Below are 72089 nucleotides of genomic sequence, written 5' to 3' on the forward strand. Positions count from 1 at the left end.
CTGCCATACCTGAGAGGCAGGCACGTCCTCATTCGGTCAGACAACACCTCGACCGTCTATCATATAAACCATCAGGGTGGAACCAAGTCTGCACGGCTGCTGCAAGTGTCAAGGGACCTCCTGACATGGGCGGCCCCCCGCCTGATCAGCCTACGGGCAATATATCTACCGGGAGAGCAGAACCACTTGGCAGACTTCCTCTCCCGTCAAAGCCTCCATCGGGGGAGTGGTGCCTCAACCCAGAGGTGGTGCACACAGTCTGGAGCCGCTTCGGCAGAGCAGAGGTGGACCTCTTCGCCTCAGAGGTGTCGACTCACTGCCCTCTATGGTTCTCCTTAGCGGAGACAACCAGCCCTCTGGGCCAGGATGCACTGGCTCATCCTTGGCCAGAGGGTCTTCTATATGCCTTCCCACCGCTTCCTCTGATTCGGCTAGTACTTCAGAGAGTTCTTCAGGAGGGGCACAGGATTCTGTTGGTGGCCCCCTTCTGGCCAGGGAGGACATGGTTCCCTTTGCTGCACAGACTCTGTCGCAGCGCTCCATGGCGCCTCCCCGACAGGAGAGATCTCCTGTCCCAACTGGAAGGTCAGATCTGGCATCCCAATCCCCAACGCCTCCAGCTGTGCGTTTGGCTGCTGGAGGGCCCGAACCACTACTCAGCAGCTGTGTAGACCCTGTCAGGCATACTATAATGAATGCAAGGGCGCCATCCACTCGTCTGCAGTACGACAACAGATGGAAGCTATTTTACAACTGGTGTATGGGTCGGAGCGAGGACCCAGTACATTGTTCTGTGCCTACTGTCCTTGAGTTCCTGCAGTCCCTCCTGGACAAAGGCCGGGCTCCTGCTACTCTGAAGGTGTACGTAGCGGCAATATCGTGTCGACATGCCAGAGTCGACAATGGCACAGTGGGGAGCCACAGTCTGGTGTCCCTCTTCCTGAAGGGGGCTCAGAGGTTGCATCCTCCAAGAGCCCCGAGAATCCCAGCATGGGATCTTCCCCTGGTGCTGGATGCTCTATGCAGGCCTCCCTTTGAGCCCTTGGCACAGGCGGAGCTAAAGTGGGTGTCATGCAAGACTGCATTCCTCCTGGCCATTACCTCAGCAAAGCGTGTCAGTGAGCTGCACGCCCTGTCTGTCAGTGTCTCATGTCTGAGGTGGAACTCAGATGGCTCGGGGGTCACTCTGTGGCCAAACACAGCATTCCTCCCTAAGGTGCTGTCGCACTCACACCTCAACCAGCCAATACGGCTTGCACGATTTGACCCCCCACCAGGAGAGAGGGGGGACAAGCGGGAACTGCTGTGCCCAGTGCGGGCCCTAAGAGCTTATATTACAGCTACCATGTGCATTCGACAGTCAGAACAGCTCTTCCTCTGTTATGGTGGCCCTAACAAAGGTTGCGCTCTCTCCAAACAGCGTCTGTCCCACTGGATTGTGGACGCTATCAGCTATGCCTATGGGGCGAGTAACCGCCTCCTGCCATCCGGCGTGAGGGGCCATTCTACCAGGAGTGTCTCCACATCATGGGCTGCCCTGAGAGGGGTATCCCTGGGGGACATATGTGCTGCTGCCTCATGGGCGTCACCAGACACTTTCTCCAGGTTCTACCGGGTGAATGTTGCCACTCCCCATCCACTGGGCGTGGTCCTGGTGCCAGAATCCTCTGATTCTACTCATTGAGGTGGGTACTCAGGATTCCTCGTGACTTTGCTGGTATAAGTCATTCAGTGCTTAAGCACCGCCTCTGGCGGTCAGCAGGGATGAAATAGAACGAAAGTTACGTATGTAACTACGGTTCTATGAATCCCAAATGACCGCCAGAGCGCTCTGTCACTCAGAATCCTCGTGTGCTCGCGAGAAGTTTCTGTAGGAAATGATCCCTGATGACACCGGAAGATATAACCTCTGTCCGGTCATCCAGGGGGTCACAGGTGACATTGTTGGTATACAATACTCGAACTGCGCATGCGCGAAGGGGAATATTCAGTGCTTAAGCACCGCCTCTGGCGGTCATTCGGGATTCATAGAACCGTAGTTACATACGTAACTTTCGTTTTACTTGCTGAGCAAGGAGACAGTGTCGAGCGGCACCTCTGCCCGTCTCCAAAACACTTCTGCTATCCACCCTCCGTGCTCAGTCTTTTATTTACTATAACTCGGGGTTACACATGAAGCAACATGAAGAAATGGTCCTCCCAGTTCCTGTTTATCAGATAGTACACGTATGCATATTTTCAGCACACATCAACAACGGTTGGACTGAACGCTGACTGCGCGAGCTGTTATTCTGCAACTGCAGATGAAGACTTCCTCATTCTAAAGCACAGCAAGCACAATTGAACATCTGTTTTGCATAGGTCGTCTTATTTTGTAAAGACACACACATATGACTGTTCCATTCCTGCACAAGCTGCAAAATATATAGGTCACAGTGCAGTAAAACGTTCAGTCAGCAGAGTGGCAGAAAACAGGCCAACAGATAACACATGTTTAAGCAAATATGAAAACACTTTCTTCAAACCCTAACAGTTACTTATGGATGGCATGGAATTATAGTGAAAATAGATTATCCCCCCTTTTTGCTGGGGACCCCACTTTGAAAACCACTGGCTTAGGCTAGAACTGTTGCGAGAAGGTTTCAGGATTTATCTCTATGCATTAGGCTGTGATTACTATTTATATAAATCTATTTATTCACATAGATTCATGATATATTATGGTATTTAGCAAGTGGCATGCATGGCAAGTACTTTGGCGTATGACTCCATTGTAAGATGGCGCTCCTCTTTATGCGAGAGGGCGGCATATTTGGGCTAGAGAGAATCCCCCCAAAAGGAAGATCTAATTTCCAGAAGTTAATTGGCCCTTAACTTGGCGTCTTACAGCGACTCCAACAGCTTCCCAACTTGGCCTGGCCTTCAGCCTTGGTGACTTAGTGACTTATGGCGTCTTAACTTAACTTGGCGCTTCCGGACTTGGGTGACTTAGTGAAAATAGATTATCCCCCCTTTTTGCTGGGGACCCCACTTTGAAAACCACTGGCTTAGGCTAGAACTGTTGCGAGAAGGTTTCAGGATTTATCTCTATGCATTAGGCTGTGATTACTATTTATATAAATCTATTTATTCACATAGATTCATGATATATTATGGTATACAGCCTACCTGTGACATCAATGTTTTGATTAATCTGCGCCAGTACCGAAAATGTAGCCTATTACTGCATGACTGATCCTATGATGTCATTGTAATCACACTCAGGTGTGCTTTCACAAGACAGGTGTTGTCCATTCAATCACCCCACCTGTCTTTATAATGGCTGTCTTGCACTGTTTGTATGATACTTGACAGAGTCTATGGCCGAAACTGTTGTCAAATAGCATTAAATTACACTTTATTGCATCTGGAACGAGAGTGTTCCCTTCCCCTGCACTATCAACATACTCGTTTAGTTACATTCCAATTCATCAACTTTGGAGCGTTATTTACCCCCCTCTTCCCGACATGCTAGGTTGACATGCTTCGTCCCAATCGATTCCTTATTTCTTCTACTTTCATATGGTATAAAGATCACCACCTTGTAACTTATTTAAAACAGAAATAATGTTTCATGCTTGTTAATTTGAGTATATATTCTGTGTTTTTTTTATATATGCATTGCTTTGCTGCTTGTTTTTTCAATAATTTTTTTGTAAAGCACCTTGAATTGCCTTTGTGTATGAAAAGTGCTATATAAATAAATTTGACTTGACTTGACTTGACTTGACCACTCAAGCTTTAAAAATGAGCTCGCTGTCAAGCCATCGATTTACAGGCCAAATTCAGTTAAAAAATGTGGGAATTTAAGGTTGCAGGTTTTATTATAAAAAATTACAGGATGAAACTTCAATACGACAAAAATAGCGCTGCTCGGTGAACCATTTCCACGCCGAATTTAATAGAAGGCTCGGATAACTTGAAATCAATTGACTTACTTGCATATCCATGCAGTCTGTAGTGGAACCGCTGCAGCCGAGACGTTGCAAATATTCCAGTTTTCTGACATTGCAAATATCCCAGTATCGCGCCATAGCAAGGCTCCCGCAACTCGAAACTCGTTTTGGGTCGTAATCCAATGCAACGACTGTCTGGCTTGTGAACACTTACTGATTGATAAAAAGTAAATAAAAATAAGGGGGAAATATAATATGCTGCTCCTGTCGTCAGTAAATGTCGTAAATCATTCCTGTCAGGTCATCACAGGCAGCTAAGTGGATTTCACTTCCTTCTTGATTCAGCGTGAGAGACCAGTGGAGGATACAATGTCAATCTTAGCAATCTATCCAATCAACAACCAATTTGGTTGAATAAATTAATTGGTTGGTATTGATTGGTAAGGGAGGGTCCCTGTCCAGCTCAATCTGATTGGTTGAAAAACACATCACTCTCACATCGTTCTCTGTGAATTTAGTGTCCTCTAGTAAGATTGCAAGTGTTTTTCAACCAATCATATTTTGCATTAGATAAATTACCAAGTAAATAAACGCCCACAGGGGTAAAGTTTTTTTTATCTACCTACTGCAGGCTGGGGCTAGACTCCTGTCTGCATGGAGCTCTCCTTTCCATCAGTGCCATACAGGTCACTGTTATTGAAGCATTTTAAGAATATAATGGATGAAAAAATTAGCGTCTGCACATCAGAAAAAACACATTTGATTGATATTTTATTATAAAAAATATGAAAAATGAAAAATAAAAAATATAAATATATAAAAAATTATAAAAAAATAAATATTATTATATAAAATCCCCAATCTAATAGAGGAGGACCATCCTCCTATGCCTCACTGGAAAAACCTCCTCTGCTTTAGTGTCTTAACTTCCGGCACTTCCGGACTTGGATGACTTAGGGGTGGTTGGGGGGGAGATCCGGATTCGGATTCTGGATTCCTCATCGTACAATCCAAGGCGAAGGCCAGGCCAAAAAAACCCTAAGTCATCCAAGTCCAGAAGTGCCAATTTAAGTCACCAAGGCGAAGGCCAGGCCAAGTCGGGAAGCCCCAGCCATTCTTCAGGAGTCAAGACTCGTTGGTGGTGGACTGGGGAGGTGGGTGGGGTGAAATGACCGCTTCAGAGGATGGTTTCAGGGGGAATGAACAGCCGCGATGCTGGCTGCTGCTATGATCCGCCAGAGTGGGCGGTGACGTAGAACCCTCGCTATATATACTAGGATGAACTGACGATGACTGACGTCATGCTTGGGCTTGACTGACGTCACAGGCTGATCAGGTAATACAGATATGACGGCCTCTCTCTCAGCTTGAAATTTGGTATGGAAACCTCACTACTAGGCCATGCCTTTTGTGTTTTTTATCCGCAGACTAAGCGGTTCGATAAAAGCCTTTATTTTTTGTATTGATTAATTGAGTGATACACTAAAACAATCATATCATATTATATCAGAAGTGTTTGTTTGTTTTGTGTTCACAGTAGTGATGTCAGTTAGATTTGGTTAGGTCAGAGCTATGGAATAGTCATTAAACAATAAGGGGACCGAAAAGGTGTAGGCTGAAGCCGTGGCTTATGTATACATACCCTTTTTACATTTCAATACATCAAACACAAAATAGGACAAGAATCAATTAACAACGAAAAGCAATATTTACATTAGATCGTAGAATCATTAAGATAGTTATATATACTTACTTGGTTATACTACTTTACTTTACTTTATTGGTTTATTGTGACGGGACAATGCACATTAATGGACATGTTCAGAAATACAGAAGCCTCTATATACGAAAACATGTAAATATGCCGGAGTTAGCTAATGCTAATTTACATCCGTAGTCCCCAATAAATATCAAAACAATCACTCATTCAACGCACAAACTGTATATACATGTAACGTGTCATCGCAAAAGATACCACAACATTACAGACATCAAAATTACAGCAAAACACAGACAGGATGTACGCAACAAACTGATATACTGTACATGTAACGTGTCATCGCAAGAGATACCACACATTACAGACATCAAAATTACAGCAAAACACAGACAGGATGTACATGCAGCATGTCAGTGCTAAAAGAAGAATACTACACCTTACATTCGACAGGTTACATGATAACAATACATAGATACAATATGAAGGCTACTCTACTCTCTCTTAAGTGCTACACTTAAGTGGTGAAGTGCCTAGTGCAGGAAGAGAAGAAGATTTGGAAGGCAGCTATTAAGCTAGTGTTCACAAAATTGGTTTGTTTTAAGCCAGTTTTTGAGCTGGCTTTTGAATGCCGCAAAAGTGGGGCTTTCCCTAATAGCCATAGGCAGTGTGTTCCAGCTAGTCCTGCCATTGATCGACCAGGTGTTTTTTGAGAACGTGGATTTTCTAGCCTGGACTTCGCAGTCACCCCTAGCTGCTGCCCTTGTGCTCAAATTTCTATTCTTCCTTCTAATGAACTCCCCTTAGGAGGAGGAGCCAAGCCGTGTAAACATTTATAGATTAGACACGTGCTTTTAAATGTTCTAAAATTGTTAAAGCTAAGGAGCTGATATTTCTCTAAGATTTCACAGTGATGATGTGATTGTGGTTTTTTGTCAAACACCTTGATGGCTTTTTTATAGAGCTGTACTAAGGTTTTGTATTCATAAAGCCCTCTAAGTTAAAACATTTTTCTGAATTTATATATTATTTATAGATTTACACAATTTTAGCTCATCGCAGAGACTATTCCATATGTGTACCCCTTTAACAGAGATGCATCTACTTTTGAAGTTTGTCCTTACTCTAATCTTTTTAAACATACAAGTTCCCCTGAGTTACTCTGGGTGAAAACATTGTGAAAACATGTGAAAACATTTTCTGAATGCAGTTAGGAAGAAAGTTGTTATGTGCCTTGTTGTACATTATTAGAGAAGTTCTGAGTTCGACTAACGGAAGCGAGTCCTGCAACGGACAATATTTTTACAAAACTCCTGTTAAAATTGTGCTTCAAACACTGCTACAATGATCATGTCATGTTTCCGTGTAGTTTAACGGCGAAAACGTTAAGTCGAACTTCTTTCTAGCAACATACCGTTGAAATAATTTCTTTTAGTTGTGTCTTTGATTTACCAGAGTCGGGGAACGGACGCTACCGCTGGCGTCTTAACTGAAAGCTGCTCTTGTCCTGTTACGGACAGCTCACTCTGCGGCTCTGCTGGTTAGCAAGCCAGTGGTTAGTGTGGTGTATGAAGAATATGCTATTGTTTGTAATGATACAAGATGGTATCAGGGACTCCATTTCCCATGAGCCTCAGCTTCAGGTAGAGTCACGCCTCTACGGGGTTTCCTCTTCCTTCAGACAGAGCCACTACAGCTAGACTGCACATGTACTGTATATGACGAGCATGTCAATAAACCCGAGTCTAATATAAAGCATACGTCTGTCTCCGGCTGTCCTGCTTATTCCAAGACGTCCACGCAAGGACATAACAACTGGCGACGAGGTGTGGATTCGTTTACCACGATATATATTTTTTTTCTGGAAGCGGAGAGATGTTTCAGACCGGGGGAAAAGAGGCTACGCTAACAACAACTAGCTAACGGAAGCTAGCAGCGGAGTCGTCAAAAACATGGCAGTTTTCAGCAGTGAGTCGGGTTTGTGTTTCAATGAGGCTAACGAAAGTTTCAACACATACGTGGAACGTTTTGCACAGTTTATAGAAGCCAACGGAATTGAAGATGAAAAACAACGGGCTGTTTTCCTATCCGTGGTGGGTGCAAAGACTTTCTCGTTACTAACTGACTTGGTAGCACCGAAGAAGCCGTCTGAAACCCCATTAGCGGACATTTTAAAAGCATTGAGTGACTTTTATGTGCCCAAGAAGAATGTCCTAAGTGAACGTTATAGTTTCCGTGCACGCAAGCAACAAAGTGGAGAGTCTCTAGCAGAATATGTAGCCGCGCTAAGAGGGCTGTCAGCCACGTGCGAGTTTGGCGCAACGCTAGAAGAACAACTACGGGATCAGCTAGTATATGGTATTAGTAGCAAGGAGCTACGCACTAAGCTGTTAAGTGCTGCGTATGGAGAACAGTTGAAGTGGGCGAAAATGATGGACATTGTGAATAATTTCGAGTGCACAACCACAAGTTTGAGAACGTTCCAGCAGACGCCGCTGAGAACAGACAACGTGAGTGGATATAAACCTGCAGGTGCACGTGGGACCGGCGACAAGGCACAAGGCAAGAAGAAGAGTCCATTCGGGAGAGAGACTCCGTGCTACAGATGCCTGGGCGAGGGACATCCGGCTGCATCATGCAAGTACAAAGACTTCCAGTGCAGAGCATGCAACAAGAAAGGACATCTCGAGCGAGCGTGCAGGAATGCGACAGCGAGGGAGGCCGCCAGTCGGGAAGGCGGCTACAGCAGACCGCGGGCATTCAAGAGAGGCAACGCGACAGAGAGAGAGACCCGCTACGTGGCGGGAGAACCAGCCAACGGGGGACTAAGTGCAACAGAGTCGAGGCACCAGTCAGAGCTGGATGAAGAGACTGAACGGTACCCAGAGGTGCCGGGACAGCCTCCAGGAGAGACTGAACTGTACCCGGACTACATAGAAGATCTACCCATCAACGTACACCGTCGGTCTGCACCCACGATCACTCCAGGGACTGAGAAAGACTTTGGGCTGTTTGTAGTAAGAGGTGACAGTGAGTATGTGAAGCCATACAATGTAATGGTAAAATGCAATGGTGTCAAAATTAAGATGGAAGTAGATACTGGGGCAGCCATGAGTATAATCTCAGGGAAACTGTACAAACAGAGATTTGGTAAATATAAATTACATCCTTGTGATATTAACTTGAAAACATTCTCTTCAGAGCCTATTCCACTGTTGGGACAATTCCAAGTGAGAGTACAGTGTGGGAAACAAACTGAAAAGCTGACATTGTTAGTGACAGAAGAAAAAGGTCCAGCACTGATGGGTAGGAACTGGCTTAGGTACTTACGGCTAGACTGGTCTAGAGTGAATTATGTACCAATAACACATCCACTGAATGAGATGTATGAGAAATACCCAGAGGTGTTTGATGGCAACAGAGGGGTTATCTCAGGGGTGAAAGCAAAAATTCAAGTGGAAAAAGGTGCAATCCCCAAATTTTGCAAAGCTAGATCTGTACCGTATGCTTTGACTGCAGCGGTTGAGCAGCAGCTCACAAAGCTAGAAGAGGAGGGGGTGTTGACACCAGTGGAGTACAGCGAGTGGGCGGCGCCCATCGTCTGCATCCCAAAAACAAACGGAGAAGTGAGGATGTGTGGGGATTATAAGGTATCCGTAAACCCATGGTTAGAGATAGACAAATACCCCCTACCGAAGACACAAGACTTGTTTGCTAAATTAGCAGGTGGCAAGTACTTTACTAAGTTAGACCTAACACAAGCCTACCAACAGGTTGAGTTAGATGAGGAATCTAAACAGTACCTTACCATAAATACGCAAAAAGGTCTCTACCGATGTAACAGGTTGCCATATGGAGTAGCAAGTGCACCGGCAATATTCCAACGTATTATGGACCAGGCATTACAAGGTCTGCCAAGTGTTGTTTGTTATCTTGATGACATTTTGATCACAGGAGAAAATGAGAGCCGGCATTGGGAAAATGTGGAACGGGTCTTACAACGACTGCGAGACAGAGGTATTAAGGTAAACAAAGAAAAATGTGCTTTTGGTCGCTCAAATGTAAAATATTTGGGACACAAAATTGATGGGGAGGGGTTACACCCACTACTGGAGAAGGTAGAAGCAATAGCAAGTGCCCCCCAGCCAGAGAACGTGACACAGCTTAGAGCGTTCTTATCTTTACTGACATACTATGGTAAATTTATAGAGGACTTGTCTACCATCATTAAACCTATGACAGTGCTATTGCAGAAAGATAGCCCATGGGATTGGTCTCTCAGTTGCCAAGCAGCTTTTGAGAATGCAAGGAAGCAGTTGTCATCCTCAACTGTTCTTACTCATTTTGATCCTCAGTTACCTATCATATTAGCGTGTGATGCTAGCGCATATGGGTTAGGAGCAGTGATCTCACACGAAATGCCAGACGGTAGCGAAAGGCCGATAGCGTATGCATCGCGCACCCTGAGCAAGACTGAAATAAACTACTCCCAAATTGAAAAGGAGGCGCTAGGTATCATATTTGGCGTACAGAAATTTAGAGATTACCTGTATGGAAGGAAATTCATATTGGTTACTGATCACAAGCCACTAGTAAAGATTCTAGGACCAAAGACAGGGGTGCCAGCGTTAGCCGCTGCTCGCCTGCAGAGATGGGCACTTCTGCTTGCAGCCTATCAGTACGACATTGTTTACAAGCCGTCGTTAGAACATGCAAACGCAGACTGTTTATCCAGGTTGCCCTTAAAGGAGGAAGCACCACAGAGCAACCCTGAGTATAGAGTGTCATGGTTGGAAGCCATGCCGGTTTCAGCCAAAGAGGTAAAGAAAGAGACAGAGGAGGACAGGGTGCTTACCAAAGTTAGGCATTTCACACAAAATGGTTGGCCTAATCATGTCTCAGATGAAGTGTTAAAACCATACTGGAACAGACGTGACGAGCTCACAGTAGAAGCAGATTGTGTGTGTTGGGGGTTACGTGTAGTGATACCTACAACACTGAGACCTAAAATGTTAAAAGAACTACACGAAGAGCATTTGGGCATTGTAAAGTCAAAAGCAGTGGCCAGGAGTCATTTTTGGTGGCCCAGCCTAGATAAAGATATTGAACAAATGGTGAGTAGCTGTAATGAGTGCAAGGAAAATAGACACGTGCCGCACAAAGCGCCAGTACACCCCTGGAAATGGCCAGAGCAGCCATGGGAGCAAATTGACACAGAAGAGGTTGATGTTGCGGAATACTTGTATGTTAACCCAGAAACTCAGATTGTACCCAGTCTTGAACTGGAGGGAGGTGTACAAAATGATGATGTCATTCCACCACAGAACATCAGGCCACAGCGTGTCAGGAAGCCTCCTGATCGTTATGTTTGTACATACACATGTGATGCAGAAATGTAAGTGTGCATAAGGGATTTTTGGTTTTGTTTATATTCTATTGAAAACAAGAAGTGGTTCACAGTTTTCGGGGAGGAGTGTGGTGTATGAAGAATATGCTATTGTTTGTAATGATACAAGATGGTATCAGGGACTCCATTTCCCATGAGCCTCAGCTTCAGGTAGAGTCACGCCTCTACGGGGTTTCCTCTTCCTTCAGACAGAGCCACTACAGCTAGACTGCACATGTACTGTATATGACGAGCATGTCAATAAACCCGAGTCTAATATAAAGCATACGTCTGTCTCCGGCTGTCCTGCTTATTCCAAGACGTCCACGCAAGGACATAACAGTTAGCAAGCCAGTAATAGTCAACAAAGCGAGTGGCTTGTAGTGGTCGCTGAGTCCCATTTTGCTGCATTATTGCCACCTAGCTGGCCTTGTTGTGTTTTAGACAAAGCTAGCGTTAGCTAGCTAGCAAGCTAGCAACTTTAAAGATCAGTAACTCTCGTCGCCCAAGCACGTCTTATGGCTTTCTGTCATCAAAGTCACTTTCCTAAAGTAATTTGACATGTTACCATGCACATATTCATATGAAATTCCACATATTGACACATATAGATGTATAAATTAGTTCCACTTTCACAAAGCGGCGATCCAGCATCTGAAATGCCTGCTAAAGTACCGGAAACCACGTCGAGAGACCTCTGACCCGGACGTGACGAAACAGGCGTCCAGGTGTCCGTTGCAGGACACAGTTACGCTATATCTTCAAAGTTTAAGGTATTTAATTTGATAAAGAGTGGGTGGTTGGGTCGCAATATTTTTAATGATTTAACGATTCGTATGGCTCTCTTTTGTAGCTTAATTATTGAATCAATGTTTGTCTTGTAGGTGTTTCCCCAAACTTCCACACAGTAATTGATGTATGGAACAAAGAGAGAACAATACAATATGTAGGAAGATTTTTTAGTTAATAGTTATTTTGTTTTGTACAGGATTGCAATAGTTTTGGACAATTTAGATTTAATATTATTAATATGTGTTTTCCAATTGAGTTTATCATCAACAATCACGCCCAAGAATTTATTGTCATAAATTTTGAGCTTAACTTCACAGTTTATTTTACGGTTGCCAAAGATTATGAAGTTTGTTTTACTTAGATTTAATGATAATTTGTTGATATCAAACCAGCTTTTAAGGACTTTCAACTCTTTTTCCACTGCAATCAGGAGCTGTTCCAAGTTCTTACCAGAGCAATACTGGTATCATCAGCAAACAAAACAAATTTTAACAGTTTAGACACAACATTTATCGGTTATGGTATCAGGTGAAAAAAAATCCATATCGTGCATCCCTAATTTACAGTGGATTTAAGTGTGTGTGTGTGTGTGTGTGTGTGTGTGTGTGTGTGTGTGTGTGTGTGTGTGTGTGTGTGTGTGTGTGTGTGTGTGTGTGTGTGACATTATATGACCGAATATTTTTATTATTTTTTATTATTAAACCTTTATTTCACCAGGTGAGTCGCATTGAGATGACAAGATCTCTTTTTCAAGGGAGCCAGCTGGCCAAGATAGCAGCAATACAGTTTCAACCAGACACACAATCAAATATTAAAAGCACATTATGTCAAAGCATACAGTACAGTTGCAAACAGATCACAGAATCAAAAGCCAAAAAGACAGACAGGAACGCAAAGCAGCACATAAGGAAACATTAAAACACAAAAGCAAAACATGTATTAACAACATGTATGAAAGCAAAAATTAAGAGCACATATAAAACAAAGACATATATGACTATGACTAAAAGAGAGTCAGGAGGAAATGGGCCTAGCTACAGAAGCACTCACAACCTCCAATTGAATCTGCCTCCAAGCCCTTCACTATAATGTAATGGGGATCAGCTCAGCTAGCTGCAAGTCTGTCTGCAAGTGGTTGCAGGCTGCAAGGCTGTCTGCAAGTGGTTCCAGGCTGCCGGGGTCTGCTTGCCAAGTTCAGTGTGAACCTTGGGGACGGACAATGAGAGGGTGTCATTTGAGTGCATGCAATAATTTCTAGTTTTGATGGAGATATATACCCACAAAGGTAAGATGAAGCAGACCAAGGATGGACTTAAATAAAAATGTAAATGTAAAAATGTAAAGTCTGTGCAGGGCCAATGAGGGTCACTGAACTCTGGTGTATAGGGTGCAATGATGTCAATGTGCAATGATTCATGTGTTCTCAGAGCCCACCAGGAGAGGTCAGAGGTTCCCAGTGGTCAGTCTGTCCAGGAGCTTCAAACAGACCTGGACTCCATATTTATGGTGTGTAAATGTACAACACATTTTACTGCAGCTACTGAAATACAAAACAAGTACTCCGGTCTTATAACAGTCTGTTGTTGTTGTTGTTGTTGTATCTCACCTAGTCTCTGCCCAGGCTCAAATATTACGTTGAATCCCTGTGCTCTAAATGAGTCTGTGCCACTTCACAGCCACTGCTGGGGTTTGAGGGCAGGTCTAGGGGGGTTGAAATTGAATGAGTGACAGGTTGTAGCACCAATGAGAGAGCGGTTCGAAAAATGGGCTGCGCCTCCCTTGTCGTCTGATCGCAAAGTCGTTACTGATTGGTGGAGACTGAATCCAGCACTGGCCAATCACTGGTCAAGTGAACGGTTCACTTCCGTCCCCAGCTGGCTGAGGGGAGTGTTCCAGACCCAGAGAGAGATCTGCAGCATGCAGTAACGTAGTGTATCAGCATAAGAACTCTCATGGGTCTGATTTGACTCATTGAGCTATTTCTCACCAAACCCTGTTCCATCAGGCGGTCTTTTGCCTCCTTACTGGTCGTTATTATAGACAATAATTTGTTCTTAACACATTCACTGCCAGCCGTTTTTTTTTTACTGTAGGTAGGTTCTGCCAGAGGTTTTTTTTGAGGATTCTGGCTCATCTTTCAAGACCCGAGGATTCTTTTCTGCTAAGATTTTGTGAACACACAATATCTCAAAAGAACTAATAGAATGTGTGCTTTCTCTGTCTAAAAGAGTTAGTTTGTAGAGTTAGTAGTTATGTAAGCATTAGCAGTTGAATACAGCATGGTTTCAGCGTCTGAAAAATTATTCTGAGATAAACGGCTTTTTGTGAAATTCGATAGAACAGTCACTTTAACCATTCATTTTTGGCATCAGTAAGACGTCAGACATCTAAACAATAGTTTTGAACAGTAATTTCCTCCATAACAGCAGGAAACACCCCTCTCCTTCAAACTCCTCCCTCCATGTGTGTTCTTCTTGGCTGCAGCGGGCATGTCACAAGCTCGTTTCTGTTGCTGCTGTAACCTCGCGTCACCAGGCTCACTGCTTCTGCTGCTGCTGCCTGTCTGCTGGCGGCCGCTGTGCAAGTCTGGATCGGCTCGCTCGTTTCTTGTGGTTTGTGTTGAGAGCTTTGATGAAGCTTTTGCGATTCTGGTCTTATTTATGCTGCGTGTTTCAAAGTGTGTTCCACCCGTAATCTATTATGCAAATTTGCAATCCCGCACCGCCAGCAATCAGCGCGAAAACGAAAGCGTTTTCGCCAATCCATTTTCACGAGAATGGCTTCCTCACACTGCTTTTTGCTTGCCTTCCTCTAGTCTGGGAGAGCACTGTCACCACTTAGTGGGTCGGTGGAATGGGTTGTACATGTTCGGTGGCTCCAATATTGATATAAGAGATGTAAAAGGGTTAGATGCACATCCCACGGTCAAAAAAAAAAAAATCATTTTTTTTAACTCATTGAGTGCCATGGACGTCTTTCGACGTCCAATTAAATAGTGACGTAGAGTGCCACGGACGTCTTTCGACGTCCAATGCGTTTTTTGACGGCGGGACGTCGATCAAAGCCTTCCGCATTTCCTGTACAACTATTGTAGCCATTGGAGGTCTATAACCTATTTTACAGAACCCTTAGGTGGCGACAGTGCTCTCCAGATTACAGAAATGTCAGGAATACACACCCTGAAATAGCCGTGATCAAAGTGAACCCGCTCATGCCGCAGCCCAGAGCCACGTAGATTGCTCTGGCTGCAACTGACGGGGGCTGCGAACACAGTCAATCCGCGCACACAACTGAGCCCCTCTGCCCCTGCCCGCCTGCCAGCACAGCTTCTCCACATGATTAGCCGCTAGAAAAGCAGCAGCCGACACTCAAAAGCCAAACCTTTCACTGCAGTCCGCGTGTGGCTTCTCCATGTTGCGCTGCCTGGGAGGCGGCGCACCAAAAGCACTCCGATAGACGCTTGGTGCGTCTATCGGAGGGGGGGGGGGGGCACGCAGGGCAGGACACAACTACACCACATCACTACATCAGAAAATATTATCTAGAGTTAGTGAATGTGCTTGAAATGCTGCATTTCACAAAAGGCTGAATATCTCAGCTTATAATTTGAAATGCCTGAAAACGCTGAAAACAACCTATCTTCTCCGGCTCATAACTAAAGAACGGAAAATGGTATCAATAAACTTTTTTTTGCTGATGATACAATAGAGTCTCCTTGTTCTTTTTGCGTGTTCTGTGTTTACATAGTAATATCACACAATATTCTGTGGGCCTCGAGAAATCACTGAAAACGCTCTGAAAACTCTGGCACTGGGAGCGTCCGTTCTCCAAAAGTGGCTGGCACTCAATGAGTTAACACATTGAGTGCCACAGCGCTTCAGTAAAATTGTCTGCAGCCTGTGCCAGATTCACTTCCATTCAGTTGAAAACAGCTATAGAATTTTTTCTATTAGGGCTATATTGATAGGGCTGGACTTTAATGAAACATTGAACACTCCTGCTTCTTCCAAAGAAGAAATTTTGTTTCTAGACAGTTCCATTATGAAATGACAGGCTCTGAAAAAAGTGCACTTTCAAGGGTTTTCTGTCGGGTTTTTTTACTTTCCAAGATATAGTCACTTTTATGAATACCTTTTGCACTCTAATTTCGAGCACATTCACTGACTCTGGCTGGTGTTTTCTGATGTGGTGGCGTGGTGTGGTTTCTGTGCAGCTCCCGTGTCTATGTTTAAGGTGGCGCCGTGTGATCCCTTGAAGGGATTCATGCTCACTGGCTGGGTACGACCTTAAACAGCAGAATTATGGAATAATATGAATTATGATTTTAGGACGTGCACAGACGTCCTTGGCACTGAACGTTACTTTTTTTTAGGACGTGCACAGACATCCTTGGCACTCAATGTGTTAATACGTCATTGGCAGTCAACCGTTGGATTTTTTTTGACGGATTAATACGTCATTGGCAGTGAACGTGTTAACTAACTTCTTGCCTGGTAAAATAAAGATTGATGGTTGATGAGGTCTTCAAGCTGCACTCTTTAGACAAGTGGATATGATGTTATTACAGTATTATTATTTTTTTTCCAGAATGTTTAATTCAAATATTATTTGTTGCAGCTGCTTGAGGAGAACCTTGTAACTTTTGTGAAGAAGGAGCTGAGGAGATTCCAGAGGGTTCTGAGTCCAGATTACCCAGAATGCGTCAGAGGGGGTCAGAGGGAGGAGGAGGAGGCTTTTCTAAACATCACACTGCTCTTCCTGAGGAGAATGAAGCAGGAGGAGTTGGCTGACTCTCTGCACAGCAGTAAGAGGCTTTAACAGCTTTAACATGATGGAGAGGGGAAGTGGTGGGGAAAATGGGAGATATATGATATAGGTAAATATAGACATTTCTCAAGAAAGATTGATTAAATTCCCGATTGCAAAGTAATATTCACAATCCTCATGAATCATCAGCTAAAATCATTGATTTATTCATGTGGGTGTATAATGCTGCACACAGTATTATTTAAGAACAAATGCCACCACAGATGCATTTCACATTGGGTAGCACACACAGTCAGGACCTGTTTGTCCACCAGTGATGATCAGAATAGATGCCATGGGGTTAGGAAAAGTATGCATTCACATATTAATATTTACACTTCTCATATTTACAGCAACATCCACTGATTGATGTAATTTGTCCTTTCAGAAACTCTTGCTGCAGTGTGCCAACGTAATCACAAATCCAGTCTGAAGGAGAAGTTTCAGTGTCTGTTTGAGGGGATTGCTAAAGCAGGAAACCCAACACTTCTGAATCAGACCTACACAGAGCATTACCTCACAGAGGGAGGGAGTGGAGAGGTCAATGAGGAACATGAGGTCAGACAGATTGAAGCAGCATCCAGGAAACCAGTGAGACCGGAAACAACAATCAAAAGTGAAGACATCTTTAAACCCTTACCTGGAAGAGATGGACCAACCAGGACATTGATGACAAAGGGAGTGGCTGGCATTGGGAAAACAGTCTTAACACAGAAGTTCACTCTGGACTGGGCTGAAGACAAAGCCAGGCAGGATATACAGTTCACATTTCCATTCACTTTCCGAGAGCTGAATCTGCTGGAAGGGAAAAAGTACAGTTTGGTGGAACTTCTTCATCACTTCTTTCCTGAGACCAAAGGAATCTGCAGATTTGACAAGTTCCAGGTTGTGTTAATCTTTGACGGTCTGGATGAGTGTCGACTTCCTCTGGACTTCCAGAACAACGGGATTGTGACTGATGTTACAGAGTCGACCTCAGTGGACGTGCTGCTGACAAACCTCATCAAGGGGAAACTGCTTCCCACTGCTCGCCTCTGGATGACCACACGACCGGCAGCAGCCAATCAGATCCCTCCTGAGTGCATTGACATGGTCACAGAGGTGAGAGGCTTCACTGATTCACAGAAGTATGACTACTTCAGGAAGAGATTCAGAGATGAGGAGCAGGCCAGCAGAATCATCTCCCACATCAAGACTTCACGAAGCCTCCACATCATGTGCCACATACCAGTGTTTTGTTGGATCACTGCTACAGTTCTGGAGCTTGTGTTGAAAACCAGAGAGAGAACAGACATGCCCAAGACCCTGACTGAGCTGTACATCCACTTCCTGCTCGTTCAGTCCAAACAGGCGGATGTCAAGTATCATGGACGAGCTGACAAAGATCCAATCTGGAATACAGAGAACAAGAAGATGATTCTCTCTCTGGGAAGATTGGCTTTTGAGCAGCTAGAGAGAGGCAACCTGATCTTCTATGAAGCCGACCTGACACAGTGTGGCATTGATATCAGAGCAGCTTCAGTGTACTCAGGAGTGTTCACACAGATCTTTAAAGAGGAGCGTGGGCTGAACGAGGACACGGTGTTCTGCTTTGTTCATCTGAGCATTCAGGAGTTTCTGGCTGCAGTTTATGTCTTTCTGTCCTTCATCAACACTGGTGTCAATCTACTGTCAGAAACTCAATCGACATCCTGGTGGTCAACACAATCAAGAACTAAACTAAAACGCCTCTACCAGAGTGCTGTGGACAAGGCCTTACAGAGTCCAAATGGACACCTGGACTTGTTCCTCCGCTTCCTCCTGGGTCTTTCACTAGAGACCAATCAGACTCTCCTAAGAGGCCTGCTGACACAGACAGGAAGTAGCTCGGAGACCAACCAGAAAACAGTCCAGTACATCAAGGAGAAGATCAAGAAGAATCCCTCTCCAGAGAGAAGCATCAATCTATTCCACTGTCTGAATGAGCTGAATGACCGTTCTCTAGTGGAGGAGATCCAACAGCACCTCAGTTCAGGAAGTCTCTCCACAGCCAGACTCCCCCCTGCTCAGTGGTCAGCTCTGGTCTTTATTTTACTGTCATCAGAAGAAGTGCTCGATGTGTTTGACCTGAAGAAATACTCTGCTTCAGAGAAGGCGCTTCTGACGCTGCTGCCGCTTGTCAAGGCATCCAATAAATCTCTGTAGGTGCATGCATAACTTGATGTCTTCAATATGAAATGCAATATACAGAAAAACAATTTTAAAACGTCTTGTTCATGGCTAATTCTTCCCCAGGCTGAGTGACTGTAAGCTGTCAACGAGAAGCTGTGAAGCTCTGGCCTCTGTTCTCAGCTCCCAGTCCTCTAGTCTGAGAGAGCTGGACCTGAGTAACAACGACCTGAAAGATCCAGGAGTGAAGCTGCTCTCTGCTGGACTAGAGAGTCCACACTGTAGACTGGAGAGTCTCAGGTCAGTATCCCTTAAGCCCATGGTACACCAATCAAACGTTCTCCAACAAACACAGACAAACACAAATGTTTGTTTGGTGTGCCATGGCTGTCTGTCCTTGTTTGGAATTGTTTGGAGATTTTTGGTCAGATTCGACATGTTCAATCCTTTATAGATGTCTTCACGGGTCTACTCGGACCCTAGGACCCGGGACCCGATCCGAGACCCATACGGGTCCAGGTCCATATTTATTATGGTCAATTAGGGTCTGGGTCGGGTCCGATTCTATCACCACAGGTCCCAGGTCGGTTTATCATTATATGTGTAATACCCGAGTGGATCCGAGAAGACCAGTGATCAGCGCTGATCATGAGGAAAACAAATATGAAAACACACAGCGTGTGAGGGTTTGTTGTCACAAACTGCATGTAAATCCATAGCGAGAAGAACTAGCAAGATGGTTCCCTCTACAACGAAAATTACTTCCTAATTTGCCTGAGGTGCATTTGTACGCATGCGCACACATACTTCACACATACTTACACACATACTTAGTAATTTAGTCAGAAAATGACAGTTTCCCCTTTCCCGCAACTTGTTTAGATTATTTAATCGTGTGGTGAGTACACAAGTCACAACATGTGAGTGTTTCTGGCGCTGTTAGAATGTGTATGTGGGGCGACTGAATGGCGGTACCATAAACCCGGTTCCGACCTGGCATTTAAATGGCCCAGTTCTGATCTTTGGCACTCTGATATCAGTAAAGTAAAGGTCTGAACGCACCCAATGCGCATTGAGATCTGATTGCCTTAAGCCACCTTCGGAGGTGGCCTGGGCCACATGTGGCTGGATTCCCGTGTGTGAACAGCAATGTGACCTAGGAGGCATTTAGGACCACCTACTCTACTGACCTCCTCTGCAAAACAAAGGGAATCCTGGCTCAGTTAATTACATCATTATGCAACTCTCTCCTAACATTGATTAGTTCTGAGCTCAAATTAAATGGTAATCAGCTCTGGGAGACCTTACTTTTGTAATCCACCTGAGAATAAAACATGAAAACATGCTGTTTTTTTATTATCTTTTTTATTTCAATAGATTTACTTGAATGAAACATCTTATTTCAAAATAAAGTGAAATATTATTCAAGTGAAATATTATCGGAAAAGCAGTTTAGGCTATATAAGATGTATTCTGCTGGTTTACAAACTGTATTATAATTTCCCCTTTAAATGGTAAAAATTTTAATTATTGCAATTAACAAAATAGATTTTGTTACATGGTCCAACATGATGAGCCCAGCTAAATAAATGTCCTCTCTGTGGTAGAGACAGGAACAGACAGGAAAATTTCCGCACTGTGGCAAGCCTGATACCCATCGAATAAGTCAGTAATAATTGCAGCTGTAACCTTTCTATAATAATTCAATGGTATTAATTGCCAAACAAAAAGCCAAAGCGGCCAGCACTGTATTTTTACTTGCAGCATTGCTAGTGTTTATTTGCATATGGGGCGGGGAAGTGAGGTCTGATCATTCTAATGCCAGGTGTGAAAAGACGTACTTAGAGCTGGCCACTTGTGATCGGATCACCCAAGATGCATGTTCATACCAGGTTGAACAGGGCCATAGACTGCCATTGTAGTGCTATCTAACTAACGTTCGCAGTGAGGACTGAGGAGTAAAACATGCTTTCTAATGCATGCACAGTGAAGTGAAGATGTTGGCGTATCCCTTTAACGTTAGCCATGGCTTTTCAATCTGCAAGAACAGGGGTGGGCAATTATTTTTCATGGGAGGCCACATGAGAAACCCAGATTGTTACCTGGGGCTGAACAAATATTGTCATGCCGTAACCCAGGAACTTTGATGATAGAGAGGACCACAAAAAAAGATTTTGCTGAGGGTTGAAGGCCGAACGGCCCCGGCGCAAAATTCTTTGGGGCATTTGAAGTCAGGTTTAGAGGAATAACTAATTTTAAATTAAAAGTTGTGATGTCATTATTCAGTCTTAAACACCAATATTTGCTTATTTTCTCACTCACTTCTATGTCACCACTTGCTCTCCCTGCAGGGCTTGAAATTAACTTTTTTGACCACCTGCCAATATGGCTGCTAGATTTTAAAGTTACCAGCCAATTAGAATTTCCACTAGCCAAAATGTTTTTCTTTAAATAAACCAGAATATGAGTGGGTTAATTTAAGCATAAGTATCAGTAAGTGGCCCGGGATTCTCAAAGCCTGTGTTGAGGGTCACACAAACAAAAATGCACTCTTGAAGCTAAATAAATCTAAAACCAACAAGTTAATTATTTACATTTTTACTTCAATGTAGAACAGTCATTTCTTACACATGAGATTACTTTTAGCCTTTTAGTCATAAAGATTATTGAAAGATATTCCATATTACAGACTGAAATGTTATAACAGAAGTGGAGTATTGGCCAGAATGACATGAACATTTGGACACTTATTCAGCAGGTATCTTGCATGTTGCGTTCAGGTGCACTGTAAACAAAAAAAACACTTTCTTGGCAAGGATCATTGAATGGATTATGCATTACGTCACGGTCAGGCACTGTCTGCAGTGTTTGGCAGGAGCAACCAGGGGAGAATACATTAAAGTACAATTGGCAGACAAACACCTGTGGATGATTTTTTCTGTCCATGTATTTTTTATACCAGGTGTGATACCAACATTTAGCCCTCCATAGCCCCTGTGAATGACCTTCCATGAAGGCATTTCATTCTGTCCTCTCTGTGCTGCCTCAGTTGTTCAAACCTGAAAAACTAGAAAGAACTTCTAATATCCTGTCAGACAGTGAGTAGGGAACTCTCAAACTGGAGCAAATAACCACAGAGCTGACTAGCCAACTGTATGAGGCAGTAACCATTTTGCTAGAATTTGATGGCATTATCACAACTAATTTCACAGTAGGTTACTAATCAAATCTGACATGGCTTGATTTGTGTGTGTGTGTGTGTGTGTGTGTGTGTGTGTGTGTGTGTGTGTGTGTGTGTGTGTGTGTGTGTGTGTGTGTGCGTGCGTGCGTGCGTGCGCACGCGCAGGCTATCAGGCTGTCAGCTCACAGAGGAAGGCTGTGCTTCTCTGGCCTCAGCTCTGAGCTCCAACCCATCCCATCTGAGAGAGCTGGACCTGAGCTACAATCATCCAGGAGCTTCAGGAGTGAAGCTATTCTCTGCTAAACTGGAGGATCCACACTGGAGACTGGACTCTCTCAGGTATGGAGAGGCAATGTCCATACCTGAGATGGCTGAGAGTCACACACATTTATTCTCTCACACTGTGAAGTTGAGGAGTATCAATTCATGTTTAATGGTCGATATGAGTAAGGGGCCGCTCATTATTTAGAAGGAGGGTTTTGGAACGTTCTGAAATAAAAAGCTGTGACCCTTCTCTGACCAAAATATATTTTTCCTTGACCCTTCACAAGTGATTGGAAAAATATGTTTTACCCTCCCCTAACAAATGTTACACTCTTTTCGCTTGTGAAACATTGTTCAGTGTCTATAAAATTGGCAGCGCGAGGGCATCACGCATGGGACAAAATTGTGCAAAAGAGAAAGCACATAAAGTGCTTGACTTGCACTATGAGATATGAAAAAGCCACATCTGGCCATGAAATAAAATATTAAACTAGGATGCATATTAAGCTCAAAATTATTACAATTAGGCTTTGGCCAATTTGAGATAGCGCAGTAGAATAAAGTGTTACATCTTAACACAGAAGCAATTCTCAGCTCTTTTCGGTCAAGGCAGCCAGTGCAGCTCTCCATGCACTGCGCATGCACAACAAAACAACCTCTCCATCTCAGATTTTTCATTTGTTTTGTTTTCTCCACTAGATAGTGCCATAGATTCTGGTTTACAACACGCTTTCTCTAACTTGGCCCAGTTGTCGTTGTGGCATTGTTATTGGCCACTGGTAGGCTAGAGATGCGTTCCATAACACACAGAATACTGTCTTATTGTGAAGTTGCCGAAGTGAATGTATTCTGACACTGTTAACGAGCATTACAGCAGGGAGTTCCCCGAGCCCCGGTGGCCGGTGATTTATCCGCCTACTGGCCTCTGGCCTACTGGTTACTTTATAGATTACATTTTTTATAAGTTGAGGCAGGCTGTATTAACTGCACAAATCTGCGGGACTCGGTCCTCGGAGCCAGTCACACACACACACACACCCAATCGTCATGTGTGCGCGCACACACGCACCCAATCGTCATGTATGTGCCGTGCGCAGAGGACATGCATATTTCCACACGTCTTTCAACTCGCGTCTCTTCTTCCCTCAATCGCCTGTCATCCGACCTTCACTGTCAAACCATGTAAGGTAAGCAAGCTACGTAATTAACGTGCTCTGATTCAGCTTTTGAAAGATGAAACTTAATTAGCGATTACATGGTTAATAATGTTGTTTGTGCTTTGGTCCTAACTAACATTACATTGACTTGACAAAAATGACCTACCAATTGCTGCATGTGCGGTCTCCTGTCGGCTCGGATCAACTTTCACTCTCCCACCCGTCCATGTCAGCATCGGTTCCATCATCCTTTTCATTTCCAATAGGCCCTTCAAACCGCAGCTTGTATGAGTTGGGCTAAGTTAAAATGATAAACCAGCTAGCTTGCTGAATACGAGTGAACAAGACTTTGAACACTGGCATTTTATCTCTCTCTCTGCTTATTGCCTTTCCAGTGATTAACGCTACCATGATGACTACTATGTGGCAGGTTGCGGTCAACTTTTTGAGTAGAACTAATCGCAAATGGCATCACTTTTTGGCACCATCACCACTCCTGTTTGCTAAACTACGTTAGCTTGTTGTTTAGGGACATCTGGTGGTCGAGCCACCACGGAGCAACTGTTTGGCCCAATCCCAAACCAGCCCCTATCCCCTAACCCTATCCACTACCCCTCCGTTTGCGCGTTCACGTGGAGGTCCGCCATATTAAGGGCCGTCCCAAACCAATTCCTACTGAGTGCAGGCGGCTTGTCAAACCCTTAAACAGCGAGTCTGCACTGGTGCAGGCTCGCCGACGGTTGCTGCAGAAACTACGTCCGGAGGAAACATCATTCAAGTGTAAGTTAGTTCCGTCTACTTCTTCCAAGTATTTTAGATCAAACACGTACCTTTATTTCCCTCACAGTGACTTTACATCTCGAACTAAATCATGGAATATGTCGAGTTATTAGTCCACAATTGAGAGGGTATAGGCTACTGTATTCAAGACAAAGTGGCTAAATGAGAGCTAAGCATAGACCTGATAAACACAGTCAAGAGCGATGCGAATATACGGCACGAAATTGCGATGCGAGTTTTGACCCACCTGTCAATCCACAGATGTGTTCCGACGCGTCGGAAGCGAATTTCTGAAAAATCGAAAAAATAAACACCGCAATAACGCTCAGCGAAAAGGACTTAGAAGCTTTATTTTGTAGCCCATGTGTGTCTTTTTCATATTTGTGGATGGTTATTAATTAAAAAATATATACATTTTGTGTGTAGTCTAAAACATGTCTATGCATAGACAACATTATCCTGAGCTAAATGAGAGCTAAGCATAGACATAACGTTAAAATCTTGTGCTCAGATAAATTACCTTTTATGCTAACGTGGAGGACTTCTCTAGTGTATATTTTTGAATTTACTGCTAATTATTCATTTTAATAATGTATTTACTGCTTGGTCTAAAATAGGTCTATACATTAGCCGGCTATATGAGAGCTAAATCATAGACGCCCCGTTGAAATCACGTCTATTGTGGAACAGCATGACACAGGCAACGCGTCTGTCCGTCTCCATGGTGATGGCTCCTTCCTGTTTCCGGTAAGGTAGCGAGGGCGTCTCACTTGTTCGGCTTCTCTTTTATGCCTCTCCCCATAATCAGCAGTGCCCTCTACAGCTGTGAGTGGAACTCCATTTGGAGTGGCACTCGGTAGTGAAGTGGTAGTGAGTAGGGAGTGGTTTGGGATTGGGCCTTTACAATAGACACTGTTCACGGGGGCCATTTTGTGTCGAAAAGGCAGAATAAACACAGATGCAAGCAAAACACTAATGAGGGTTTCCAAATTCCAATCATGGAAGTTTGAGACATTTAATTTTTCATCATTGTAAAAACCACAGCACAGTAAAGAGGCTGTGTAATTTGATGTTTTCTTCATACTGTACATCTAGCCTCTTAAATGTGTTCTCAGCAAAGTCAACCAGATTCATGTATTTTAGTTTAAAATGTACACATTTTTCTTACCGGACCCCCAAGCTTGGTATTTGAGACATATTTGAGGTTTGTTTATTAATTGGGAAAAGGACCACTGGAACAAACGCCGCGAACATGATCCGGCTACTTTTTAAATCTGACTGGCTACTCAAAAGTTTGGGGAACTCTCTGATTACAGCAATATACAAGTTCATATTCTCAGTTTGTAGCGTGCGATTGAGGGCCTGTAAATAGAGATAAAAGCCGCTGAATTAGGTTAGCTGAACTGCCGCGTAATTATGTACAGGATGAGACCACGGGTTCAATGCATAGATGAACTATCATCAAAGTTGCCAATTGATTTGATACTGTCACCATCCACCGCTCATCCAACAGGTGTTTCTGCACTCCTCCACTTTTCCCCTGACATAATATATTCAGGTGTTTGTTTTTCTTTCTTGGAAATTACATTGAGGGATGAGCATTAATTAGACAAACCCGACATGCTTTACCTCATGCATCGAAACTGACAATATGTGGGTATTAACAATGATGTGTTTTGTGCAGTTTATTATAAATTAATTTGGTTTGTTTTGCCCCATGTTTCTCTCCCTCTCTCTCACCCAGCTGTCACTTGTAGGCTACTGGATGGCTAATGGATTGAGTCTTTTCTTTTTTCCCCATGAGAAACGATACACCGGGTCATACCAAAAGGTTTGGCCAGAAGGGGTGTTGTTGGGCATAGTTGCTTAATTCCGAAAAGCAACAATAAATAAACAGATAAAATAAAAATAAATATATATTTGAATCATTCAAATTTGTATGACCCTCCTCTGGACTCAAACTAATAGCAGTGTACCGTCCCTGAGACAAATTGAAAAATGCATCACCCTCCCCTATTTCCTCCAGTGACCCCTTCCATAAATAACGAACGGTCCCCATTATATGGAAAACCCTTCATAGGGAAGGTTTTGTTTCTGTCATCAAATAGAATACTCTGGTCTGACTTTGTTTCCCCCACAGAGTGGACCATGGTGGAGTCCAGAGGTTGAAACCAGGAGTGAGGAAGTGTAAGTGTGTGTTTATCTCCCTAATAAATGCACGACCGTCTGTCTGTATGTTCTCTGTTTATCACACATCTCGAGAGCCATTCGTCCGATCGACTTCAAACTTGGCGAGTGTGTTTCTGAGACCCTGAGAAAGTGCAGTGTTGAATAGTGCAAATTGGACATGTGAAGTTCACTATTAATACTTTTAGACACAATTTTTACTATAAGCACCGCCACACTGGGATGCGTTGGTGAATAACAGCAAGCAAGCAACCAGCGAGCCGGAAGCTGTGTGGCGCTGGCGGGGCTTAAAAATATATGAAATTTGTGGACCTATAGGAGGTAAACTACGCATGATTTTATTTTCTCCAGCAGATATTTTAAGGCTGTGTGACATTGATGACATCACAATTGCTAGAGTGACATCACTGATGATATTACGCAGGCCCACCTACTTAGCCATCACCACTGAGTGACATCATAGTTGTCATAGACAACTTTTGTCCTATATCACTGCACGTCCAGTTGTCCACGCTACGTGCGCACGAGACCTCTAGGCCCACCCACCAACTTAGCCATCACAACTGCCTGATGACGTCACTGATGACATCACTGAGGCCCACCCACTTAGCCATCACAACGAGGAGTGACATCACTCCTCTGCTCCCTTATTGATTTTGGCTGGGTTTAATCCATCAACCCAATGAAATGGCACAACGCCCGCCTGCCGCACGTCCACACTCCCAATTTTATTGTAGATATTTCATGTGTTGCTGGGTCCTGCCCTGGTCTGCTGATTAGCCACAGTGTTCGCCAGTCTATTTTGTTGACAAATAACCTTATTTTGGGCACAAATCGTGCGTTCCTTTATCGCAAAATAACTGGGATGTGGAGGCTAAATGACGTCACATCTGTTTTGTTAGCATTCCATTTGCAGAAAACTTGAGCTGGGAAGTTCACTGTTCACTGGTCAGATCCAGTCGCTAGCCAGGCTAGCCATTGTTAGCAATAACAGTTGATAACAAGGCATTTCGCTGCATTTTGCGCATACAAACAATACAGTCTCATGTCCACACAGATAGAAGTTAGGCAGTGATGTGTGTACAGCTGATTCAATGAGACACAAACAAGACAGAAGTGCTAATAAACAACATTTACTACGAGTATAACTGTTGTTGTTGCATGGAGCAGCCATCTTGGATTTTTGAGGTCAGGGCTGCTGAGGCTCCTATGAGTTTGGAATGGGAAATACCAGCTCTAGTGACGTCACCGTCCCAGCTCATGAACTTTTAACCGTAAGATTACCAGTTCTCAGTTATAAAGGAATGCACGAAAAGTCCTAAAAACTAAGCTGTTGGTAAAAACGGGTGATGACGTCAGACAAGTCCCACTGAGTAATTTCACGTCTAAAAGACGTTTATAAAACGTCTATTCAACGTCTATTTGTCTCTAGATGTCTAGTCTAGATTAAGGCTATTGAAGGTTTAAAAGTGAAAGTTTAGTAGACGTCTAGTCTTAGCTAAGACGTCATTTCAACGTCTAATAGACGTCTATATTAGATGTTTTTAGACATTGAATAAACATCAATGTAAAAATAAAATACTGCCACAACATGGGTTTGAATTTGAACCCGGGTCACCAGTGTGGCAAGCCAACACCTTAACCATGCTATCTGTTCACTGAAATAGAATAGCACCTTGGACTGATACATGTTTAAAACATTATCTGCATTGAGGGCAGGCTTAGTTGTAACTTTTACCCGCCGCTCCTGCACACCACAGCACAGGTTAAATGATGGGACACGAATATACATCCGGCCTATGTAACGTTATGGCATGAACCTGTTTTTATTGGAAAAATTGGCGTCAAGTAAAGTCTTTCATCGATCACAACAATTTCACAACCAAATAAACTGTCCAAATATTCAACAACAACAAAACAGTCATGCATTTGCTGTTAAGTTCTTCAGAATTTGGAATGGACAAATAATATAAGAATGGGTTAAAAACATGATTTAAGCTCTCCACCATTTGGTTATCCTTGTAGAGATTTCAGTGGCAAAGTATTTTTCTCTGTGATTGATTGGTATCGGGCTCTCTTGATTGGTCCAGGCACGGGTCCATCCGTGCTTGCTGGGTTGCAGTGACAGAATCATGACAAAAATTAAACAGTTATAACTAGGGGTGTCAAAAATAATCGATTATAAGATGCATCGCGATGCGGACGTGCACGATTCTGCATCGATTAACAAATATCAAAAATCGATTATTAAAAAAAAAAAAAAAAAAAAAGCTTTTATTTTTTATAATCAAATAAAATATAATGTAAGTACATGCAGTTGTTTATTTTAATTATGGATCATAATACAATGCAATTCCAAATGCACTTTTATTTTAAAAGTAGCCACACAGTGAGAAAAAAGAAAGTGAGAAAAAATAAATCATGTATTGCGGAAAAAGTGATGCATCGATTTAAAATGCATCGCGATGCATCGTTTAATCGAATCGAATCGAAGACAGATGAATCGTAATCGAATCGAATCGTGAGGCCAGTGAAGATTCACAGCCCTAGTTATAACCTACTTTAAACACGCGGGGTGTGAAGCGCTTTAAACATTTACAGGTTTTATGCATTTTATAGGCTATTAAAAGATGGTCTAAAACTCGGCTAAACGTAGACCCAAAATCCTGGTCTAATCGTGGTCTATATCAGAGCTAAACCACTGCTCAGTGGGGAATCTGTGTATGACCAAAAATAAAACGTTATAGTGTAAACACAAGGGTATACAGTGCTTTTCTTGCACATTTACAGGTGTTTATGCATTTTTTAATGTATTTTGAAGTTGTTAAAACATTGTCTAAAACTCGGCTAAACGTAGACCAAAAATCCTGGTCTAACTGTGGTCTATATCAGAGCTAAACCATAGAGGCGAGGTTGAAATGAGGTCTAAAGATGTCTATTGCTCAGTGGGTGATGAATGATATTCAGATAATACATTACAGTATGTTACAGCAAATAGCTGGCGTTAGCCTCTGGCATTACCTAGCTGTTAGCCCATTGGCTATGTTTGCTAACTAACTAACTACGTTCTGTGACCAGAGGTAGTATCAGTGCCGAATCGACATCTCAAGATTCAAGATTTTTATTGTCACTCCGTAGTACAAGTATCACGTGTGAAATTCTTGTGCTGTGGACTCCGTTTACAACATAGTACAAATATTACAGGGCATATGAGTGCAAAAACAACAAGAGACACAACAAGCAATAAGGCAGTAGAGTGATAAGACAAGTCAGAGACAGTGGCATATTCACTGCACATAGGTGCACATGTCATGTGCATACTTTAGACATACTTAAACATTTTAAATTCGACCTATTTGATGTACAGGTGCAAATAGCATATACCTAATTAAACATACAATTAAACATTAGACATACATAATGGTAGCAGCTACAGTGCGGTACAGTACAGCTACTACACTATTTGTGTATGTTAAGGAGTCTCGTGGCCTGCGGGAAGAAACTGTCCCTCAAGCGATTTGTGCGTGCTTTTGGGACCCTGTATCTCCTCCCTGAGGGTAACAGGGAGAACAGGCTGTTGTGGGGATGGTTTGTGTCTTTGATGATCTTCAGGGACTTCCTGAGGCACCGCTGGTTATACAGTTCCTGCAGTTCTGGCAGCTCACATCCTGTTACGTGCTGGGCCGCGCGCCTCACTCTTCGTAGTGCCCTGCGGTCCATGGTGGTACAGTTCCCGTACCAGGTGGTGAAGCAGCAGGTCAGCAGGCTTTCAATGGTGCCTCTGTAGAAGTCCCTAAGGATTTCTGGCCTTAGCCCAAATTTCTTCAGGCGCCTGAGTCCGTGTAGTCGTTGTTGGGCCTTTTTGACAACAGTAGCGGTGTGACCGGCCCATGTCAGGTCCTGGTGGATGTTGACTCCCAGGTACTTGAAGCTGTCCACCCTTTCCACCACTGTGCCGTTGATGGTGATTGGGGGGTGTGGGCCCCCCCTCCTCCTGTAGTCCACAATTATCTCCTTGTTCTTGGAGACGTTCAGAGAGAGGTGGTTGTCCTGGCACCACTGTTCTAGGGCCTTCACCTCCTCTCTGTAGGCCGTCTCGTCGCCCCTGGAGATCAGCCCCACGACTGCTGTGTCGTCTGCAAACTTCACGATGGTGTTAGAGATTTGAGTCGCCACGCAGTCGTGGGTGTAGAGGTCGTACCAGAAGGGGCTGGAGACGCATCCCTGGGGCGCTCCTATGCTGATGGTCAGTGGGGAGGAGGTGAGGTTGCCCACTCTCACCACCTGGCGGCGGTCTGTCAGAAAGTCCAGGATCCAGTCACACATTGCTGTGTTTAGTCCCAGGACCTTGAGCTTGCTTACCAGCCTGGAGGGTACTATCGTGTTGAATGCTGAGCTGTAGTCCACAAACAGCATTCTCACATAGGTGTCCTTCCCCTCCAGGTGTGAGAGGGCAGTGTGGAGTACGTGTGCTATTGCATCCGCTGTGCTCCTGTTGGGGCGGTATGCAAATTGGAGCGGGTCGTGGTCCGGGGGGAGTGTGGGGCGGATCTGTGATATGACCAGCTTTTCAAAGCACTTGCTGGCTATGGGCGTGGCGTCTGTCTTAACTCATTCCTGGCCATATACGTCTTTAACGTCTTATCAGGAGTGTGCCTCCCAGCCAAATACGTGTTTGACGTGTTTTTGTTTTTATTAGTGCTTAGAGTAGTTCAAAGACTTCCCCAGCCTGTGACATGGTATCAGGTCCCTGGCCTCAAAGTCAAGCCGACAACACGTGAACAAACAACTACGCAGCTGTTGTTTTGAAATGGGGGAGGAGGAAATAACAGAAAACGGAGAAACGCTTCCTTGTTGCAGAGAGGAGAAACGCCATTGAAACGCCCCTCGGCGCGCTGCACGAGCTGGTCGCCTTGCTGCAGGGCAGCGAACCTGGATGAGTTGTTCGCGGTAGTCAAACCCGTGACCAACATGATCGATCCGGTTCCAGCGCCTGGTCCCAAACCCAAGCCGGACCCCGTTCCTGTGTCCCAGCCCGAACGAGATGAGACGGAGTCACAACTTTGTGAGGAGGAGGAGAACGAGGACAACACAGCAACAGACATGATTTCCCAGCAGGAGCCATTTCCAGAGCACATTTGCGCCGTGCAAAGACCCGCTGGGATTATATTGAAAGTGACTATAGGCTCTTTCAAACACAGATCACGCAAAATTGTAGTTCGGGAAGCCCGTAAAGCTTGGCAGCCTCGCCACAGAAATTGCTTTCACACAGAGCCAAGCAGCACGGCCACTTTCCATGTCGAGGGCGAGGAAGACTGGACTCCAATGCGACAGGACCCTGATGATCTCGCGGTAAGGAGTAATTTTGTTGTTGATATATATGCATTGCCAACGATGCAGAGGCAGAGGAGGCTAGACGCTGATCTCAGACCAGTTTGGTGTTCTCCTCCTATGCTAATTTGCGGGGAGATCAATAGTGTTCCCTGGGAAGGAGGTGCGATCCAGCAGCAGCTGTGGACAGAACTCTCTCTCTGTGTGTGTGTGTGTGTGTGTGTGTGTGTGTGTGTGTGTGTGTGTGTGTGTGTGTGTGAGAGACTACACTGTCTCTCTGCATTCTATGATCGTATAGTTTACTGAGACACTAGTACACTACACTGTCTCTGTACTAAATGTGACTATATAGTTTACTGAGGATATGTTGCTTTTATTTCAGATGAGGAGCCTATTGTTGCACAACCCAGTGAGCCCACATCTCAGAATGAGGTCAGGACGGCCGAATCCCTGCCCATCTTTCGCCGAAGATTGAAAACTCCTTTTCTTTTCTTTTTTCAACTTTTTATTTTAGTTTTCAGTTACTCTACTGCTGCAAGGGTGTATCTGTGTAGATGATGTTCCACAGTTGATTCCACTAATGTTGACAGAATGTGACATTGTAAGTCGCTTTGGATAAAAGTGTCTGCTAAATGACGAAATGTAATGTAATGTAAAGAGACACACATGGGCCCCGCGCACACACACACATTCACACTCACTCACACTGAGTAAACTGTATTGTTGAATGTAAAAAAAGCACTTTATGTACAGTATATATATATATATATTTTTTTTTTGTCATTTGTGTCATAACGAATAATATTTACGGTACATGTCTGATGTCAATACAGTTCAAAATAAAAGAATTGAGAGCAAGTTCTGCCTGAGATTGTGTCTTTTACAAAAATTGCCTTTTCTGCTGTTTCTCTTCTCCGAGAGACCTTTTTGGTGAAAACAGGGTGTATATAAATGGCTATAAGTAGAGTACAGAACATGCTAAAAGCTCACTTTTTTTCCCCTGGTGAACCCAGAGACGTACATCTTCATTTTGAGGTATTGCAAATCACTTTGGTGCTAATAGATAATTTACTGTGGGTCTTGAAAGATGACCAACAATTATGAAAATCTTTGGCCTGTGCTAAATATTGGCAGTCCTAAACTGGCCATGAATGAGTTAATAAGGAATATGCTATTTGCACCTGTATGTCAAATACGCCGAATTTAAAACGCAGAGTTTAATTGTATGTTTAATAAGGAATATGCTATTTGCACCTGTATGTCAAATACGCCAAATTTAAAATGTTTAAGCACGTCTAAAGTATGCACATGACATGTGCACCTATGTGCAGTGAATATGCCACTGTCTCTGACTTGTCTTATCACTATACTGCCTTATTGCTTGTTGTGTCTCTTGTTGTTTTTTTGCACTCATATGCCCTGCTATATTTGTACTATGTTGTAAACGGAGTCCACAGCACAAGAATTTCACACGTGATACTTGTACCATGGAGTGACAATAAAAATCTTGAAGCTTGAATCTTGAATTCACAGAGAACACGTGAGAGTGATGTGTTTTCCAACCAATCAGATTGAGCTGGAGCGGAACACGCCCTTAGCCTGGTGGTGTTGTTGGATAGATTGCTAAGATTGACATTCTGTATTCTCCAATGCTGAATACGTCTGAAAATCTTGTTGAATCCGCTCCATTGGAAATGGAGGAAATGAAGACCTGACAGGCTAATAGATAGATTTACAGACAGTAGCACCTATATTTCCCCCTTTCTCTTTTCCTATGTTTTATATTATCAAGCAGTAAGTTAGCTCACAAACCAGACAGTCGTTGCATTGTATTACGCAGAGTTTAGAGAGGGCAGCGTGGTACACAGAGGCTCACGGAGGCAAAGCATACTATTGATTGACAATTATAATATGGTGCTACCACCCATATAAGGGTGCTTACATGCTTATAAAAGCATATGGGTTCCCATACAAGGGGCCAAGACAAACCGCTGAGCAAGTCACCCACCGCCCCTAACCTCATCAAGGTAGGCCAGAAACGGGTCCCAAATATGTCACTCCTATACCCTAATGTAATCTCAATAGCAGCACCAGTCTCCTTCAAGGAAACAAGATCAATAGAAATCATTAGGCTACAGACCGCTTTATAGATCCACACTGTTACAGCAGACAACATCAAACTTAATTTCAGTTTAATTCAATCACACAAATTACACCACGCACCCCCCTATAGATAAGATTTTGTTCCAGGGTCCCCCATCTGATAAGAGTTTTGCTTTTAGATGTTTTATCACAGACATTATATGAAACCCATGACCAAAATAGTCATACATTCTGTGATTGTGTTACTTATGGATGGAATTATAGTGAACATAGATTAATCCCCCCTTTTTGCTGGGGACCCCACTTTGAAAACCACTAGCTTAGGCTACAACTGTTGCAAGAAGGTGAATTTTCACACATTTTCAATGCAGATTGAGGACAAATAAGATGGATTGTCATCTGGTGCATTTTAACGTTAGGCGCACCCAGGAGAAAGAGTTGAAGTAGGAATAATTTCTGGCTGAGCAATGCTGAGCAAAGCACCTCAAAATAAAGTAAGATATTTAGGCTACAGTTAGTCTGTCAGTAAAAGGTTTGATGGATGAACAAATCAATCAAAAACACTTCACTACGTCCAACATAGGCTACAAGTTTCGTTTCATTACATTGCATGTTTCGTTCCGCGTTTTGTTCCATGTTTCGTTCCGCGCTGCCAAATTCAGTTAAAAAATGTACGAGTTTAAGATCGCCAAATGGCGGGCTATTCAGCATAAAACAATATAATACGAAAAAGTAGCACTGCTTGGTGGACGCCGAATTTAGTAGAAGACCCGGATAACTCGAACTTAATTGACTTACTTGAATATCCATGCTGTCTGTAGCCGGTGCGAGTGCAGCCGATGAGGTTAAATTATCCCAGTGTTTGCTTCTGAGCAGAGGAGGTTTTTCCAGTGAGGCATAGGAGGATGGTCCTCCTCTATTAGATTGGCGATTTTATATAAAAAAAAATATTATAATTTTTTATTTATATTTTTATATTTTTCATTTTTCATTTTTCATTTTATATATATTTTTTAATAATAAAATATCAATCAAATGTGTTTTTTCTTATGTGCAGACGCTCATTTTTTCATTCATTATATTCTTATATGCTTAAAATGCTTCAACAACAGTGACCTGAACTGAACTGAACTGAACTGAGCTCCATGCAGAGTCACTCTGGCCCTGCTCCCAGCGTGCGGTAGGCAGATAAAAAAACATTCGCCCTGTGGGCGTTTATTTATTTGGTAATTTATCTAATGAAAAATATGATTGGTTGAAAAACACTTGCAATTCACAGAGAACACGTGAGAGTGATGTGTTTTCCAACCAATCAGATTGAGCTGGAAGTGATTACACCCTTAGCCCGGTGAAACCAGGTGAAATCTATTGGCTGATTTATGTGCCACCTCAAATTGAATTTGAATTGCTCAACTTGAATTCGAAATTTTGAATTTTGAATTTGAATTGCTCTTTTTGAATTCGAAATCTTTCATTTTGAAATTGAATTGCTCTATTTGAATTCAAATTTTTTCATTTTGAAATTGAATTGCTCTATTTGAATTCGAATTTTTTTCATTTTGAAATTGAATTGCTGTTTTTTATTTTGAAATTTTTATTTTTTAATGTGAATTGAAAAACTGAATCTGAATAGAATAATTTTAAACTGAATTTATTTGCTTTGAAATTATTCAGTTTCCACATTCCTATTTCAAAATTCAATTCAAAATTTTCAGAATCTTGTGTTCAAAAATTTCAACATGTGTGTGCGCCATCCGGGTCCTCAAGGAGGAAGAGGAGGAAGAGCAATCGAGCGCTGATTGACCTAACTCCTTTTTGGCCGAGGCACCACACATCCACTCCCGCTAGAACTATTTGGTCTTGTTGTATTCAGGTTCGCTACAATCATAGAAGACCACTTTGAGTTGAACAAGGATGTTTATACAGTATATATCATTGAACAGTGTGAAAGGGCATAACGTAACGTAGCTACACCAGCTGAGCTTGTTTCTGTGGCACTTAGCCTAGTTGGCTAGCTAGCTAGCTAACTAGCTAGCCAACTAGGCTAACTGCCAACTAGCTAGCTATCGGGAGCTCTGGTCACAAATAACGATAGCCCACTGAACAATTCGGTGAACAAATCTTTCTAATGAACTGATTTTAATTATTCAGTATGTTAGCTGGTGTTTATAGACCCTTTTTCACAGCAACAATGTTGGAGGGTAAACACAGCAGCACCCTGGCTCACCTAAATCATAAATGGATCAGGGCCATAATTACTGTCATTAATTACTAGGGCCGGGACTTTATCGCGTTAATTTCGATAACATTAGCGCGTTAAATTAATTAACACATTGTAATCGCAGACGCACAGAGGACGCATTCCAGTCATACCAAGCAACAACATGCTTTGAGGACGTCAGACAACAAACCCAAGCGTCGCTTTGCCCGGTGGATGGGATTTACTTTAGATTTGAACAACTCCCTGATGGACGCGTGGATAAGAGAATGGTTGTGTGCAAATTGTCACCGGACACCGTGCTCACGACTAGATGGTTCAGTGCCAAGATGAGTAAGTCCACGCTGACAGAGTAGCCAACTCATGTGTATACGAGGGATCAGTGTTGTAAACAAAGCTGGGGCGAACTTATAATGGGACCCTATTGAGCCAGCCTAGTTAGCAGGCTCGTGCTTGTTGTATTTGTTTATCCGTGATTGATTGAGTTTGACACTGTGCATGTTTGTTTATAGTGGTTTCAGATACATTTGACTTTTATCTAGCATTTATTAGCGATTTGTATTGATTTATATTTGGAATAGAAGCATTATCCATAACCTGCCACCAGGGCGGCAGTATGACTGGGGTTAATGTTAAGAGGGCTACAAATTCGTAGAAGAAGAGTGCTTTTCCCATGAAGAAGAGACAACGTTAACTCAGACTACTGACTGAATGAATGAGTTATGCCCTTTCACACTGTTCAATGATATATACTGTATAAACATCCTTGTTCAACTCAAAGTGGTCTTCTATGATTGTAGCGAACCTGAATACAACAAGACCAAATAGTTCTAGCAGGAGTGGGTGTGTGGTGCCTCGGCCAAAAAGGAGTTAGGTCAATCAGCGCTTGATTGCTCTTCCTCCTTCCTCCTCTTCCTCCTTGAGGACCCGGATGCCGCACACACATGTTGAAATTTTTGAACACAAGATTCTGAAAATTTTGAATTGAATTTTGAAATAGGAATGTGGAAACTGAATAATTTCAAAGCAAATAAATTCAGTTTAAAATTATGCTATTCAGATTCAGTTTTTCAATTCACATTAAAAAATAAAAATTTCAAAATTCGAAACATCAATTCAATTTCAAAATGAAAAAATTTGAATTCAAATAGAGCAATTCAATTTCAAAATGAAAAAATTCTAATTCAAATAGAGCAATTCAGTTTCAAAATGAAAAATTTCGAATTCAAAAAGAGCAATTCAAATTCAAAATTCAAAATTTCGAATTCAAGTTGAGCAATTCGAATTCAATTTGAAGTGGCACATAAATCAGCCCATAGAAATCTAATTGGTTGTTGGTTGGATAGATTGCTGACATTGATTGACATTGTATTGTCCACTGCCTGCCGTGCCTGGTCTCTGATGCTGAATGAAGTACGAAGTGAAATCCAATGCCTGTGATGACCTGACAGGAAGGATTTACGACTTTTACTGAGACAGTAGCAGCATATGATATTTCCCTCTTATTTTTATTTACTTTTTTATCAATCAGTAAGTGTTCACAAGCGAGACAGTCGTTGCATTGGATTACCACCCAAAACGAGTTTCGAGTTGCGTGAGACTTGAGCTGCGCCATACTGGGCTTTTTGCAATGTCAGAAAACTGGAATATTTGCAACATCTCGACTGCAGCGTTTCCACTACAGACAGCATGGATATTCAAGTAAGTCAATTGATTTCAAGTTATCCGAGCCTTCTATTAAATTCGGCGTGGAAATGGTTCACCGAGCAGCGCTATTTTTGTCGTATTGAAGTTTCATCCTGTAATTTTTTATACTAAAACCCGCGACCTTAAATTCACACATTTTTTAACTGAATTTGGCCTGTAAATCGATGGCTGACAGCGAGCTCAATTTTAAAGCTTGAATGGTGATCTTTATACCATATGAAAGTAGAAGAAATAAGGAATCGATTGGGACGAAGCATGTCAACCTAGGATGTCGGGAAGGGGGGGTAAATAACGCTCCAAAGTTGATGAATTGGAATGTACTGTAACTAAACGAGTAGGCTATGTTGATGCAGCAGCACTGTGCAGGGGAAAACACACTCTCGTTCCAGATGCAATAAAGTGTAATTTAACGCTATTTGACAACAGTTTCGGCCATAGACTTTGTCAAGTATCATACAAACAGTGCAAGACAGCCATCATAAAGACAGGTGGGCTCATGGCCGTAACTAGCTATGAGCACGGGGAGGTCCGGACCTCCCCTAATATTTCAGAGAAAAAAATAAAACAATCTGCATGGAAAAGCATTAAAAACACGGGATCGCTTTTATTTTTAAACGAAAGGCAGGTCAGGCAGGAAGTCATCTGACGCCGCGTCCGCGGTAACTTGATTCCGAGAGAGCAGCAGCATGGTGGTGAGTGATGACTGTCTGTCTGCCTGGCGAGATAATTGAAGGTGAGCGAGCTGCGAGACAGTGAGCGAGTGAACGACAGACAGTGAGTGACACTGACAGATTTTTTAGCAACAACCAAGAAAGTAAGTGTCTAGTCTGTCTCTTAAGTAATGTTACCTGTGTGACACGTTGGGATGCTACTGGCTAATCATGCATGATGCCAATTGCCAAGCTCCCGAAGTCAGGTATGCAGGTGGCATACATGCATGGTTTCAGTTTCATGACCCAATAAGTAACAAAAAGAGGTGGTGTAAAGTTAAAAACAACATAATATGTTTTATTTTATTTTTCAATCGTTCCTATCAGGAATAAATAAATGTCCCTCTGTATGTTTTTTTTATTATCGATGATGACTTTGTGTGTTGTGTACGGCTTGGGTTGTGTACCTGTGTTTGTAGGTGTCATTTTGATATGAATTTGGCTAAAACAGTTTGTGTTGAATAATGACATCACAACAGTATAATCCTAATGTTGATTTAAAATGATATATTACTCTAAATATGGCTAAAAAAGGGGGGGGGGGAAAACTCAAATTCTTCCGCCTCCCCTTGCTCGCCCCTATTTAGGAACCCTGGTTACGGCCCTGGGTGGGCTGATTGAATGGACAACACCTGTCTTGTGAAAGCACACCTGAGTGTGATTACAATGACATCATAGGATCAGTCATGCAGTAATAGGCTACATTTTCGGTACTGACGCAGATTAATCAAAACATTGATGTCACAGGTAGGCTGTATACCATAATATATCATGAATCTATGTGAATAAATAGATTTATATAAATAGTAATCACAGCCTAATGCATAGAGATAAATCCTGAAACCTTCTCGCAACAGTTCTAGCCTAAGCCAGTGGTTTTCAAAGTGGGGTCCCCAGCAAAAAGGGGGGATAATCTATTTTCACTATAATTCCATGCCATCCATAAGTAACACAATCTAAGATAGTGTAGAAGTGAGTAACTAGGCTAATTATAACCATAACAGCACAAATAATTGACAAAAATCTCAAAATAAATATACAGTATTTACTCTGAGAAATGAAATAATGAGAAAAGGAACAATTATTGATGGTTAAAACTGAATAATGACATCACAACAGTCTAATCCTAATGCTAATTTAAAATGAGATTTTGGCGTTTTGGGCAAAAGAGAAAAAAAAAACGCCCAAATTTTTTCCGAAGCTACCTCCCCTGTTACCAATCTCACCAGCCGCCACTGATGTACACCTAAAGTAGTTCAGTCAAATGGTCTGTTCACCATTCATATCAATGCACCATAGTTTCAACAGTGGTATCAAGAGAGCTGTTTGAGCTCTATACCACCATTAACGGTTAATATGGCACTTTTGTAAGTTGACAAAAAAAGAGTCGGTCAAAGTATTTAAATCACCCCTGTGTGCTCAGTTTATCAAAAATAACTTATTTACAATTTTGATTTTTGTTTCTGAGATTTCCCTCCTGACAGAATCTTCATTACTAGCAGAGCGATCATAATGGAGAGTTCCGACACCTCCATTCACTCCAATGGACCAGTTTTTTACCTCACAAAAGTTACAAGAAGTAAGGTCCTGGATTAAGCAGGGCTATCAAGTTACAGCAAAATGGACCCTTTGTGATGTACTTTGAAAGGGTCAGACGTTTAAAAAATTATAATTGTATTATTATCAGTTTTATTTATGCATCCAAACGTAGCGCAAGCCCCCTTCCTGGCTAGTCATTTGGCTACATGGTTAATCATTTTCGACCTCCGCTGACGCAACTCTCCGACTAAATCGCTCTGGTCGCCCTGACTGCTTTCACTTCCTGAAATATCTTCGTCCGTAAATGTTAATATACTTGGCCAATACGTATGTAACATACAAAATAAAGCAAGCGCCCAAATGGCAAACGGCAATGTCTTCATTTAATGTAGAACGCAAAACACCCGCATTCCTGTGATAAAGTTAACGTTTGTGTCGGCTTTAAAATGGAGGCGCTGTCTGGTTCCCTGTTGCCAGGAAGGTGGGAGGGACTATTTTATTTCGCGGAAGACTTTGACTTATGAATAACAGCCATTTAAACAGCCATTTAGATTGCTTTATTTATTACACATGGAAATATAAATGACTGGTCTTGTTTTGTTGGCAAGTGACCATGGTATAAGCGGGTTAATGCCCTTCGAGGTGTACATTATCACTTTTTAAGGGACTTCGCTGAAGCAACCGGTCCTCGGCTGTGCCTTGGCCCGGTTCTCGCTTCAGCGTTGTTAGTTAAAAAGTGATAATGTACACCTCCTCGGGCATTAACCCTTACATATATATATATATATATATATATATATATATATATACACACACATTTGACAGCACCCCTACTTCCCTGGTGTAAGGTATCGGTAGGTGGCGCTATGCCGAATTGCATGAAATTCGGCACTGAAGGTCACTGAACGACACCAAAGTGACATCGGGCAATGTGACTTTCATGACACAAAACGTGATGCAAATCATGACTGACAGACAGACACCGCACGCCCACCCATCCACCTAGGCAATTTTATTATAGAACATACTAGATTATCAGGCAGCTACGCAGCCTTCAAATCTATTTGGCTGGTATTGTGTTGTGTGTGGTATTGGTAGATAGCACTCTGCAAAATTGCATGAAATCTGTCACAGAAATCCGTCAGGCCCCCTGAGCGCATTCTCCAAGTTTGAACTTGATCAGACTAACGGATAAAGCTAACGAGATAAAGCTCTTTTTGTGTTTGCCAGTAGGTGGCGTTATGCCGAATACCATGAGACTCAGCCCTGACGTGGCATCATCACGAAAGTCTGATGTCACTTTCGTGACACAAAACATGACACAAATCTCCGCCCGTCCACCTAGGCTATTTTATTATTGTGTGTGTGTGTGTGTGTGTGTGTGTGTGTGTGCGCGCGCGCGCGCGTGTGTGCGTGTCCGTCCTACTTCCTCTGGTATCAACATGAGAAAAGGCAGTTTGAAGTAGAGTTTGGACTTGAACATGTTTTACTCTTCATTGACACTGAATGTGTTGTACTGAGGCCAGGCTATATGAGATGTAGGGAAATGAACAAACAGAAGCACGGAGGGAGAGGGGCTGAAAATACAGGAGAAACCCGGGAAAAACGGAGAGTTGACAGGTCTGGACTAGAAGTTAATCCATTGAGAATAGACTCATGACTATTCTGTTCATAGGTTTTACTCTTCACTGTTAATGTGACAATCTACTGTATGAACAGTTAAATAACTCAATCTTATCAGATCCCTGAGACTACAAAAAGGTTGAGAACCACACTGGTCTGCAGCACAGAGCTATTTTATTTATGATCATATTCTGTATCTACAAGGCTATTTTAGGACTTAGGTGAAACAACTGTTTAGGAGAAAACTGCTTTCATTGCTGAAACACTCAACATTGATGGTGTTATTTTGTTGATATTCAAGACATTTGTCAATGACTGCGTTTACATGGACTTGAGTATCCCGGTTACTGTCGGGGTTTTGGAGTATCCCGTTTTTGTGTTTGCGCATGTAAACATCATATCCCGGTTTCAGAAACCTGGATAAACCCTTATCCCGGTTTTGAGAAAGCCGGTTATGCTAGCTGGAGTACTCCGAAAGAATCCGGGATACTGCTGCATGTATACACATTATCCTGCTTTCTGATCGCAGCAGACTACCTGCGCAGGCGCGGCTTCAGCCAGCCCAAAGTCTCACTTCTGGAGCGATGAGGAAATGGAGTTTTGCCGGGTTTTGTCTTTCGCTGATGAAAGAATTAAATGCTTGGCAGCTTAGATAGGAGAAAGCATCGAAATGCTGCCCTATTCAAGTCTGTAGTATACAGACTGCAGGACGAAGGTTGAAGTGCGACTATTTAAGAGTGTTACCAGTCAGCCGCTGAGAGGGTACATAGGGATCTGTCCGACATGCTGAGTCCAGAAACAGGAGACATGAGGGTATTTATTTGAACCCACATAAAACACTACATGCTCTGCTGCAATATGTAGTAGCTAATTGTTGCATAAGCTTAACAAGATATAACATTTAGCATTGCATTGTGTTGCGGTCAACAGAAATGATCAGCTCCTACTACCCTCTCTCTGACAAACAAAACTGAATGAGAAGCAGGTGTAGGTGATCTTAATTACTGCTGTTCCTCCCCCCCCCCCCCCCCCCCCAGTGACACACACACCTCCACAACTCCCCCCAGTGACCGAGTGACAAGACATGCAAGCAAAACATACTCCTTGCTCCCACATTCCGGCCCCTAATTATTATAACAGAATAATTACAGTACAGAATAATTCATGTAGAAGACATACAAATTATCTTTTTTTTCTTTTTTCTTTTTTTTATGATCAAGGTGAACTGAGTTTTAAATCAGTACATGATTCAATGTCCGATTCGATTTCAATGTCCGATTCAACGCGATCTTCAAGTGTCTCTAGGTCAAATCTCTCTAGGGCAGAGGTTGCTAGCACATAGCCATTTGAGAGCGACATTGTCCATCATGCTTAAAGTCACGAACATCAAAACAAGCAAAGTCAATGAGTAATCCATCAGGGTAAAAAACAAGCAAAGTCCATGAGTAATCCATCAGGACTCCCCGGCTTCCTGAATAAGACAAATCTTTGTGACAGGCCTGTCAAAACAGCTTGTCCTGGTCTTGATCTTCACTTGTCGTATAAGTCCTCTTTTGTCTAGAACAGCCTCGATAACTCTCCCCATGATCCAAGAGTTCCGGGGTGCAGAGTCGTCAACAATGAGTACGATGTCATCAGGAAGGAAGTTGCGCTTGACTCTGTTCCACTTTTGACGTTCCTGAAGCTGTGGCAGATATTCTTTTGACCATCTTTTCCAAAACAAATATTGTACCGTAAATTCCGGACTATAAGCCGCGGCTTTTTTCCCGTTTTTTGGCCTTTTTTGCCCCCTGCGGCTTATATAACGGTGCGTCTTATCTATGGATTTTTTCCAAAAAAAAAAAAAAATCTCTCTTTTTTAGCACTCTTTCTAACTATAAATCCACTTCTGTTTTAATTTCCTCTCTTGCCCTCTTTTAACAACATAACATAACATAACATAACACAACACAGGTAAGCAGAAAGAAAAAGACAAGCAATCACGCCATGAATGAGGAAATGACTCACCTGCTGGAGGCTGGAGATACACCGCTTGGGCTAAACTTTTACTCCGTGAAACACTATCGATTAAGTCCGACATCGCTCAGAGGTTTTGAGCAGCTTGAAAACAAGTTTGAAAACGTGCAGAAGTCCATCCACTCACTCACTAAAGAAAATAATGCAACCGTGAAGAGTTTCACTCGTGTCCAGCCATCTGGCCGAGTTAGAGCCGAAGTCCCGAACACAGTGAGAAAACCTCCCGAAGGTGCTGCTGCAGCGGGGTGCATATTGTCCGGCCAGCCGACCGAGAGGCATGCGAGCCGGGCACTATTAAACAGTTGGGGTGTGTGAGGTGGCTGGCTGTGGAGGTGGCGGTTTCTCCTCCTCCTCCTTTCTTCTTTCTTTCCGGCCTGCCACCGAGGGCCATCTTCATCTGCCTACTCCGCTGGCCCGACCGTCAACTCATCCTCCAGGCTGCGGGGAAGAAGCCCCTCACCTGGGAGGGTACGCGCTTTTTCGTCCCGGCAGGACCTCCGCGTTGGTGCAACAGAAACGCGCAACATACAACAGCAGCATCGAGTCAATGGATATCGCTTTGGCGTACTGTACCCAGCGAGACTCGTCATAACCATTGATGGACAGCGGCGGAACAAGAGCTCAAAGTGAAACTGCCGAATATCTTTTGAGTTGGACTGGTCAATAGTACTGTGGGTAACTAAAATAAAAAAATAAAAAACGGAATTCTCTCTTCTTTAGCACTCTTTCTAACTATAAATCCACTTCTGTTTTAATTTCCTCTCTTGCCCTCTTTTCACCACACCGCGGACACTGTGTGCACTGTAAAAAAAACAAAAAATACCACAATGTGTGATTTTGTCTGGGGATTAGTGACCTGACTTTTGTTTTGTTGAAATGTTAATAAATGGGAGCTTCCCCAAACAGCCATCCATTCCCGACAATCCCCTCTGTGCACGAAGCCTTACATATGGTAATTAAACATCAAAACACCCGCGGCTTATAGTCCGGTGCGGCTTATAGAAGAAAAAAATAGTCACCTTTGAAGGTGCGGCTTATAGACCGGTGCGTCTTATAGTCCGGAATTTACGGTACTTGTTTCCATCTACGGACAGCATACAAATCATCCTTTACAAAGACACCAGGTGGTAAAGATGGTTGACCTTTGAGGAGCAGAAGATGGTTGGGAGTCAGAGCCTCTAGGTCATTAGGGTCTGTGGATGCCTTTGTTATTGGTCTGCTATTAAGAATAGCTTCAACCTCACACAGCACTGTGTGGAGACCTTCATCGTCAAGAGTTTGTAGTCTTAAAGTTGAGTTGAGGACTTTCCTGAGGGAGCGAATTAGTCTCTCCCAAGCTCCTCCATGGTGGGAACCAGTTGGGGGATTAAATGTCCACTTAATACCTCTCTGTAGGAGTTCCTCATGGATCTGAGAATGATTCCATTGGTCGATACATCTCTTCAACTCTCGATCAGCGCCGACAAAGTTCGTACCATTGTCTCAGCAGAGTTCTTTGACTTGGCCCCGTCTTGCTATAAAGTGACGCAAGGCATTGATGAAGGAATCAGTATCCATTGATGCTGCTACTTGACAGCTCTCAAAGCCAAGCAGGTGAATATAACTCTTTTCACTTGAGATCTTCCACGTTTTACATCAAATGGACCAATACAATCTACTCCAACTGAAGTGAATGGTGGTTCATCTGGACATATTCTGTTGCGAGGCAAATCTGCAATTTGTTGGCTGCCCGGACGTCCTTGTATCCGTCGGCACACAACACATTTTGCCAAGATCTTTCTTATAGCCACACCGGCCCCAGTAATCCAATACTTCTGGCGTAGCCTTGCCAACATGTGAGTTCTACCACTGTGGCCGACTTCCTGATGAACATGTCTTAGAATGACATCAGAGATATGCAGATATTTGGCCAGTTGTTATTGGTCTGCTAGATGCTTTGCCTCTTCAGGCATGGATGCCCTGCTGAGCCGTCCACCGACTCTCAAGACACCATTATCAAGCACTGGATTCAGTTTGTATATGTGGCTTGTTTGTTTCACATTCTGTCCCTTTTGGAGGCTGAAAAATTCCTCTGGGAATCTTTTCTTCTGACAGGATCCAATTATTTCCAGCTCAGCCTCCCTTAGTTCTTCCACAGTGAGAGAAACGTGGAATAAATCTTTGACGCTCTGCAGCTCTTTCCTCAGAATATCTTTCCCTTTTCTCTTGTCTGGCCTTGTGTGTGCTAGTGCTGCATTGACCTCTTTCCTCTTCTTCGAGAGACTTAGGAGTAGGTTCTTGAATCGTAAGACCCAACCCATGACTCTTTTCAGATGGTTCCAGGATGAGGTACGATTGATCAACTGAGAGACTGAATCAATCTCTTCTTTGGCACAGATTGCATTTGCCAATATACTTGTTTTGACCTCAGGATCATCTTCTTCTGGAAGTTCTTTCAAACCGTCTGGATTTGTAGGCCATTGCTCCTCTGGCAGCATCAGAAATTGTGGGCCAGATAGCCATTTTGCATCCTTGAGGAACAACTCCACTCCAAGTCCCCTGGAAGCAAGATCTGCAGGGTTGCATGAGGTGCTCACATATCTCCACTGAGTTACATGAGATGTTTTATGAATTTCAGAGACCCTGTTAGCTACAAATGCTCGGAATCTGGAGGTCTCGTTGTTGATGTATTTCAGCACTGAGGTGCTGTCAGTCCAGAAGATAGAGTCGAGTAGTGGCATCTGCAACTCCTTTCTCCACAATCTGTCCATGCGTGCTGCTACTACTGCTGCCGTTAGCTGCAATCTGGGGATGGTAAATGGCTTCAAGGGAGCCACCCTTGCCTTTCCCATGATAAGAACACTGCAAGACTGTGCATTGATGTTCCGAATCAGTAAGTAGGTAACCGTTCCATAACCCACCTCACTTGCGTCTGCAAAATGGTGTAATTGGGCAGAAGTCACAGCTCCAAAGTTCACAGGCTTGAAACATCTGCTGACTTTGAAGTCCTCCAGTAGGTGGAGCTCCTGCATCCATTTTGCCCACTCCATTGCAATGGGTTCAGGTATGACGTCATCCCACCCAAGGCTTTTCCTGCACAGCTCTTGCAAGATTAACTTGGCCTTTAACACCACTGGCACCAGCACTCCAAGTGGGTCGTAGACTGAACTGACCATAGACAGGATCCCTCTACGAGTTAAAGGTTGATCTTGAATTGTGATCTTGAACTTGAATGCATCAGATTCCACACACCATTGCACGCCCAATACTCTTTCAATAGGGAGTGTGTCATAATCCAAGTCCAACTCTTTCACTTCCTTCCCCCTCTCCTCTTCAGGTATAGTAGCAAGCACATTTCGGCTGTTGTTTGTCCATTTCTTTAGCTGAAAGCCGCCTCTGGCACAAATGGCTCGAAGGTTGCGATAGAGAGCTACAGCCTGAGACTCAGAGGGCACTGAAGTGAGACAATCATTCACCTAGAAACTGTGCATAATGGTATCCACCACCTGCTGACTGAAGAAGTCTCTGTTATCCTCTGCACACTTTCGAAGAGCAAAGTTCGCACAGCGTGGCGATGAAGTTGCTCCAAAAAGATGGACTAGCATCCTGTACTCTTCCATGGGTTGAGAAAAGTCCCCATGGGCCACCAGAGAAACCTTAGCAGGTTAGAATCTTCAGCTGGCACACGCACCTGATGATACATGGCCTCAATGTCTGCCATCAAAACAACAGGTTCCTTCCTGAATCTGGTTATGACCCCGATCAATGAGCTGGTGAGATCAGGTCCCTGCAGCAACTGTGTGTTCAATGATGTCCCTTGGAAAGATGCAGCACAGTCAAACACCACTCTGATCTTCTTCTTTTTTGGATGGTATACACCATGGTGCGGAATGTACCCAACTTTGCCATGACTATACACCGGATCTTTAGCAGGCACCTTTTCAGCATAACCACAAGCAATTACATTATGCATGAAGGCAGCATAGTCTGCATGAAATGTGGCATATTTCTGGAACCTCCTCTTCAGACTCAGGGCACGTTGCTCAGCTAGCTTGCGGTTATCAGGCATGCACACGTCCCTTTTTCTTAAAGGTAAGGCAATGGTGTAGTGACCATCCACCATCTTAACTGTGCTTTCAACCATTTCCATGAACTGAAAATCTTCCCTTGATGGACCCAGTTGTTCTTCCTGGCTGCACTCGGTGAAGTCCACTTGAAACTGCTGCTTCCACAGTTCATCTAATCTCACAGCTGAAATACGATTAGCAGTGATGCTAGGTTGATCACAGTCTGCTCCACCAGTACACAATGGCCCATTAACTGTCCAGCCCAGCATGGTCTGAATAGCATATGGTCCTCCATCTTCACTTGGAATCACCTTTATGGGTTCCAGAGCTCTAGGTGCACTCAATCCGATCAAAAGCTCAACATCCGAGTCAATTTCAGGCAGGTTTACTCCATGCAAATATGGCCATCTCAACAGATCCTGTTGTTGTGGTATGTTGCTCCTGCTCACAGGCATTTTCCTCTGTGTAAAAACATCTGGCAAATCACAGTAGAGGCCACTCTCCAGGCCAGCTACCTCAAGGGCAGATACAATGCAACTTCCCACAACCTTTTCCTGGCCCATAGTGCGTAGGAGAATCTTTGTTCCTCTTCCCGAGATGTCCAGCCTATTCATCAGACTTGTTGTGCAAAACGATGCTGAACTACCTTGGTCCAAAAAGGCATGAGTCTGGACAATTGTATGACCCTTTTTAGACTTGACCTTGACTGGGACGATGGAGAGTTTGCAGTCCGGCTCACCGGCCCCGGTGAGACCACTAGTTTGCACCGCCACCAGAGCACTGCCCACCGCTGTGTAGGGCTGGGTATCGAGTTTCGATACTTACTTGGCACCGAAATGGAAACATCGATACTAAGGGGTATCGAAGCCTCCCTTGTCAATCGATACCAATTTTCGATACCAAAACAAAACAGCGTCATTGAGCCTATAAGCATGCGACATGCTTGCACGCCGCGCTCTAATACGGCTGGTGATTGGCTGTCATGTAGAGGCATGCAGGAAACGTTACGCCCACTTTAGCCGGTGTGTTTGTTGTGAGCCATTCGTGCGGTGCGGATATAGTATACAAGAAGTTAGCCACTCAAGCTACTCCTATCCTGGAGTACCATATGGCGAAGATGATGAAAAGCAGGAAAAGAAACAGAAACAACACGGACTGGTTTCCACAGACAAGAGAAATAATTGAGAGGTGGGTCAGCTTACCGCAAGTTAGCGGTTATCAGATCCCTCAGTCTGACAAATCCATGCATCTGGCTGTGAGTTGTAGCTAGCATTAGATAGTTTAATTAATTGCCGCCGTAACGTTATGCGCAAGCGGGCATTGTGTATTTTTAGCAACTCGTTAACAAACGCTGATGTCATGATAGTTTGTTGAATGTAAATGCGATTCATTTATATTGATTGGCTAGTCAGTGAATGCATGAAGTGGAGCTGTCTCGTCAGATTTGACAAGAATGACGTTCTGTTGCAGCAGTGAGCATTAAACACTGATCTGCAACGCTAGCGTTAATGTTTAATTAATTAGCGTTAACGTTATGTGCAAGCGGGCAGTTATCGCCCATTATGTATTTTTAGCAACTCGTTAACAAACGCTGATGTCATGATAGTTTGTTGAATATAAATGGGATTCACTTTGTGCCATTAAGGCTATATTGATAGGCTAGTCAATGCTCAACTAGTCTTCCATGCATGAAGTGGAGCCATCTCATCAGTTTGGACAAGAATAGAGTTCTGTTGCATCAGTGAGCATTAAACCCTGATTTGCAACTCTCTGTTTTGCACTGAAAACTATTCCACTGATTTATTTGTTTTACATTTCTTTCCTTTGTAGTACTCCAATATTTTTTAGGGACGGCAATACGTTTAGAGAACTTAAAGTTATGTTAAATACAGTAGGTTTTATTTTTTTCTGCTGTAAAACTTAAGATGGGGGGAAAACTAAAGATTTGTAAAATAATTTCAATGTGTAATGCAGTTTTATTTTTGTTAACACGTTCACTGCCAATGACGTGTTTTTTTTTGTCGTCGATTTTGTTTTTTTGACGGTGGGATGTGCATCTAACCCTTTTACATCTCTTATATAAGTATTGGACGTGTACAACGTGTACAACCCATTCCACCGACCCACTAAGTGGCGACAGTGCTTTCCTGACTAGAGGAAGGCAAGCAAAAAGCAGTGTGACTGAAGCCATTCTCATGAAAATGGATTGGCGAAAACGCTTTCATTTTCGCGCTGATTGCTGGCGGTGCGGGATTGCAAATTTGCATAATAGATTACGGGTGGAACACACTTTGAAATACGCAGCATAAATATGACCAGAATCGCAAAAGCTTCATCAAAGCTCTCAACCAAAACTCCAAGAAGCGAGCGAGTCCATCCAGACTTCCTCAAAGAGCGGCCGCGCAGACAGGCACAGCAGCAGCAAAGCAATGAGACTGGTGACGCGAGGTTACAGCAGCAGCAACGAGCTTGTGACACGGCCGCTGCAGCCAAGAAGACACACACGGAGGGAGGAGTTGGAAGCAGAGGGGGGTTTCCTGCTGTTATGGAGGAAATTACTGTTCAAAACTATTGTTTAGATGTCTGACGTCTTACTGATGCCAAAAATGAATGGTTAAAGTGACTGTTCTATCGAATTTCACAAAAAGCCGTTTATCTCTGAATAATTTTTCTGACGCTGAAACCATGCTGTATTCAACTGCTAATGCTTACATAACTACTAACTCTACAAACTAACTCTTTTAGACAGATAAAGCACACATTCTATTAGTTCTTTTGAGATATTGTGTGTTCACAAAATCTTAGCAGAAAAGAATCCTCGGGTCTTTAAAGATGAGCCAGAATCCTCAAAAAAAACCTCTGGCAGAACCTACCTACAGTAAAAAAAAAACGGCTGGCAGTGAATGTGTTAAAATGGATTTTTCTAAAAATTGGTATCGAAAAAAGTATCGTTCAGGAACCGGTATCGAAATCCAAGTATCGAAACGGTATCGATATCGAAAATTTTTGAACGATACCCAGCCCTACCGCTGTGTTCATATCAGCTGCAACAGCGTGATTCTTTTCTGCTTCCTTCTCTTTTGGGTGAATGTGAAGCATGCTAGGATGTCTGGATCCACATACTTTACATGACAATCGCCTCCTGCAGTCCTTAGACATGTGCCCTATGCACAAACAGCCAAAGCAGACTCCATGCTCTTTCAGGAAGGCCATTTTGTCATGATGTGCCCTCTTTCCCAATAGAGAGCACAACTCCAGTGCATGTTCACCCTTGCAGTACAGGCAAGCCCTTTTGTGCAGTGAGCCTCCTTCATTCTTCTGGCCTTTCCATCCACATAAGTGGCTGTAGTTGCAAAACTACTTCCTTTCTCACGCATGCGATGCTGAAAATGATCTTTGCTGTCGTCTTTGCTTTGCACTGTTCTCTGAATGTCTTGTATATTTCCAAATACAGGATCGGCTGCAATTTTTACCTGACGCTCAATGAAATCCACAATGTCAGGGAACGCAGCTCTACGATGATGCCTTTCTTGAATATCACACGCCGCCGTCCTCCAGTTGTCTCTTAATTTGTATGGCAACTTCTTTATTATTGTCAGCATATTTGCAGGCATGTTGAGCTCATACATGTACTGTATTTCACCCATAGCATTACAGCATCCTCTTAAAAAGAGTCCATAAGCTTGGAGCGCTTTCACATCCTCTGCTTTAATTATTGGCCATGAGAGGGCTTTGTCCAAATAAGCTGACGAGATCCTTTGCTCATTTCCAAAATGTTGTTCCAACAGAGCTTTCGCCTTGATATAGCCTCTGTCTGCAGGCATTTGTTGACAGCTTCTAACAAGCTCTCATGGTTGACCTCTGGTGTACTGCACCAGGAAGTGCAGGCAGTCACTTGCATCAGTTGTCTTTTGCTCAATATTCTGCACAAAGGCTCTCATAAAAGCATGAAACATTAGAGGATCTCCATCAAACACTTGAATTTCTCTATTTGGCAAAGATGAGAGACTTTGTTGTTGCACCAGCATAGCAGTTATGTCATTTTGCCGTGCCATTATGGACAACAAGTTGTTATCATCAGCATTAACAGGAATGTGTACACCTCCAGACTGAGATGTTGAAATGTCAGGTGTTACACTATAAGCCATGCTGAACTTGGTCGATGTCTGCTGGAGTATTTGAGGTTGATCACCCACAGTACAGTCTGTTTCATTAGGCTTAGTCAAATGAGACTGAAGAGCACTGGCTGAGGTTGGATTGTTTTGTCCTTGCCCAGAAGGCACAAATGAATCAGCATGAACATTAAGAGCAGCATGGGCACTTCTATCCATTTTGTCAAGATAGGATTGCATAGCATCAGATTTATGAGATATGCTGCCCTTCACGCTACTTCTTGAAGCTCTCAAGACATCCACTTTAGCCTTTGAAGCTGCTATCTCCACTTCAAGCTCAAATCGCTCTTTCCTTTTCCTGATCTTCTCCTCCTGCTCAAGATCATGGTTGTCCTGAAGCAATCTTTGACGAGCGAGAAGCGCAGCCATGTCAGCTTCAGCTCTAACACAAGTGGAGGTAGTAGAGGAACTTGAAGTCCGAATACTGGTGGCTCTAGATTTTGGACCATACCGTCTGCCAACATTTGAGATGCTGTCACTTGCCTTAATGTCACCATGTGTTATTCCAGGTAAGACATTCTGATCTGAGAGAATTTTATTGTGAAGCTGTGGCTCATCCAATTGCAGGCATGGAGGATTTTCCAACTCCTCACTGTTGGGCTGTAGCCCATCCACTTTCAGGCTTGGAGGACTTTCCAGCTCCTCACTGTTCATCGGTCTTGAGACCAGTTTGTCACTTTCAGAGAGCCAGTGTTTCACATCCTCAATAAAGCTGTTGTTGTAATTGTTGATGCTTGCAAACCACTAATTTTGTTTCTGCTGCTCATCCAGAGGTATTAAATACATCAATTCCTCGTGCAGTGAAGTTGCATGCTCATGTAATTGCATCAAAACATCCAGCTGAGTTTGCACTTGTTTGGTGTTGTCATCACTTCCCATGAGCTCTTTCAAAGCAGTGATAACACCCTTTATCTTATTCAGTCTGGTTTTGCGTTCCTTCTGAAGCTTTTCAATTTTACATGCCAAGGCCTTTTCAGTGAGTGTGACATTTCTTTTTTCATGTTCAGCATCAATACCAACTTTTGCAGCAGCAGCAGAACCAGCCTTTGATCCACTCATATTGACATCAACCAGCAGTGTAAATACAATGACAATTCAGTGTGCATGTGCCACAATCCACATCAAGATCAAACATTGAAATCCAATTTTTCACTTTTCATCCAAAACAGAGCAATCCAATATTGTCTCCTCATGAAAGTTGAGCCACATCAATCAAGTGCATCACTTATACACTTCTGTCTTCACCACTTTAATGTCCACAAATGAGCGATCCACTTTCACTCCACAGAAATTCAAACGTGAGCAACGGACAATCAATGCATCAAAAACAAATCACAGCAGCATATGCATCCAATGTTGCAGCGCCAATTTTCAAACTGTGTCCAACCAAGACTAAACTCACAGCATGAACAAACTGCAATGGTTACACATAGCGTGCTTTGCTGTGTGTTGCGATCCGTCCATTCATTCAGATTTTTTTTTACTCACGAGTGACTCCAATGTGGCTGAGTGATCCGATTTGCATGCACTTGTCCAGCGCGGCATCAGAAAATATTAGGCTACAGGCGCAGGGATCCGTGGCCTTTTCTGTTGACAATGAAGTGCGACTATTTAACACATTGACTGCCAGCCGTTTTTTTTTTGCTGTAGGTAGCTTCTGCCAAGCCGTTTTTTGAGGATTCTGGCTCATTTTACAAGAGCCGAGGATTCTTTTCTGCTTGGACTTTGTGAACATACAATATCTCAAAAGTACTAATAGAATGTGTACTTTCTCTGTCTAAAAGAGTTAGTTTGTAGAGTTAGTAGTTATGTAGATATGAGCCGTTGAGTACAGCATGGTTTCAGCGTCTGAGACAGAAAGCTGAGATAATCGCAGTTTTGTGAAATTCAATCAAACAGGCAGAAAAGTCACTTTAACCATTTATTTTTGGCATCAGTGAGACATCAGACATCTGAACAATAGTTGTTTTCAATAATGGAGGAATAATACAATAATAAAATAAATAAATGTCAAAATAAATACAAAACAAGAGCAGACCACAGGTCACTCAGCTTTTTTTTTTTTTTATAGGTTTTTTCGGTTCATGATCAAACCGGTTTGGGCTCGTACACCGAATCCAGAACTGCTCCAAAATGTAATGGGTACTTCCTTGGCCCATGTTACACCCATCCACAAAGTTACATGAAAATCGGCAGGTGCTTTTTATGTATTCCTGCTAGCTAGCAAACAATCAAACAAAGAGCATCAAAAACAAATCTCCCTGGCAGGTTTTTTTTTTTTTTTTTACGACCCATGCCTACTCAGTGCCACTAAGCCAAGTTCTTATCTGAGTGGTACACCTCATAGCAGTGACCCCTGTGTAATGGGACATCACATTCGACACAACGGTAGCATGTCTCGCCTCTAACACCCTTCTTTGAACAAAGCCTACATCTCCTCGCTGGGTGCTCTTTTTTGCATGTGGCTGGATACTTGGCCATTACATGGCCCGCTAGATTGACATCCAGCCTGCCTTGAGGGTCCAGGTATGGTGCCCGGCCCGGCCTGGTTGCAGGTTGGTCACTGCCCTCCCCCCCACCCCCCACCCCAGCCCCCACCTCCTCCCCGCCACCCCCCACCTCCTCCCCCACCTCCTCCTCCTCCTCCACCCCAGCCCCCACCTCCTCCTCCACCACAGGTCTGGTCCATGCACCGACAACACTCAGGATGAAAGCCATCAAAGTTTTACACTTTCTCTGTGGGTGTTTAGCTTTGTACAGAACAAAGGCGTTATAAAAAGACATCTGAAACATGTACATGACAAACTTGAATGGCCACCTGGATGTCTTCCTGGCAAAGGGATATAGGCAATGTTCTGGTCCAATCTGTCTACCCCATTCATGTACTTGTTGTAGTCCACAACGCACTTGGGTTTTGCGTGTGGGACCCTCTCTCTGCTGCCTTTCTGCCTGACCTGCACTGTCTCCATCGTGTCGTCGTGCAGAGTGGAAACCATTTTGACGATTCTTTTGTCTCGCCAGGCCAGAACCATGGTGCCACCATTGTGGCGCATGACGGTTTCCCCCAGCTTCACGGTGTGGTTGGTAACCTTTGTAGCAGGTGGCTCGCCCCTGTTCTTCCTCAGAGTGCCACAGACATGGGTCTTACACTCCAGCAGCTGTGCACACATAGAAACAGAGTTATAGTAGTTGTCCATGTATAGGTGGTAACCCTGCCCTGCCAAGTCCCCGAGGAGGAACTCCACTGTCTCGCCTAGGGTGGACCGCTCACCACAGTACGGCTTCATGCTGTAGCAGTAACCTGTCTGGGAGTCACAGAGGATGTAAGACTTTATCCCATACTTTATGGGTTTCTGTGGGTTATACACTTTGAAGGCCAACCGCCCACGCCACAGGAGCATCCCCTCATCAATACTGATGTTTTCACTTGGTGTGAACATGGCTCTGAACTTTTCTAACAGGTCGTTCAAAACTGGCCGGACCTTGAACAACTTGTCTGCACCATCAACATCAAAATTGTTACTGAAATGGAGGAATCGTGTTAGCAGTTGAAAGCGGTTGCGAGACATGGTTTTGTTGAAGTGGGGGGTAGCATACAGTTCATTTGTGGTCCAGTACATGGACAGTTCAGGCTTCTTGACGATCCCAGTGAGGAAATATAGTCCCAAGAAGCTCTTGAGTTCTGCCACTGTAGTGTCCTTCCACCTCCCAAGCCTTGAATGTGGCAGAGCCTCACTGACCTGACTGATGCACTGGTGTGCATACAAGTTAGTTTGGACTACAATGTCCTGGAGCAGCTCATCATTTAGGAAGAGCTGGAAGAACTCCACTGGTTGAGCAGCACCACCACTATGAGGACCCGGAACTGCTGTGAAGGGGATGTGGGTTGGCTCCCAGTCAACGTCACACCACTCAGGACCTGCAGGCTGAGGACGTTTCCCACTTCCAGCTCCATCTGCAAATTATAGAAATACATAATTACCATAAAATAGTGTTTTTTATATGTGTGGTACTGAATTCTGGCTGGAACCTGTGATGTGAAAATAAACCTGATTCTGAAGTGTGATCTTACCCATTTTCCTGGCACCAGAGGCTGTGGCACCAGATGCTGTAGGCCTACCGCTACAGCCGGCTACGGGCTCATCTTCAGAGTCTGAAATTCAGTAAAATGAATTGACTGACTGCTGGCTTTTGTACAGTCATAGTAATTACATTTACACAAGTTACACAAGTCATCTCAAACATCGTCTTACCACTGCTCTGTGGAGCTTCGCTCCTGGATGGCTCCCATTCTTCCTCAGAATCCGCGTCTGGAGAAGACGTGAGCTCACTCGACTCAGACTCAGTCAGCGCAGCAGCCGCGACTTGCATGGGCTCACCCCGTTCTTCATCCGAGACCTCGGAATCGGTCTCCGGCACAAGCTCGTTTCGGACGGAAAAGAAATCCAGCAGTGATCTCTGATCCGCCGATCGCTTGCGTGCAGCCGCCGAAGACCGCTTGCGTTTGGCCGGCATGGCACAAACACGCCACCCGCTCCCAACTAAACTGAAAACTGAAAATACTAACTAAACTAAACTGAAATAAAACAACTACTGCTACGACTAGATCAAACTGAACTGAAATAAGGCTAATCTACCGGCTACCAACTCGATCAAACTGAACTAGAATAAACGCTAAATACTAAAATGAACTGACGCTAAGGCTAAGCTAACTACAATGAACTGTAACTACGCGCTAACTATCTATCTAAACAAAGTCTACTATAAAGACTATACTAAACACTACTACTGTACTAACAACTAACAAACTAAATCAACTACGCTAACCAACTCGCTCTAAATCTGACTCTAAATTGCTAAATTGCTGAAATTCTCTATCTATAAATCGCTATGTAATTCTGTCTCGCTCTGAATCTAAACTTACCTACTTCAACCCACGCCGATCAAAGGGTCCCGCCTTCCTTATATAGAAATCTTGGTTAGAGTACTTCCGGGGCAGTGGGAGAGGTCGGATCCACATTCACCTAGGGCCTCACCTAGTGGAAACCACTGAAAAAACAGTTTGACGTATTACTACGTCATTGGCAGTGAACCGTTGGATTTTTTTTGACGGAGTAATACGTCATTGGCAGTGAACGTGTTAAGAGTGTTACCACAGTCAGCCACTGAGAGGGTACATAGGGATCTGTCCGACACGCTGAGTCCAGAAACAGGAGACATGAGTCCGTAGCTGCATTTTGAGGGTATTTATTTGAACCCACATAAAACACTACATGCTCTGCTGCAAGATGTAGTAGCTAATTGTTGCATAAGCTTAACAAGATATAACATTTAGCATTGCATTGTGTTGCGGTCAACAGAAATGATCAGCTCCTACTACCCTCTCTCTGACAAACAAAACTGAATGAGAAGCAGGTGTAGGTGATCTTAGGTGTAGGTGATCTTAGGGATCACCTGTCTGTAGGTGATCCCCCCCCCAGTGACACACACACCTCCACAACTCCCCCCAGTGACCGAGTGACAGACGTGCAAGCAAAACATCCTCCTTGCTCCCACAAAGGTGTTGTGACTCAAATGAAAGCAAAAGCTGCGCGCTGCGCGCAAACGGGGACACTCCACCATGAAGACGGAATCCCACGTCTAGGCCCATAAAAGGTGAATGACGTCACGTCACACGCACCCAATATAAGCAAAAAAAATATAAATAATAATAATGACCCCGGTTTTTATTGTAACGATCACAGGCGCCTGCGCAAATAGCATGCAGTGATCAGTAACCGGGATTCTAGTACTGATAGTACTGATCATGTATACAGGGATATGAGTAACCTGCTTTCTCTCTCTTCCATGTAACCGCCATATCCCGAATATGATCAAAACCAGGATAAGCCTCATAACGGGATACTCAAGTCCATGTAAACGCAGTCAATTATATCAATGCTGTTAAAAGCAGTGTTATGCTTTGACAGAGACATGAGAATAGCCTCCTATGTTTCAGCAAAATAAAGTATCAAACAGTCAACTGCTTACATGGAAAGTCCCTCACAGCAGCTTGCGACATCTCTTCATTCAGTCCTGCTGTGAATGAAGATGATGGCTGATAGAATGTGTTACCATGAAAGTGTGAAGAAATTAAAGGTCAGAGTGTTCATAAATCAACAAAGAATAAACAGCTCTATTAGAATAAAAAGAGTTTCTGTGTTGTTCTCTCATCAGATGCCTGTGAACTCACACTGGACGAAAACACAGCAAACAGACAGCTCGGCGTGTATCATGACAAAAAATCGGTGACGTGTCGCACGAAGCAGTCATATTATCCTGATCACCCAGAGAGATTTGACACCTGGACTCAGCTGCTGTGTAGAGATGGTCTGACTGGTCGCTGTTACTGGGAGGTAGAGTGGAGAGGAGTGGTTAATATAGGAGTGACTTACAGAGGAATCAGCAGGAGAGGAGGGGGTAATGACTGTGGGCTTGGATATAATAAAAAGTCCTGGAGTCTGAGGTGCCAGGGGTGTGATTACACTGTCTGGCACAATGCCAAACGCACCAAACTCCCCCCCTCCTCTGTCTCTAGCAGAGTCGGAGTATATCTTGACTGGCCTGCTGGCTCTCTGTCCTTCTACACAGTTTTCTATGACAAACTGATTCACCTCCACACGTTCAACTCCACCTTCACTGAACCACTCTACCCTGGGTTCTATGTCTGGTATGTTGATTCCTGGGTCTCTCTGTGTAAGATAGAGGAGTGAGAGAGAAACACACTGTGACCAAACACAGCTGCTGACATGATGCTTCACTCTGTACATGATCTCTCTCTCTCTCCCCCCCTCTCTCTCTCACACACATTTAAATTATTTATTTATGTCCACATAGATACAGAGTACAAAGGACATAAACACTAGTAATGCAATCAGATGTTGGGAGTTGGTCAGATACAAGAGTGCCTAATTGGCGACCACAATAAAGCATACAAAGAAGATATATATAATACCACACAGGGTGATGACAAAGGCAGATTGACATACAGTTATACTGTAATACAAGATAAGGGACAGTATCCAATTTCATGGGTACAAAAAGCAGCGCCGCCTCCATATTGAGCGACTGCCAATAACAGCAGATACTGAACAATACCTTGCTGTTTGGCCCTTCTCTTAGGTAGACCAGCCATCTGGAGGCCACTCACAACCAGCTTATGGACATGGCTACCAAATATGAAAATTATAAGTTTACACCTGTAGCCCAGCTGTGAAATGGTCTGTTCCAGCTGTTGATATTTTAGCATCTTGGTTATAAATGCATCCTCTAGGCTATGGTCAAAGGTACAGCCAACCTCAAGAACAAACACCTCTCTGAGATTTTCATTCACGACAACAACATCAGGAGTGTTAGCTGGAATATTAGAGAACACATCAGAGTCGTCACTACACAGACTGAACATGCTCGGCTTCACGGTGGAATGCTTATAGAGTGAAATAGAAGATCTGAAAATAGAGGTGATATCTTTTGATATCAAATCCACTATTCTATCGTGCCTACATATGTAAAGCCCTTTGTATGCATGGCAACCATTTAAGATGTGAGACATGGTTTCAGTAATCTGTTCATGACCATGATGTATACAGTGAGGAGCATGACTGTTCGGAAGCCAGATGGAAAAATTGAGCTTGGTTGGTAAGGCCTGTAGTCTTGCTTTTATAGTGAAGATAACAATGCTCTCATCGCTAGGTTTTTAAATACTGCATGAGACACAGGGATATCTGCTACAGCAGTGATCCTCACTATTTTTTCGATGAGAGCCGCACTGGCAGGACAAAGTCAATAGGAGAGCCACTTTTACCGCAAAACACCAAAAGCCACCCCAACCAAGCACATCTGCCTACCATTTTTTTGTGTTTAATTGTTTTCCATATATATATATATATATATATATATATATATATGGAAAACATATTTTTCATTATTACATTTATATACAGTACATGTATATGTATATATATATATACATTTTATTCTTCTGAGTTCTATGTTTTACTGTTAACGCTATTTTTAATAATCAGAAAGTGTCTAATAATGTGATGGCTCAATAAATAAATAACAAACAATAAGATATAACAGTAAATTTGGAATAGTTGCACTTTTTTAGTCAAATGCTTCAATACAGAGTCAAAGCAAATAGACTACATAAAAAGCAATACGGCCACAAAGCGCTGAATAAATCCTAGTCTTGAATCTGCTGCAGTTTATTGAGTTGCTTCCTGTCTGAAGGCAGGCTCTGAGTGAATTAGTTTAGTACAGAGTAGTTTACGCTTTTATTCTGAAGGCGGAAAGGGGAAATGCTACGTGTGAACTGACGCTGGTCTGTCAGTCTTCTAGTAGTCTCTTAGAACAGACGAGTTGGCTTCCGCAATTTTCAAATGCTTCCGCCATACCGTCTGTACTTTGTGGGGGAGAATCATGCACCAACTGGAATGGGAAGTAGAAAGGCGGGTTTTCCGCTCATTAGTCCAATCAGAATTGCAGAAAGGCGGGTCTTCCGCTCATTAGTCCAATCAGAATCCAATATGCCGCATTTTTCGTGGACACACGTGTCGTGATTGGTCGGATTCCGTCGAACTTCTTTCCTGTCTGAAGGTTTTTTTCCCAACTTCCTTGTGCATGTTCTGGGGGTGTAACGTACAGACTGTATATAGCTGCATTTGCCGGATGTAGATGAGACAGTCTGTTTTAAGAGACTACACCAAAAGCATCTAAGAAGCAGCGCTTCACTCACGGAAGCGTGGAGCGGCCGGTGTGTTCGGTTTCCCCTGTTTACAAGGACGCTGAAATGAAACTCCCTCTGCAAGGCTTTGCTTCAGTCACTTTGTTGATGCGGTGTTGCCAGATATATGGCGAGGTTCCACCCTCAGTTGGTGCATCAGAGGGCCAGCAACCTGGCAACCACGCAGTTTTTTTTACACAGCAGTGAGGGACGGTCTGCGCAGATATAAATAAATACAGTTTCCAACCATTTAAGGATAAATTAACATTGTTTGATCGTGTTGGTTTCAAACATTTTATTCTATACTTTTTATATAACTTTTACTTTTTTATAACTTTGACTTAACAATGTTCCTCAAATCAAATATCTTGTTGATATGTCATGAAGAGATGAGTGTGATAGTGTGTAAATAAGTATCAACATCTGCCATTAAACAAATCTTACCCATTCTGCTTATTTCACTATTATTTAATACAAAACTTGTGTGTGCACGTGCGTGCGTCTACGCCAATGGTCTGCACGCGTTCGTGTGTGTGTGTGTGTGTGTGTGCGCCGCGCGCACAGCTGTGGCTGAAGTCATCCTGATTCATTTGCTGATTGTTGTGGTAAAAACTGTTAGTTTGATGATTTGAGGAGTCAAATGATTTCAGTTGACTTCCAACATGTTGCCACAGCACACAAGACCCTCTACACCTCATCTCAAACTTTTTCATATCAAGAAGCCTAATAGTCCAGATTAGAGACACATTTCCAAGGTTTTGCAATTTGTCAATTTTTCTGTCTAGCACTTGATATTCACGTGTGTGGTTGTTGATTGGTCAGATTTACAAGTGACCCACGTGGCCACCACAAAAACTGCATTCTGATAGGCTGTCGACATCCCCCACCCCCACAATATGCGCCAAAGTGGTTTGGTCCATCCACTCTGTTTTTTTTTTTTTGTTTTTTTACTGTCAATGGTTTTCTTCCACACTTGGCAGATTTAAACTGCAGCGCGTGACTCTCTATGGAGGTGTGTGTGTGTGTGTGTGTGTGTGTGTGTGTGTGTGTGTGTGTGTGTGTGTGTGTGTGTGTGTGTGTGTGTGTGCGCGCGTGCGTCCCCAGGCAAAGCAAGTTGAGTATCCCTGTTCTACATCCTCTATTTGTGTTAACTTCTTGGAAATTAAATTTATTTAACACGTTCACTGCCAATGACGTGTTTTTACGTCAAACAAAATCCAACCGTTCACTGCCAATGACGTGTTTTTACGTCAAAAAAATCGATTTCTTTTTTTTGACGGTGGGACGTTGATCTAACCCTTTTACGTCTCCTATACCAGAATTGGAGGTATTGAATGTGTATAATCTATTTTACCGACCCACTGAGTGGCGACATGTTTCTCCACAGTAGAAAGAGGCGACCCAAAACTGGAGGGAAAAGCGCGAGGAAGCCGTTCTCATACTGTAAAATTGATGGCGAAAACGCTTTCACTTTCGCGCTGATGCACAGCGGTGGCAACGGTGGGGGGTTCCAAGAATAGATTGGATGCACACTTTGAAACACGCAGCATAAATATGACCAGAATCGCAAAAGCTTCATCAAAGCTCTCAACCAAAACTCCAAGAAACGAGCGAGTCCACCCAGACTTCCTCAAAGAGCGGCCGCGCAGACAGGCACAGCAGCAGCAGCAACTTCGTTGTGACACGCCCGCTGCAGAGCCAGGGAGGCAGGAGGAGAACACACACGGAGGGAGGAGTTGGAAGCAGAGGGGGGTTTCCTGCTGTTATGGAGGAAATTACTGTTCAAAACTATTGTTTAGATGTCTGACGTCTTACTGATGCCAAAAATGAATGGTTAAAGTGACTGTTCTATCGAATTTCACAAAAAGCCGTTTATCTCTGAATAATTTTTCTGACGCTGAAACCATGCTGTATTCAACTGCTAATGCTTACATAACTACTAACTCTACAAACTAACTCTTTTAGACAGATAAAGCACACATTCTATTAGTTCTTTTGAGATATTGTGTGTTCACAAAATCTTAGCAGAAAAGAATCCTCGGGTCTTTAAAGATGAGCCAGAATCCTCAAAAAAAACCTCTGGCAGAACCTACCTACAGTAAAAAAAAAACGGCTGGCAGTGAATGTGTTAAAATGGATTTTTCTAAAAATTGGTATCGAAAAAAGTATCGTTCAGGAACCGGTATCGAAATCCAAGTATCGAAACGGTATCGATATCGAAAATTTTTGAACGATACCCAGCCCTACCGCTGTGTTCATATCAGCTGCAACAGCGTGATTCTTTTCTGCTTCCTTCTCTTTTGGGTGAATGTGAAGCATGCTAGGATGTCTGGATCCACATACTTTACATGACAATCGCCTCCTGCAGTCCTTAGACATGTGCCCTATGCACAAACAGCCAAAGCAGACTCCATGCTCTTTCAGGAAGGCCATTTTGTCATGATGTGCCCTCTTTCCCAATAGAGAGCACAACTCCAGTGCATGTTCACCCTTGCAGTACAGGCAAGCCCTTTTGTGCAGTGAGCCTCCTTCATTCTTCTGGCCTTTCCATCCACATAAGTGGCTGTAGTTGCAAAACTACTTCCTTTCTCACGCATGCGATGCTGAAAATGATCTTTGCTGTCGTCTTTGCTTTGCACTGTTCTCTGAATGTCTTGTATATTTCCAAATACAGGATCGGCTGCAATTTTTACCTGACGCTCAATGAAATCCACAATGTCAGGGAACGCAGCTCTACGATGATGCCTTTCTTGAATATCACACGCCGCCGTCCTCCAGTTGTCTCTTAATTTGTATGGCAACTTCTTTATTATTGTCAGCATATTTGCAGGCATGTTGAGCTCATACATGTACTGTATTTCACCCATAGCATTACAGCATCCTCTTAAAAAGAGTCCATAAGCTTGGAGCGCTTTCACATCCTCTGCTTTAATTATTGGCCATGAGAGGGCTTTGTCCAAATAAGCTGACGAGATCCTTTGCTCATTTCCAAAATGTTGTTCCAACAGAGCTTTCGCCTTGATATAGCCTCTGTCTGCAGGCATTTGTTGACAGCTTCTAACAAGCTCTCATGGTTGACCTCTGGTGTACTGCACCAGGAAGTGCAGGCAGTCACTTGCATCAGTTGTCTTTTGCTCAATATTCTGCACAAAGGCTCTCATAAAAGCATGAAACATTAGAGGATCTCCATCAAACACTTGAATTTCTCTATTTGGCAAAGATGAGAGACTTTGTTGTTGCACCAGCATAGCAGTTATGTCATTTTGCCGTGCCATTATGGACAACAAGTTGTTATCATCAGCATTAACAGGAATGTGTACACCTCCAGACTGAGATGTTGAAATGTCAGGTGTTACACTATAAGCCATGCTGAACTTGGTCGATGTCTGCTGGAGTATTTGAGGTTGATCACCCACAGTACAGTCTGTTTCATTAGGCTTAGTCAAATGAGACTGAAGAGCACTGGCTGAGGTTGGATTGTTTTGTCCTTGCCCAGAAGGCACAAATGAATCAGCATGAACATTAAGAGCAGCATGGGCACTTCTATCCATTTTGTCAAGATAGGATTGCATAGCATCAGATTTATGAGATATGCTGCCCTTCACGCTACTTCTTGAAGCTCTCAAGACATCCACTTTAGCCTTTGAAGCTGCTATCTCCACTTCAAGCTCAAATCGCTCTTTCCTTTTCCTGATCTTCTCCTCCTGCTCAAGATCATGCTTGTCCTGAAGCAATCTTTGACGAGCGAGAAGCGCAGCCATGTCAGCTTCAGCTCTAACACAAGTGGAGGTAGTAGAGGAACTTGAAGTCCGAATACTGGTGGCTCTAGATTTTGGACCATACCGTCTGCCAACATTTGAGATGCTGTCACTTGCCTTAATGTCACCATGTGTTATTCCAGGTAAGACATTCTGATCTGAGAGAATTTTATTGTGAAGCTGTGGCTCATCCAATTGCAGGCATGGAGGATTTTCCAACTCCTCACTGTTGGGCTGTAGCCCATCCACTTTCAGGCTTGGAGGACTTTCCAGCTCCTCACTGTTCATCGGTCTTGAGACCAGTTTGTCACTTTCAGAGAGCCAGTGTTTCACATCCTCAATAAAGCCGTTGTTGTAATTGTTGATGCTTGCAAACCACTAATTTTGTTTCTGCTGCTCATCCAGAGGTATTAAATACATCAATTCCTCGTGCAGTGAAGTTGCATGCTCATGTAATTGCATCAAAACATCCAGCTGAGTTTGCACTTGTTTGGTGTTGTCATCACTTCCCATGAGCTCTTTCAAAGCAGTGATAACACCCTTTATCTTATTCAGTCTGGTTTTGCGTTCCTTCTGAAGCTTTTCAATTTTACATGCCAAGGCCTTTTCAGTGAGTGTGACATTTCTTTTTTCATGTTCAGCATCAATACCAACTTTTGCAGCAGCAGCAGAACCAGCCTTTGATCCACTCATATTGACATCAACCAGCAGTGTAAATACAATGACAATTCAGTGTGCATGTGCCACAATCCACATCAAGATCAAACATTGAAATCCAATTTTTCACTTTTCATCCAAAACAGAGCAATCCAATATTGTCTCCTCATGAAAGTTGAGCCACATCAATCAAGTGCATCACTTATACACTTCTGTCTTCACCACTTTAATGTCCACAAATGAGCGATCCACTTTCACTCCACAGAAATTCAAACGTGAGCAACGGACAATCAATGCATCAAAAACAAATCACAGCAGCATATGCATCCAATGTTGCAGCGCCAATTTTCAAACTGTGTCCAACCAAGACTAAACTCACAGCATGAACAAACTGCAATGGTTACACATAGCGTGCTTTGCTGTGTGTTGCGATCCGTCCATTCATTCAGATTTTTTTTTACTCACGAGTGACTCCAATGTGGCTGAGTGATCCGATTTGCATGCACTTGTCCAGCGCGGCATCAGAAAATATTAGGCTACAGGCGCAGGGATCCGTGGCCTTTTCTGTTGACAATGAAGTGCGACTATTTAACACATTGACTGCCAGCCGTTTTTTTTTTGCTGTAGGTAGCTTCTGCCAAGCCGTTTTTTGAGGATTCTGGCTCATTTTACAAGAGCCGAGGATTCTTTTCTGCTTGGACTTTGTGAACATACAATATCTCAAAAGTACTAATAGAATGTGTACTTTCTCTGTCTAAAAGAGTTAGTTTGTAGAGTTAGTAGTTATGTAGATATGAGCCGTTGAGTACAGCATGGTTTCAGCGTCTGAGACAGAAAGCTGAGATAATCGCAGTTTTGTGAAATTCAATCAAACAGGCAGAAAAGTCACTTTAACCATTTATTTTTGGCATCAGTGAGACATCAGACATCTGAACAATAGTTGTTTTCAATAATGGAGGAATAATACAATAATAAAATAAATAAATGTCAAAATAAATACAAAACAAGAGCAGACCACAGGTCACTCAGCTTTTTTTTTTTTTTATAGGTTTTTTCGGTTCATGATCAAACCGGTTTGGGCTCGTACACCGAATCCAGAACTGCTCCAAAATGTAATGGGTACTTCCTTGGCCCATGTTACACCCATCCACAAAGTTACATGAAAATCGGCAGGTGCTTTTTATGTATTCCTGCTAGCTAGCAAACAATCAAACAAAGAGCATCAAAAACAAATCTCCCTGGCAGGTTTTTTTTTTTTTTTTTACGACCCATGCCTACTCAGTGCCACTAAGCCAAGTTCTTATCTGAGTGGTACACCTCATAGCAGTGACCCCTGTGTAATGGGACATCACATTCGACACAACGGTAGCATGTCTCGCCTCTAACACCCTTCTTTGAACAAAGCCTACATCTCCTCGCTGGGTGCTCTTTTTTGCATGTGGCTGGATACTTGGCCATTACATGGCCCGCTAGATTGACATCCAGCCTGCCTTGAGGGTCCAGGTATGGTGCCCGGCCCGGCCTGGTTGCAGGTTGGTCACTGCCCTCCCCCCCACCCCCCACCCCAGCCCCCACCTCCTCCCCGCCACCCCCCACCTCCTCCCCCACCTCCTCCTCCTCCTCCACCCCAGCCCCCACCTCCTCCTCCACCACAGGTCTGGTCCATGCACCGACAACACTCAGGATGAAAGCCATCAAAGTTTTACACTTTCTCTGTGGGTGTTTAGCTTTGTACAGAACAAAGGCGTTATAAAAAGACATCTGAAACATGTACATGACAAACTTGAATGGCCACCTGGATGTCTTCCTGGCAAAGGGATATAGGCAATGTTCTGGTCCAATCTGTCTACCCCATTCATGTACTTGTTGTAGTCCACAACGCACTTGGGTTTTGCGTGTGGGACCCTCTCTCTGCTGCCTTTCTGCCTGACCTGCACTGTCTCCATCGTGTCGTCGTGCAGAGTGGAAACCATTTTGACGATTCTTTTGTCTCGCCAGGCCAGAACCATGGTGCCACCATTGTGGCGCATGACGGTTTCCCCCAGCTTCACGGTGTGGTTGGTAACCTTTGTAGCAGGTGGCTCGCCCCTGTTCTTCCTCAGAGTGCCACAGACATGGGTCTTACACTCCAGCAGCTGTGCACACATAGAAACAGAGTTATAGTAGTTGTCCATGTATAGGTGGTAACCCTGCCCTGCCAAGTCCCCGAGGAGGAACTCCACTGTCTCGCCTAGGGTGGACCGCTCACCACAGTACGGCTTCATGCTGTAGCAGTAACCTGTCTGGGAGTCACAGAGGATGTAAGACTTTATCCCATACTTTATGGGTTTCTGTGGGTTATACACTTTGAAGGCCAACCGCCCACGCCACAGGAGCATCCCCTCATCAATACTGATGTTTTCACTTGGTGTGAACATGGCTCTGAACTTTTCTAACAGGTCGTTCAAAACTGGCCGGACCTTGAACAACTTGTCTGCACCATCAACATCAAAATTGTTACTGAAATGGAGGAATCGTGTTAGCAGTTGAAAGCGGTTGCGAGACATGGTTTTGTTGAAGTGGGGGGTAGCATACAGTTCATTTGTGGTCCAGTACATGGACAGTTCAGGCTTCTTGACGATCCCAGTGAGGAAATATAGTCCCAAGAAGCTCTTGAGTTCTGCCACTGTAGTGTCCTTCCACCTCCCAAGCCTTGAATGTGGCAGAGCCTCACTGACCTGACTGATGCACTGGTGTGCATACAAGTTAGTTTGGACTACAATGTCCTGGAGCAGCTCATCATTTAGGAAGAGCTGGAAGAACTCCACTGGTTGAGCAGCACCACCACTATGAGGACCCGGAACTGCTGTGAAGGGGATGTGGGTTGGCTCCCAGTCAACGTCACACCACTCAGGACCTGCAGGCTGAGGACGTTTCCCACTTCCAGCTCCATCTGCAAATTATAGAAATACATAATTACCATAAAATAGTGTTTTTTATATGTGTGGTACTGAATTCTGGCTGGAACCTGTGATGTGAAAATAAACCTGATTCTGAAGTGTGATCTTACCCATTTTCCTGGCACCAGAGGCTGTGGCACCAGATGCTGTAGGCCTACCGCTACAGCCGGCTACGGGCTCATCTTCAGAGTCTGAAATTCAGTAAAATGAATTGACTGACTGCTGGCTTTTGTACAGTCATAGTAATTACATTTACACAAGTTACACAAGTCATCTCAAACATCGTCTTACCACTGCTCTGTGGAGCTTCGCTCCTGGATGGCTCCCATTCTTCCTCAGAATCCGCGTCTGGAGAAGACGTGAGCTCACTCGACTCAGACTCAGTCAGCGCAGCAGCCGCGACTTGCATGGGCTCACCCCGTTCTTCATCCGAGACCTCGGAATCGGTCTCCGGCACAAGCTCGTTTCGGACGGAAAAGAAATCCAGCAGTGATCTCTGATCCGCCGATCGCTTGCGTGCAGCCGCCGAAGACCGCTTGCGTTTGGCCGGCATGGCACAAACACGCCACCCGCTCCCAACTAAACTGAAAACTGAAAATACTAACTAAACTAAACTGAAATAAAACAACTACTGCTACGACTAGATCAAACTGAACTGAAATAAGGCTAATCTACCGGCTACCAACTCGATCAAACTGAACTAGAATAAACGCTAAATACTAAAATGAACTGACGCTAAGGCTAAGCTAACTACAATGAACTGTAACTACGCGCTAACTATCTATCTAAACAAAGTCTACTATAAAGACTATACTAAACACTACTACTGTACTAACAACTAACAAACTAAATCAACTACGCTAACCAACTCGCTCTAAATCTGACTCTAAATTGCTAAATTGCTGAAATTCTCTATCTATAAATCGCTATGTAATTCTGTCTCGCTCTGAATCTAAACTTACCTACTTCAACCCACGCCGATCAAAGGGTCCCGCCTTCCTTATATAGAAATCTTGGTTAGAGTACTTCCGGGGCAGTGGGAGAGGTCGGATCCACATTCACCTAGGGCCTCACCTAGTGGAAACCACTGAAAAAACAGTTTGACGTATTACTACGTCATTGGCAGTGAACCGTTGGATTTTTTTTGACGGAGTAATACGTCATTGGCAGTGAACGTGTTAAGAGTGTTACCACAGTCAGCCACTGAGAGGGTACATAGGGATCTGTCCGACACGCTGAGTCCAGAAACAGGAGACATGAGTCCGTAGCTGCATTTTGAGGGTATTTATTTGAACCCACATAAAACACTACATGCTCTGCTGCAAGATGTAGTAGCTAATTGTTGCATAAGCTTAACAAGATATAACATTTAGCATTGCATTGTGTTGCGGTCAACAGAAATGATCAGCTCCTACTACCCTCTCTCTGACAAACAAAACTGAATGAGAAGCAGGTGTAGGTGATCTTAGGTGTAGGTGATCTTAGGGATCACCTGTCTGTAGGTGATCCCCCCCCCAGTGACACACACACCTCCACAACTCCCCCCAGTGACCGAGTGACAGACGTGCAAGCAAAACATCCTCCTTGCTCCCACAAAGGTGTTGTGACTCAAATGAAAGCAAAAGCTGCGCGCTGCGCGCAAACGGGGACACTCCACCATGAAGACGGAATCCCACGTCTAGGCCCATAAAAGGTGAATGACGTCACGTCACACGCACCCAATATAAGCAAAAAAAATATAAATAATAATAATGACCCCGGTTTTTATTGTAACGATCACAGGCGCCTGCGCAAATAGCATGCAGTGATCAGTAACCGGGATTCTAGTACTGATAGTACTGATCATGTATACAGGGATATGAGTAACCTGCTTTCTCTCTCTTCCATGTAACCGCCATATCCCGAATATGATCAAAACCAGGATAAGCCTCATAACGGGATACTCAAGTCCATGTAAACGCAGTCAATTATATCAATGCTGTTAAAAGCAGTGTTATGCTTTGACAGAGACATGAGAATAGCCTCCTATGTTTCAGCAAAATAAAGTATCAAACAGTCAACTGCTTACATGGAAAGTCCCTCACAGCAGCTTGCGACATCTCTTCATTCAGTCCTGCTGTGAATGAAGATGATGGCTGATAGAATGTGTTACCATGAAAGTGTGAAGAAATTAAAGGTCAGAGTGTTCATAAATCAACAAAGAATAAACAGCTCTATTAGAATAAAAAGAGTTTCTGTGTTGTTCTCTCATCAGATGCCTGTGAACTCACACTGGACGAAAACACAGCAAACAGACAGCTCGGCGTGTATCATGACAAAAAATCGGTGACGTGTCGCACGAAGCAGTCATATTATCCTGATCACCCAGAGAGATTTGACACCTGGACTCAGCTGCTGTGTAGAGATGGTCTGACTGGTCGCTGTTACTGGGAGGTAGAGTGGAGAGGAGTGGTTAATATAGGAGTGACTTACAGAGGAATCAGCAGGAGAGGAGGGGGTAATGACTGTGGGCTTGGATATAATAAAAAGTCCTGGAGTCTGAGGTGCCAGGGGTGTGATTACACTGTCTGGCACAATGCCAAACGCACCAAACTCCCCCCCTCCTCTGTCTCTAGCAGAGTCGGAGTATATCTTGACTGGCCTGCTGGCTCTCTGTCCTTCTACACAGTTTTCTATGACAAACTGATTCACCTCCACACGTTCAACTCCACCTTCACTGAACCACTCTACCCTGGGTTCTATGTCTGGTATGTTGATTCCTGGGTCTCTCTGTGTAAGATAGAGGAGTGAGAGAGAAACACACTGTGACCAAACACAGCTGCTGACATGATGCTTCACTCTGTACATGATCTCTCTCTCTCTCCCCCCCTCTCTCTCTCACACACATTTAAATTATTTATTTATGTCCACATAGATACAGAGTACAAAGGACATAAACACTAGTAATGCAATCAGATGTTGGGAGTTGGTCAGATACAAGAGTGCCTAATTGGCGACCACAATAAAGCATACAAAGAAGATATATATAATACCACACAGGGTGATGACAAAGGCAGATTGACATACAGTTATACTGTAATACAAGATAAGGGACAGTATCCAATTTCATGGGTACAAAAAGCAGCGCCGCCTCCATATTGAGCGACTGCCAATAACAGCAGATACTGAACAATACCTTGCTGTTTGGCCCTTCTCTTAGGTAGACCAGCCATCTGGAGGCCACTCACAACCAGCTTATGGACATGGCTACCAAATATGAAAATTATAAGTTTACACCTGTAGCCCAGCTGTGAAATGGTCTGTTCCAGCTGTTGATATTTTAGCATCTTGGTTATAAATGCATCCTCTAGGCTATGGTCAAAGGTACAGCCAACCTCAAGAACAAACACCTCTCTGAGATTTTCATTCACGACAACAACATCAGGAGTGTTAGCTGGAATATTAGAGAACACATCAGAGTCGTCACTACACAGACTGAACATGCTCGGCTTCACGGTGGAATGCTTATAGAGTGAAATAGAAGATCTGAAAATAGAGGTGATATCTTTTGATATCAAATCCACTATTCTATCGTGCCTACATATGTAAAGCCCTTTGTATGCATGGCAACCATTTAAGATGTGAGACATGGTTTCAGTAATCTGTTCATGACCATGATGTATACAGTGAGGAGCATGACTGTTCGGAAGCCAGATGGAAAAATTGAGCTTGGTTGGTAAGGCCTGTAGTCTTGCTTTTATAGTGAAGATAACAATGCTCTCATCGCTAGGTTTTTAAATACTGCATGAGACACAGGGATATCTGCTACAGCAGTGATCCTCACTATTTTTTCGATGAGAGCCGCACTGGCAGGACAAAGTCAATAGGAGAGCCACTTTTACCGCAAAACACCAAAAGCCACCCCAACCAAGCACATCTGCCTACCATTTTTTTGTGTTTAATTGTTTTCCATATATATATATATATATATATATATATATATGGAAAACATATTTTTCATTATTACATTTATATACAGTACATGTATATGTATATATATATATACATTTTATTCTTCTGAGTTCTATGTTTTACTGTTAACGCTATTTTTAATAATCAGAAAGTGTCTAATAATGTGATGGCTCAATAAATAAATAACAAACAATAAGATATA

The 72089-nt window shown here is 43.4% G+C and overlaps 1 protein-coding gene across 1 annotated transcript; it reads left to right on the plus strand.

Moving 5' to 3' along the window:
• Positions 1–8081: 8081 nt before the first annotated feature.
• On the plus strand, positions 8082–59772 carry LOC310788807 (NACHT, LRR and PYD domains-containing protein 3-like; the record flags this gene model as incomplete). Its single annotated transcript, XM_083650381.1, has 10 exons — positions 8082–8682; positions 9172–9302; positions 9607–9677; positions 13258–13336; positions 16448–16634; positions 17025–18816; positions 18911–19084; positions 22131–22304; positions 26307–26353; positions 58035–59772. 10 exons carry the CDS (start codon positions 8082–8084, stop codon positions 58568–58570), a joined length of 3792 nt encoding a protein of 1263 aa, XP_083506507.1. The 3' UTR covers positions 58571–59772.
• Positions 59773–72089: the final 12317 nt, after the last annotated feature.

This window comes from Poromitra crassiceps, assembly GCF_964638095.1.
Source record: "Poromitra crassiceps genome assembly, chromosome: 14".
NCBI classification, from domain to species: Eukaryota; Metazoa; Chordata; class Actinopteri; order Beryciformes; family Melamphaidae; genus Poromitra; species Poromitra crassiceps.